Source organism: Periplaneta americana, chromosome 9 (assembly GCF_040183065.1).
Source record: "Periplaneta americana isolate PAMFEO1 chromosome 9, P.americana_PAMFEO1_priV1, whole genome shotgun sequence".
NCBI lineage: Eukaryota > Metazoa > Arthropoda > Insecta > Blattodea > Blattidae > Periplaneta > Periplaneta americana.
In genome coordinates, this window is record NC_091125.1 from 237,855 (window position 1) to 309,943 (window position 72,089).

The following is a 72,089-nucleotide window of genomic DNA, read 5'->3' on the forward strand; positions in this document are numbered from 1 at the left end:
AACAAATCCCAAGTTATGACACCACATTGCTACAGCTAAATTCTAGGTTATTAACATAAGCCTTAAATAGGTCCGTGCTTATGCGTTGGACGACAAAACCAAACATCGAAAGTTCGAATCTTGCCGAGGAATGTAACTTCTTACTTTTTATAATGTAAATCAGACTTCTAACTACAATCATTCATATTTCTTACATTATTTATTAATATTTATAGCCAACATTGAATTTGTAAAGAAAAGACTTTAGAAATCTCATTTGGAATTTGTGATCTGTAGTGACGGAACTTTTCCGTAAAAGTAAATTAAATTCACTCCTTGAAACTGGAAACCTTAGTCGTAGAGTCGTTTTCTCACCAGCATACAAGATGAAGTAGCACAGCCAATGATAAAAGTTTTGTACACAGAATTAGACTGAATCCCTATTCGACAGAACCTATAATCAATGGCTTGTCTGAACATGATAAACAAATCCTAAGTGTTTCCAATGTCACTGAACAATTTCAAAATATTAATTTAAAAACTAAAAAAGGGTCGTAAATGCTGTATCTAGTGACTACTTACATTTATGTCTACAAAATGAATCTTGGAAAAAGGTATGATACTGGTACTACTGATATTAAGAGTAAATGTATTGTATTTTTCACTTAATTTCAGAATCACTTCAGTGGATGTTCTCCACTCAATGTGAAAAAATTCAAAAGTAAAAGCATGTAGATAACGCAGGGACTTCAAAATCTCATGTATTAAAAAGAATAATCTCTATGTAATGAGCTGCAATGTAATGATCCTCATGTTCTTAAATACTACAAGAAGTACAGTGTAATTTATCAACAATTATGAAAGAGGGAAATAGAATACATTTGAATAGAAAAGTACAAAATTCAGATAATGCAATTAAAGCTATTCGGAATATAATTGAAGTTAAACTTGCAGATATCCTAAGAAAGAAAATATTTTTTCATTAAAACTAGTGATTATAAAGTAGAGGATCCCAAATCTATTGCAAATTCTTTTAACGTCTTATAGTATATAGTACAGAAATATTATTGACAAATTAAGCATTCAAGGTTTTGCAAAAGATACTGCAATTTGTTACTTAACACATGCATTTAATAATTAATCTGAGGACTTTGTAAAACTCTATTTCAACATTATTTAGCAATTTCAAAGTTATTTAGACAAAAAAAATCGTTGTGTAGACTAGGAATCGAACTCGCACTCTTCTACACGACACGCAGAAGTCTTAGCGTCTGAGCTATTGAAACGACACGAAAGCTTTCCTTTCTGTGCGGAGTGTCGATCTAGTCATGAAGGTCCATTGTCGCTTTAACTACACGATTTATTTATATATTTACCTTTTATTTACGTAATACTGTCATATGTTTTGCAGTTTTTTAAGTGAATTTCGGAACGATGCTAGTAACAAACCAAATAGCCAGCATTTAAGTAACTCAATATTCGTTATCTTGTGTATCAGTGCTCTGGTCTCTGATTATGCGCAGTGTCTTGCATCTGAGACTTAGGAATACTCAATCGTCTCATCCTTTGCTAGGGAAACTGTACATTTCTCTTTTCGTTGTATGTACGAAACATTAGTTTGTAGCCTTGTACTGTATAAAATTATATTTAAATTCTGGACGTAAGGAAAATGAAAATCCGTTACTGAGTCAGACAGTTGCTTCACTTCCCCTTCGGGTGTCCGCCTCCCTCCATAGGTGCTATGCACGTTGCAGGTTACACAGTGGCTCGGCGCACGAACTCTTCTTCGCCACGGCGACGTACACAATATCAACTCGTTGTAATCTTTAAAACTATTTCCGAAACTCCAAACTGTTGATGTTTTCTATGGATGTTACTAAGTTATCAGACTTGGAGTAAATGAAATCTCAAAAATGATATTAAATGACAGTAGACCTCGCAGAAAAATAACATGGTTTCTAATGAAGTAGTGTCTACGAAACCTAGCGATCCCGAGTTCGACTCCCAGCAAACTTCTAAGGAACTGGATGTCATTTTCGTAGTCTTTTTAGTACCGTATTAAGTTGCCCTCAGGGAAAGGCCTGGCATAGGCTAGTGTTTACACGGAAATTTTGATGTAAAAATATGTGGAAAAAAGAGTGGCGTACTTGTTCTTGACTTCTTGTTAGGGGCAAGGGTTTATATAAGAGTTTTGTTTGTAATCATGAAATTATGTAGTTCTCAATGCATTTGACCCCAAAAAACCTATACAATTTTTACTGTGACATTGTTTTCCTATTACGTTTAACACTTTTTTATTAATAGGGTTTTTAAAGAACATTACTAATACTTTAACATAACGAATATCAGATTAAAGTTACTTGTGATAAAGATCACTCAATTTAATATCATATAATCTCTCCACGGTACGCCAATGGCAAGAAGTCTTAACCGCTTTATAGACGTAAAATCTAGGAGGGAAAATGATTAAAAAAGAAACGGTAACATTTTGGGAGTTAAAATAGGTTCTACAATTAATTACCAGATCACTATACCAGTTTAATATTCCACTTAGCAAAACTAATAACCAAGGAAATACGATTGCATGCTATACAAGCTCAATACAACAATGGATAGCAGTTCTAAGGATAAACAAAATTCCTTGGTACCAACGAAACGAAATTGGAGCACAACAAGGTTAAATCAATATTGAGTACAACCCTCTTCAGATTATACAATACATAGTAATGGCCGAAAGAAGTACCAAAAGCAAAATTTGAGCTGTCTAATGACGAAGAAATGCAATATATGAATATAGCATATCAAAATTTAAATGTATACAATAAATACTGTAACAATCTTAAAAAGATTGGTTGGTAAAATAATTGGTAGATACAATCGACGTACTGAATACTTACAAAACATATAATAAAACAAACTTACATAGTTTAGTTTATTTACTTACGCTATTGATCATATACATGCAGTAGAATTTATCAGTACATAAGAGAAGTACTAGTAATAATCACTAAAATACCAAAAATAATTAATAGAAACAATACAATGAAACCTGCTAGAGCAGAGGAAAACAACGTACAAGTTTCCCCCTTACTGAAATTTTCTTCTGCAAGTGAGCATGGAACAGGAAACAGTAATTTTACTTGCATTCCAGGGCGAACGTGACAACATTCATTTGTGCAATCTCTGCTAGTATAACTGTGTTGGAGACGAACTAATTCTCTCTTCGTATTGCTTGGATCCATTGTTTTAGGATTTCAGGACAAGAATGCAAAATTAATATATATAGCCTATCGATGGCCCAGAACCAGACTGTTCCAAGTCCATTTTATTATTATTTTTTTTTTTCAGAAGAGCACTTTTAAGCTGCTGGCATTCAAAGCTTCGTGAAACAATTCGGAATAGCTTCTCAGCAATCTTATGCAGAGGAATATTTACAATTTTGTTCGATTCATATAATTAGGCCTATGCAGACGACAACTGGAACTCAGTGAAACAGATTTCTTTCTTATAAAAAGTTGGACTTAGAACAGTATGGTTCTCAACCATCGATATCGATATATATATATATATATATATGTATTGTAACGTTTTTAAACTAAACAACAATGTAATTTTATTCTTCCAACAATAACTCTCCACACAGTAACACAGCGTTCGTTATTGCACTCCACAAACGACAATGACAACTTACTTGGACTATTACGAACAACAATGAACTGTTAATCTTAACTAATATTTACAAGGCACTATTTACAAATCAGAACTGTCAGTTCTCAGTTCACAGTTCTTCTAGCTCAGTCACTCGAGTTCACAGTATCTCGAACCACAGACCTTCAGAGACAGTCCACTGTACTCGAACTCAGGTCCCTCCAACTGCGGTCCACTGCACTCGAACTCAGGTCCCTCCAACTGCGGTCCACTGCACTCGAACTCAGGCCTTCGGATGCTGACACAGTTGCGGACGCACACTCGGGTCGAACTCCGGTACACAAGACTGGCTTGCTTGCTCTGGCTTACTCAATGAATGGCTGAATAAACTAAAAAACTGCTCAAGTTCGCTCGCGTTTCTTCTTTTATAGCAAAATCATAGTTGCGAGAAATTTCTACGGGTGTGCAGAGATAGCTCTCTCGAATTATCTGGATATCTCCACTTCGACGGACTTCTGGAAGAGTCGGGAGGGTCCGTCCCCCCTTCACTCCGCACGCCGCAGTTGCGCGCACACCCTCCCCTCGTCGCGTTGACGTAATACACCCCCTCTGCCCTTCAGCATGCAGATGCTCCCCGTACCAGCGTTTCGTCGGACGCGTGTTCAAACCCCGTTGCAGCTGTCACAATATATATATATATTAATAGTAAAGATTCTAGCCTAGGCTTACAGTATCACTTCGTTTTACCTCCGGTTTTCTCGTAACAAAAGCAGAATAAACTTAGGCCTAACTATGGAAATGGATACCACTTCTCATTCTTTGGTCTTCTGAACAACCAAATGTCACACAACGTCTCTCAATTTTTTTTGTCTTTATTGCGCTTATAGAACATGAACTTATAATAATAATAATAATAATAATAATAATAATAATAATGCTAATGATAATGATAATGATAATGATAATGATAATGATGATGATGGTTTATTTTAACTGGCAGAGTTAATAGATCGACTATTGAGCAGATTTTTTGTATTCGACAGGTATTGGAGAAAAAATGGGAGTATAAGGGTACAGTACATAAGTTATTCATAGATTTCAAAAAGGTATATGACTCGGTTAAGAGAGAAGTTCTATATAATATTCTTACTGAATTTGGTATTGCCAAGGATATAGTTCGATTAAATAACGCAATTTAACGTTAACACAACCTGTAGGTCTAGGCTATCTTTGACTTCCTTAGGTAGGGCTCTTGGTCCGGTGGTTACACTCTTATTGTAGAACTGCATCGTTGTGATCTGCAGGAGTACTACATCCATTCTTAGAGACTACTACTAGACTGCTTCAAGCACACGTTCCCTTCCCTACTGATGTGGAGCTGCGCTTGACCGCGGTTTCGATTCCCGCTTCGGCTGATCAACTGGCTTTGCTTTCTCAAGTTTTCCCGAACTGTAAGCAGAATGTCAGATAATCACATGGCGCATCTTCGACCTCATACTCTTCAAAAAAATCTCATTATGACTAATCCCATCGACGTTAAATAAGCTTGTATCTAATACAACGTCGTTAAATAACCGGCTACAAACGTCTTATATCAGCCAGGGAATATAATAAGTTACGTTACAAATACATTTCCTTAGACACGAATCCTGTTGCTCCAAGCCAAATATGATGTAATTTTCTCATTCTTTCAGGAGCCAGAATTTAAAGTTTTAACGACTGTATAAAATCATAGTATCGTGTTTCACACCAATTGGTTAGAGAGAAAATCATAGAAATAAAATATGCAAGCCATATTTTGCCACAATAAAGATAACATTAGGATGCAAAACATACAGCAAAATCTCTTTTTTTTTTTTTTTTTTTTGCCCAAAATTGATCCATCATATTTGCTTGGAATCACAAAATTTCTGTACGGCCTATATGTAGAGGCATTTCGTCTTCATTTGTCAAGGAATTTTCTATAGCATTCGACACTGAAGATTTTATTGATGCAAAATTGTGAAACAAAATAGTCTAATTTTTAGTAGGAAGACAGTTCGGAATGTGAAGAATTCGTATAGGACGTCAGTTGACTTGAAAACACTAGAAAGTAGGTAAAATGTAGAAATAATTGATCGGTACAGATAACCTAAAACTGATTATTTAATACGTGCAATGAAGAGGAAGAACATTTAAAAATAAACGTGAAACGCACATTATATTTCACTTAGTATAAGCAAGGCATACAGAAGGTATAAACTAACCCAACCTAACCTACACAACGCATACGAAAAGCCTAAAGTAAGCTAATGTAAGCTAACCTGTCACAGATTCCTGCACCGGAGAACCTACAAATATTCAAGATGGAAGTTTCAGTGTTGCGTGCTATAGAAAAGCCCTTTTCGTGGTCACAGTGACACGTTTGCTAGGTTTGTCTAAATTGTGGGCATTAATTATTACGCGAAACGCACTAGCTTTGCGCAATATGTAATCGCATTTTGGAATACTTTTTTTTTTATAATTTTACAGCTGTGGAAAGACAGCCCTGAATGTGGGAATATTTTTATTACCGCGTAACAATCTCCCTGCTGGCCTGTTCTTCATTTAATTGTAAGGAAGGACAGACTTTGGTCGGAAAGGTGGACACCGGTCCCACAGTGCCTTTCACAGTTTGTTGGGGTGATCACGTGACATTTCCCGTGTGCCGCATGCGTAGGCCTACGTATTGAACTTCCATGTTATTATTGTTCGATGAATTATCTTTTGTGATAATTAAATTACCGAGTCTTTCCATATGTTAACATTATTTCATTTTTACGTTTTCAGTAAACTGTTTAAATAATATAAAAATAAAAATTAACAAGAATAAAATATAATTTTAAAGATATGATTGAAACACCTTGCATATACGAATCTGTAAGAGCTTAGGTTTGGTTAGTTTAGGTTAATGTTACGCCGTGCACATATGATCAATTGCAACTCAAAAAAAAAAAATCACAATGATTTTCACTTCCTAAATCACCGGAAGTACTTCAACCCTAGTTTCACTAATTATAACTTTCCATTACAATTTTAAAATTTCAGATTAAAATTTTAACCAACTTAAATCGGTAGTTACTACAAAACGAACCCACAAAAATAAATAAAATAGAAAGAGTCAACATTGATAATGAAGGATTTGCGAGTGCCATTTAATATTCAAATTTATTTTAAATTTTTAAAATTATGTTTTGTAGGTCATGTGTAGTGTCTGACATACAAAAAAAAGATCTCGTATAGCATGAATTGTCCAAGTCCACTTTGGGCAGCGCCGAGTCCACACGACTACGGATAGAAGTTATTTTGCACCTAAATTATCCCAAGTATATGTATATATATATATATATATATATATATATATATATATATATATATACAAATTATTTATAACACTTGAGTAAGCTGCCTCTTGCATGATAAAATTATCATCTTCTTAAATAGTAAGCCTAGGACCTGTTAGTCTCGAATCATCTTTCGTGAGGTCTTCCAATAAGTCTTTTCCCTCATGATGTGTAGAGAAGCATCTGTCCAGGTAGTCTGGGCGCTCCATTTTTTGCACATGCTGAAGTCAATTGTGTCCGCATTCTTATATATATTGTACAGTTGGTGTTATTTCTAATTCGTCTGCAATGTCAGTGTTCTTCTGTAATCTAGAAGACTATAGCCAGCAGTTCTTCGTAGAAATCTCATTTCTGCAACCGTGAATCGTTGGTCATCTTGGAGTCGAATAGCTGAGAACTGATTATGCCAAAATTTTATATGATTTAAGTCTTCTTTGTCTTTGTACTTTTGTGACTCAAAGACTTGGATAATGATTCTCAAAGATTTACTATAATTTTGGATTTTATTAGACATATCACATTCTTCAAGGTATCTTAGGGTGTAACCTAAATATCTGAAGGAGTTGGTTGACCTGCTCCAGTATGAAATTATCGATGTACACCTTACATCTCACGGGTGTTTACTCTTAAAAGACATTTTTTTTCTTGTTGAAATTTCTAAATTGTAAGTTTTTGTTAGAGTATTGCAATTCATCTTGGTTATTGTCGAAAAGGTCTTGATGATTAGCATATAACAGAGAATCTAGAGCAGGCCTGGCACTAGTAACTCATTTGACACGCTGCAGATTTCCCCTTAAGTCTCCACTCCACCTTCCCCGGCTGAGACGAGTACACAGGAAAGTAAGCATTGCTCAATGACGGATTGTATAAGGCTTTTACGAAATTTCGGCTTTCGGTGGTCGCCTGAAATCCTTCATGATTCACAGTGCCTGCTGCCCGTTTGTTTATAAGGCAGTGTAATCGAAAAGCACATATGCCGGGTTTCTGAGTTACTTTTCACTTCTCCTTTGTGCCCAGGGCTGATACAGAGTGTTATTTCCTAGGAGTGTGATGGATCCATGTACTGTCAAACGCCAGCGTCGAATGATTCAACTGATGTATAATAGGGGTGACAGAGCAACTTTGTCGGATACCACGATAATTAAAATATTTTTCTTACGTAAATATGTACGTAAGCTACTCTATATGAAAAGAACGCGGATTAATGAGCATTTCATATTATAATCGGAGTCATGTTCACTCTGCCCGTGTTAGGCTTATGAGGCACAGGACAGAGGAAACAAACCGTCTGTAGCTGCATAACAATCTAGAGACATTAAACGAACCTTAATACGTATGAATTTATCTAAATTAATACATGGATATAACATATTGATAACGTAAATAGAATAGCAAGATTATATATTCAATTTCAGAATTATTGCATTAATTTGAATTTTCGTATGACGTAACTATGTTTGTTGGCCACTTCACTCGCCAGCTGCTGGCGGCGCTAGGAACTCTGCGGACAGCAATGCAGTTGTTGTGTACCGTGTAGTAGTGCGTTGCGTGTTGACTGTCGTTTGCCGATAGATACTTTTAGTGATGCATAATATTTTCTAAAACTCCATAAACCTGTTGCAGCCATGGAGCTCTGCTGGGAATTCAACAGGTGTGTCCAGTGCTTCATGCAGTCTACTGTGTAACTCACCTTCTCCACTCTGCGCCGGCATAGAACTTTATTCTTTGAGTATACTCCGTTCCATAATGTCTGACACTAGATGTGAAAGTTACCGGAAGAGGTGGAGAGAAGTATAACTGCTATTCAACCAATGGTATAGGTCTTATTCCATTGGTTGTGTAACTATATACGTCTCTCCTGCTCTGTTGGCAATGTTTACTTCTCCTGTCAGACATTATGGAACGAAGTATAGACGCAATGCATCATTCTGTCGTGTGATACAAAAGGCATAGACTCGATTCCCAAATTTAATTCGTTAGCAGCATCGCAAAATTAATGGTTGTGGTTCATGTGTGTGTTTATATGTCAATTTATAGCTTTAGAATGGAACGCCTTTATTACATCCTAGTGAACACTCTTATTTAAGTATGTCCATATGCTTTCAGTATGTTTTGTCACTATGCTAAGTTTTACTTATTGTTAGGTTAACATAGTACAAAAAATCAAAACAACTTTTTCAGTCTAAGAATATTGCAACAAATTATTATTAATGATCCATTCAATGTGATGTTAAGGCACGTAGGTTCCATAGCTTAGGCTAATTTTGATTAATATTCGCAGCGTCTGTCGACAGAAAACTTGCTGTAATTTATCGAAGGGTATAAACACACCAAAAGCTTGGGTTTCCATTATCAACTTAGTAGTTGTAGTTGTAGTTACTCGGACAACTGTCCGAAGACAGTCTGAACCTCATGAGTGACACCAATCAGGAATCACTCAAGAGGAAACTATGCCACGAGATAATGGGGTAGGTATATAAACTATAGGAGGGTCAATAATGTAATTTTTTACATTTTCCCGTTAATACCAGCAATACTAATTTTGCCTCTGATTGAGGTTCTGGCTGATAGGCTATGTACAGTTACCCGTAAAAAGAATGAGACGATTCTTGGTCGTCGGAAGTTAAAGTTCTACAGCGCGGTTCACTAGATATCGACGTAACAATACGAAACATGACAAATAGAGCAAGAATTGTTACAAGGACCACAACAAGGACAAGGACCAGAATAAGGATCACGAAGAAGACAGCCATTTAAGGCCACGATTTCACAACATAGCTCGAGTCACAAAATATCATTGCTTCTCTGTACCGAATGCCAAATGCCTGCTATGGGATCTACATTCTGGACTGCTGCTGTCGCTGTCTTGTCTCGGTAGCTCATACAGCAGCGTGTTAATTTAAAAACTAAAAAGGGGAGTAAAAGCTTAATCTAGTGATTATTTACATTTATGTCTACAAAATGAATCTTGGAAAAACGTATATGATACTGGTACTATTGATATTAAGAGTAAGTGTATTGTATTTTCCACTTAATTTCAGAATCACTTCAGTGGATGTTCTCCACTCAATGTTGTGAAAAAATTCAAAAGTAAAATGTGTAGATAACGCAAGGACTTAAAAATCTCATGTATTAAAAAGAAGAATCTATATGTAATGAGTTGCAATGTAATGATTCTCATGTTTTTAAATACTACAAGAAGTACAGTGTAATTCATAAAAAAATTATGAAAGAGGGGAATAGAATACATTTGAATAGAGTAGTACAAAATTCAGATAATCCAATTAAAGCTAGTCGGAATATTATTAAGGTTAAACTTTAGATATCCTAAGAAAGAAAATATTTTTTTCATTAAAACCAGTGATTATAAAGTAGAGGATCCCAAATCTATTGCAAATTCTTTTAACGTCTTATAGTATATAGTACAGAAATATCATTGACAACCTACACATTCAAGATTTTGCAAAAGATACTGCAATTGGTTACTTACAGATGCATTTAATAATTAGTTTTAATATATGTAATTAGCCAATAACTGCAACAGTGCTCTTTCATTCAATCATAACATGAATGAAATTGAATGCACATTAAATTAAACACTATTGCAAACACGTAGATAAAATAATTAAAATCAACTGAAGGGGTGAGAATGAAATAATCCAAAGCCGCACTTTTAACAAAAATTGTTTTGTGCGAGTGCATTTGTTACACATATTATGGGAAAGCTATTAATAAAATATTGTAATAATTACTCAGGAAATGACATGGCCTAAGGACTCTAAACCTTTGTAAAAGTTTGTCTGTGTGGCTTAGGAATATTTTTTAATTTCATTTTAATTGTTAGGTTTCAATATATATGCATTTACATTGTATATGTGTGTATATAAATGCATTCATTAGATAAATATTTATAATATTATAACTTGTAATTTTGTATTGTCTGTGATCATTAACACTTAATCTCAGGACTTTGTAAAACTCTATTTCAACGTTACTTGGCTATTTCAACATTATTTAGACAAAAAAAATCGTTGATGTAGACTAGGAATCGAACTCGCACTCTTCTACACGAGACGCAGAAGTCTTAGCGTCTGAGCTATTGAAACGACATGAAAGCTTTCCTTTCTGTGCGCAGTGTCGATCTAGTCATGAAGGTCCATTGTCGATTTAACTACACGATTTATGTATATATTTATCTTTTATTTACGTAATATTATCATATTTTTTTGCAGTTTTTGAAGTGAATTTCGGAACGATGCTAGTAACAAACCAAATAGCCTGAATCTAAGTAACTCAATATTCGTTATCTTGTGTATCAGGCTCTGGTCTCCGATCATGCGCAGTGTCTTATATCCGAGACTTAGGAATATTCAATCGTCTCATTCTTTTCCAGGGAAACTGTACATCTATTAACAGGCAGTAGATCTCACTTGACGATTTGTGTTAGAGGAATAAAAGTTGTTTGTATGCATCTGAAGTCTGATTAGTGTACTTGTAGCTAATCGATTATGTATGTAATAGAGGGAGAAGGGAACTGGCAATCCTACTCCATTATCATTAAAGCGATCATTCCATTCAGTTCAACTGTAAAAAACCTGGGAGTTCATTTTGAATCTAACCTTACCTGGGACACGCATATCAAACACACAGGTAAGAAAGTATTTTACACTCTTCACTCATTAAAAAGATTGCACCACTATCCAGCTAAATTAAAGCAGACGCTTGTACAGACTCTTATTGTGCCTCATTTCGATTATTGTGACGCTTTATTCAGTGATCTCAGGTGGATTTATCCCAGAAACTGCAACGTGTTCATAATGCGTGTGTTCGTTTCATTTGTAATGTCCGCTACTACGATCACATTTCGCCTTCTTTCGATAAATTATTGTGGCTCAGGTTAAATGAGAGGAGAAAGTTACATTCCCTTTCTCTCTTACACAGAATTTTGCACACCTCTACTTTCTCTTACCTATCTGTCCGATTCCACAGTCTTTCTCGGTATCATAACTTAAATACTCGGTCAAAATATGATAACACGCTAGAAATACCACTGCACACATCATCTCTTTATTCTTCATCCTTCACTGTTGCTACTTCTCGTCACTGGAATTCTCTGCCGCCTGAAGTCAAGGGCTGCCGAACTTTAATTTCCTTTAAATGTAAATTAGAAAAATATCTTATGATGAGTTGCCAGACCTGACGCGTTGCAAATATTTAATGGAATGTGTTCCACTGTATTTATTTATTTTTTTTGTTTCTTATTTTTATTGTGTAATCATGTAAACCGTGTTTATTTATCACTTAACGCCAATACGTATCCCACTGTTGGTTTTTTATTATTAATCTATAATTTTTTGTGTACATTTTATTCAAATTCCCGGTTTCTGGTTTAATTATGTGGATCCTACTTAATTGTAATCTAATACTAATATGTACTATTGTGTTTATTTTTATTTTTACTGTGTACATTTTTTATTGAATTATGGGCTTCTGTTTTTATGTGATTCGTGTTTGATTCTAACAACATTAATATGTATTCCATTATGTTTTTTTTTTTATTTTATGAGGTAAATTTTTATGTAACTACCTCTTTTGATCTCATTATCAACCTAAATTGTATCAGTATGTAACTACTCAATTCCGATTCAGTTGTATGTTCAACTATGTAAACAAGTTTTAATCCTGGTTGAGTGTAAGAGAAGGCCTTACGGCCTTAACTCTGCCAGGTTAAATAAAACCATTATTATTATTTTTATTATTATTATTATTATTATTATTATTATTATTATTATTATTATTATTATTATTATTATCATCTCCTGGCATAGCTGCCTCATAAGTGATGTCTTGCTGGTATCAATTGTGAGGTTCAGACCTGTCTTCGGACAATTGACTAAACAACAAAACTAATTTGAGGGTGAGTAGGTTTCCAGGTCAATTAATTTTGACTAAACTAGCGCAGAGATAGTTCCAATCGTACTCCGTTAATAAACCTCTATTGTTTTACAGCTGCTTCTTCAGTCTTACCAACATGTTGATAATGTTACGGGTAAAGCATGGAGGGCACTTCACTTTATTATGAGAATCTTGAGAAAGGCTAGCCCCAAATCGAGGGAAATAGCATATCTAACGTTAGTGTGACCGTTAATGGAATACGGAACTACATGTTGGGATGCCTATAGAATATATCAGATAAATTCCTTAGAAAGAATCCAGTATAGGGCAGCTAATTTGTTAAAGGTAAAAAGAGAAGATGGAAACGATACGACAAAAGAACTTAAATGGGAAACTTTGGAAAACAGACGTAGGAAAATTAGAATAACATCATTGTATAGAGCACATCTAGGTCAGAAAGCATGGGTAGACATAACGGCTCGGTTAGAAAAGCCAACGTACTATGGTAGGAACGATCATGATTTTAAAATCAAATGTAGGAAACAGAAAACGGATGTAGGTAAATTCTCATTTTTAAATAGAACTGTAAATGATTGGAATGACCTACCTGCATCGGTCTTTGAGGGCTGTCCTTCCTTAAGGAGATTCAAGAATAATTTTAAAAGTTGTGTACAAAGTGCAAATTAAAATTAAGGTGACATTTAACATTTAATTTTTTAAGGTGACGTGTATTTATTTAGCCTGACGAGTTACTTCCTTGGTTTGAATTGTAAATTATTTAAAAATAGCGTGTAAGAGGGCCTTAGACTAGAAATGTTTAGTTTAAATGTAGTTCTGTTTATAAGTATGCATAAGGATGTAATTATTTGACTTATTTGAACTGTTGTATCAGTGAAGCGAGGTGAGTCAGTGAAGTTATGGTTTTACAGTGCAGTGAATAGTTCCGATCAGTGATAATTTATAGCGTCAATGAAATGTGTTCTATAGTGTCAGTGAAATGTGTTACAGATTGTAAGTGAAATGTGTGCTAAAGTGTCAGTGAAATGCGTCATAGTGCCACTACAGTGGGTGAGAAGAGAGTAAAGTGAAAGACTATTGAAACTTACGTAGGGCCTATACATAATTATGTAGTTTGTAATGTAAAATTCGGTATTTTATTTATGTTTTATTATTATTGCGTTAAATTATATTGTGTATTCTTATTGTATTGTGTATAAAATTGTATTGTGTATTGTAAATTTATTGTGTATTGCTTATCATTTTATTTTGTATTGTTTATATTGTGTATACCACTGCCACCGGGTGCTTGCCCACTTGCAGTGTAAATAAATACATACATACATACATACATACATACATACATACATACATACATACATACATACATACATACATACATACATACATAACTTAGCGTGACATACGAAAGTTTCACGCCAGTGTACACTGGATTTTTTAAAGTTATGTTTTGTTAGGTTACAGCTTTGATTAGATTAGATTAAGTTTCGTTAGTTTAGGTTTTTCTGAATTATTGCGTATCACGTTAAAGTGCAATTTTATATACATTCTTGGCTTCTAGTCGATTCATACCTATTATAAAAGTAGTTCCGATGGCAATTTCACACCGAAAATGAGGGTCGGAAATTGCTGTGAAAGTGGAGGCTGGCGGAGAAGTGCAGGAAGTTGAAACAGGCTAAGTTAGGTTAGCTTAAGCTTTGCGCATGATTTGAATTAACGAATGTGCGACAGGCCAGGTTAGTTTAGACTTCTGAATGTTGCATGTCGTATGGTGAACAGAACTTCATAACTCCTAGAAACAAAATTTTACGATCGCGTGGCCAAAATTTGTATAAGCACTTCTTTTTGATATTACTAACATGGTGGAAGAAAAAAAAATTAACTTTTTTATCTGCCCCATCAGAATATTTGCGTGTTAGCTTTCGGCTTAATGACGAAACCTGTATTTAGTTCCGAAACGTTGGAAATTTCAAGTTCCAGGACACGATGAATTACCCAATAGCTTGACTCTAATCACTGCCTAAGCCAGGCCTAGACAACCCAACCTAGTTGTGACGTATGTCCAGCGGGTGCACAACTAGTGACGTCTTCTGAGTGCACGTGTAGCTGGTTGCAGTACGGTATGGGAAATTCAGTGTACAGGCATTTCGTGTGTTAAGTCGTTGTAAGCTTCGAAAGTAAACATATCTTTGTGATGGCTTCTAATCAATCGGTGCCTGTTTCTTGTCAATATGAGAGAACTTTTTCCTTTTTGTGTCGTGTGGTGAAGAGGCAAACATGTTTACTTTGTGGCAAGGAAATGCACTGAGTTAAAAAAGTTTAATCTACAATGGCACTATTTTTCTTGCCACGCAAGTGAATATGACAAATATCAGGAAGATAAACGTGATTAGATGATGAAACAGTTAAATTTCAAACGGTTTCTCTACAATTAGTTTTATCTGCAAATCTAGTCTTTCAGGTGAAGCTCCCTGTAAAGCAGATTTGAATAATTTCAAGGGAAAAATTGTTCCGGGGCCGGGTATCGAACCCGGGACCTCTGGTTGAACGTACCAGCGCTCTACCACTGAGCTACCCGGGAACTCCACCCGACACCGTCTCAACTTTTCCCTTTATATCCACACAACTCGCGTGGGCTGACGAAACGCCAGGACCCACAACGAGTGCACACAATCTCTAGTTGTATCTGTGTTCTGTCTGGATTAACTTGAGTGGCGCGTTTTACAGTTCGAGTTGTAATAATTTTAATATCCTGGGCAACATTTATGGAAGTCGTATTCTCAGTTATTACATTTGTGCTTCTTTAGTTCTGTGCATGACCTTGTCCTTACCACCCCTACATTGCTTCATGACCTTGTCAACCACCATCCTTACAATGCTCTTAACTCGTTCGTAAATCGTACCGTGAAAAGAAGTGCAACAAGACAGAGAATATAGCTGTTTTCCTCTGCATTGACAGAATCAAGAGCAGAAATCTAAAATGCAGTACAGTATTCAGCTTTCATTTCATCCCTAAATTATCAACCAATTGCTTTCATACATGTAAATACTAGTATTAGGCTTCACATTTCTTTAAGTTTAATTTGATCAGTATGAGAAACAATTGTTATCACGAGAAAGGAACCAACATCGCAAACCTCCGCTGTGCCCGCGGCAGTGAAACACGAGCGCAGCGGGCTGAGATGACGTCACAGCGCATCGAGTTGGCGACCACTGGCCTAAGCTCTTTATTTAGGAAAATGTTAACTAAAGTATTAGTTTGTTGAAAATATTTCTTAAAAACATAGACATTAATACATCCTCGATTTAAATCTAATACTTGAATTGATTAGGCTTAAACTTGTGTTCAGCCAACAGATTTTATAGTTGCAATGTTCTGTAACACAGCATTGATATTGCGACACTGCATTACATTACGGGGATAAAAATTCACATAAGTTAATCTTATGGCGATGACCGGTGCCAATTGGAGGAGACTATGAACAACGAACATATTTACTTACTTTTAAGGAACCCGGAGGTTCATTGCCGCCCTCACATAAGCCCGCCATTGGTCCCTACCCTGAGCAAGATTAATCCAGACTCTACCATCATATCCCACCTCCCTCAAACCCATTTTAATATTATCTTCCCACCTACGTCTCGGCCTCCCCAAAGGTCTTTTTCCCTCCGGCCTCCCAGCTAACACTTTATATGCATTTCTGGAATCGCCCATACGTGCTACATGTCCTGCCCATCTCAAACGTCTGGATTTAATGTTCCTAATTATGTCAGGTGAAGAATTCAATGCGTGCAGCTCTGCGTTGTGTAACTTTCTTCATTCTCCTGTAACTTCATCCCTCTTAGCTCCAAATATTTTCCTAAGAACCTTATTCTCAAACACCCTTAATCTCTGTTCCTCTCTCAAAGTGAGAGTCCAAGTTTCACAACCATACAGAACAACCGGTAATATAACTGTTTTATAAATTCTAATTTTCAGATTTTTTGACAGAAGACTAGATGACAAAAGCTTCTCAACGGAATAATAACACGCATTTCCCATATTTATTCTGCGTTTAATTTCCTCCCGAGATGAACAACGAACATCACTAGATAATTATTCATTCATAGTTCTCTGCCCAAGGACAGGTGTTTCACTCCAAACCCAGCATTCACCAGTCTTTCCTATTTTCTGCCTTCCTCTTGCTCTCCGCATGACCGTAGAACCTGATGCATGTAGTCTGACAGTGAACAACTCTACATTAATGTGACTTCAGAATATCTTTAAGGAAGAAAACCACATGAAGTTACATTCACAATGTAAACGTTAGTTCATTAAATATTCATTTTTCTAATTAAGCTATGATAACGCTCATTTTTCTACACTGTAGCAAAACCTAAACTTCCTCGCGAATTTATACTGTATTATATTAATTTATTTTGCACATACTTTTCAGAAACATGATATTTATTGGATGTATATTGAAGACAGATCATAGAATATTTTTACTAAGATACATGTAGGGCCTAGTAATAATTACGAGTATTATTGTTGAGCATTGCTCCATTACCTACTAGATATTCCAGACTTCACCGTCGGCATTCAGTTCAGTATTAAAGGGGCAAATATACAGTCCAGCGAATAAATAATGATAATTGTTATTTTCCCAGTTGTTTGTTGTCTAGTCAACTATTCGATGCCAGGCCTGAACTTCACGTGAACCTCATAAGTGACGCCAATAAGGCATCACTAGGGAGCGAAGTTTAGACATGAAAACACTGTCTAAATGCGCATCTAATTTTAAGGAACACTGCTTGTAGGATGACGTCAGTTGTTTATTTCACCGATGCACTTTCAGGTTCCTAAGCAATGGAAGGACGTCGCGTGAGGAGCTCTGTTCATGGATGCGCGTTTGCTGCATTATAATTGTTGTTTCGACACAGCACGTCTATTTTTTGTTTAAAAAGTAAACCTTTCATCTGGAGTTCAATCGTGATGGAGCAAAGGTACTGTGAAGATGTATTAATATCTGGAACTTTGCCTGAGCTTGTAAAAGACTTCGAAGATGACTATTTTCTAGTCAAGGACGAAAATATATTATTGTGTAAAGTGTGTAAGTTGGACATAAAAGTTAATAAGCGTCATGATTTACGAAAACATTGTGACTCTAAAAGACAAATCGAACAACTGCCGTAGTTTAGCGATTTGATTTCGGATCAGTTCACTTTTTATTATGACTTGTCTGATGCTGACATGTGCGAATATTGCGTTCCATAAGCTTGAGAATCGACATTATAAACACTTCATTTAGAAATATACGTTTAGAAAGTTGTGGACTTCAACAACAACCATGCGTGTAAAATGTTTACTCCTGTGTTATGAAATAACTTTAAATTCTATGCGATCAGCTTTTCGGAACAATAAGTGTTCAACTAAAACTGAAGAATGTTCTTTTAAAAGATCCTCCATATTCGAAACGCTGTGAATCGCAACACAATCTAAATAATGAACAGGCGCAACATTATAATAAATAAAACTATTTCAAATTTATACCAGTGACACGGAGTGATGTTGGAAGAATGTATTCTTATTTGAATGACAATAGAAATAAGTTTACGAATGAACACAGATATACTTCTTGGCATGCAGCTCTTAAAGCTTAGCTAGCGCCTCCTTAACGATGACAGCCATTCCTCTATATTTTTGCCTTCTTCCTCCATCTTCTAACTCCCATCCTTCGCAGGTCCTCCTCCAGACAGTCCAACCACCTTAACCTCGGCCTTCCTCTGGATCTCCTGGATTTCCATCAAAAATCTTTTCAATCGTTCTGCCACCATCCATTCTGATCACATGTCCAGCCCATTCCATTCTTCGTATATGTGTGTTCAATTGACTAAAAGAAATAGTTAGCAGCGATCTTTGAATGAAATGGATTTGTCTGTTTTACTCAACACATGTTCATGTAGGCCTACACTTACGAGTTGAATTGTGCATTCCTACGCAATTCATCATCTCGTTTCCTTTCGAATAGTAATAAAATCTAATTTTAGACAAAAATGGGTTTAGCAGGTTTACACTCCAAGGCGACGATGTGTGTTCAGGCGAGTGAAGCAAGCAGCTCCAGCCACACAGCAAGGCTTGCTCAAGCTCAGCCGTGCCTGTGGAAAGCTGAGTTGGTGTGAACAACACGACTTGTATAATACGCGATGCAGTGAACTTCCGTCACTAGGCACCACTCATGAGGCAACTAAGCCAGGATATAATGGGGTAGAGTGGCGAGTTCCTTTCCCCTCCATTGCATACATCACTGACACATTACACTAATGAGATTTCAGATCTGTAGGCGTACAAATTGCTCTTCCTCTAACACACTTGGTGAAGTGGGATGTATGTATTGCCTGATAATAGATGTAAGAGAAACGGAAATAAAATTTGGAGCTCTCATATTGTATGATTCGCTTACAACACACTGCGCGTGTGCAGTAAACAAGAGCCCTCGTATATGCTACTTGTGGACAGTCGTGTGAAATTGTTGCCTATAGGCTATATATACAGTGACTCCCACAAATATTCGGTTCGTGGTTGATTTTACAGTATTTTGCCATTGTTGTTTTATTCTGTGTCCAAGCGAACCTGCATTTCGTTGCAGATACATAATTTAAACACTTTGTACATAACGTTAAAGAATTTACATCGAAAGTTTAATATTTACAATGTAATAACAAATAATCGGTAAGTAACATCAAAGTTCACTGTCTTTAATATTCGGTTTTGATTTATTTGCTTTCAATCTAATGCACGTTTTCTGCTGACATCATTGTAGGGCTCAGTAGCGAACGCGCAACCATTCTGTCCACACGTTGTGCACAGCCCAGGCGAGGTTGGGTTACTCTTCAGGTCGTCAAATGGGTCGCAAAGGAAACAACACAACTTTTGTGATCTGTCATGACGAAGAGGGGCTAAAATACACAAAAATAGCCAAATATTAATGTGAGTAAGAGTACAGTTGGGGATATAGTGAGAAGATAGAGAAACGAAGGCGAAATCGAGTCCATACCAAAAGAAAGGTAGCCAAAAAAATTAACTGAACGTGAAGAACGCTGCATCCTGAAGAAAATAAAAGAAAATCCTCGACTAAGTGCAACGAAACTTGCAGCATGTGTTCGTGAAGCAGATAGGTGGCGAAACAACTCGAAGAGTTTTAAGGAAAAAAGGGGTTTAATGGCACAGTATGTAGGAGAAAACCTGACATAAATGAAATAAATAAAAGGAGGCGCTTCAGTTCATAAAGAGGAAAACTGGGGGACGATGTGATAAAAACAAATTTAACGTCTTCGGGTCGAATGGACAACAGTATGTGTGGCGTAAAGAAAATGAACATCTCGAAAAAAAAAAAAAAAAAAAGAAAAAGAATCTGTTGCCAACAGTGAAACACGGTGGGGACAACATCATGGTATGGAATTGTATGGATGCAGGTGGATTCAGTGATCTTGTTTTCAGAGAAAAAGGATGGATCAGCATGTGTATTTGGACATTATGAGAAATAATTTAAAACGAAGTGCAGAGAGTCTATGGATTAAAGACAGTTTCAAGTAGGCCTGCTATCAGGACAATGATCCTAAACACACAGCTGAGAAAGTGCGTTTATGTCTTCTATACAATTGTCCGAACCCCAATACAAATCACCGAATTTAAATCCGATTGAGAATTTGTGAGAGGAACTTAATCGCAAGATCAGACAAACTCCTATCGCTTCCAAGACGGAACTTAAACGGAGATTAACGGAAGAATGGAGGAAAATTAGTCCCCAATTTACTACGAAGTTATCCAGGAGCATGAGAGCATGCCAAGGCGTTGGAGGACTGTTCTGAGGCAACAGGGGTATTCAACAATATATGAACTGAACAAACCGAATATTAATGAGGCACTATCTTCTATCACAAATAATGTATTAATGTTTATAATTTTTTATTTATGTAACAGAGAAGATTTTTTCATTTTGTTGTAATTCTATGTAATTTAACGGAGAGCATACTTTTAAGTTTATTATAGTGCACATTTTTATTTTCATTATTTTTTTAAAATAATTAGTGTATATATTTTAATCTTACATGCCAGTCAAACCGAATATTAAAGGGAGCCACTGTATCTGCACATATCAGCCAGAATCTCAGTCAGAGGTAATTTTCTGAGAAATGTGTTAAATTTTTTAAGTGTTGCCATGAAGCCTAAGATTTCTCTTAGTAAAAAGCAATGTTTTATACTTTTTACTAAACAAACCGTATTGTTTTTGACACCAAATTAAAATGAGAGAATGAGCTACCAGGAAGTTACATGTGCATAATATAGGGTTGATGCAAAAGTTGGTAGTGTTCTTTCACTGTGACAGAAGTTTTTATTTCAGATGTATAGAGGACAAAAATTAATCAGTAATAGATTCTCCTATATTACCTATGACTTCCTCTCAAGACTGGAATAGTTTTTTGATTACGTCTCTGAGAAAATTTGATGATTTAGAGTTAAAGAAGTTGTCCAGCCAAATTAGTGAAAAGTATCATAGTTATCAAAGGAGTTCCCTTGAAGATTGTTGGGTAGAGAACGGAAAAGGTGGATATCTGAGGGCGCAAGATCGGGAGAATATGGGGGATGTGGAATCATCACCCAACCGAGCTCCTGGTTAGCTGCTTTCGTCACGTTAGCGGAGTGCGGGCGTGTATTATCTTGTCTATGCATTCTTCCAGTTCTTGTGCAGTCAACTGCGGCCGCAAGGCATCAGAGTTGTTATATTGCTAGGAAGCAGGTCGTAGTGCACGAAGAGTGTTTTATCCCACCGGACGCATACCATCATCTTCTGTGGATGGACACTAACTTTTGTGGAGAGTGTTTTGCGGTGAAATGACAGAACTATTTCCTTGCAGTGCTCACTCCGATGGTATTCTGTCGTACACGGCAAAATGTTTCGAGCCGTCTCCGCTGCCTTTGCTCCTCTACTGAAGAATATGTCAGAAATGTTCTTTTTTCCTTTTACTTGACAGTCCATCTTTTTTAACACGCAAGTAGCACAAACTATCTTCAAATCTGCGAAATTTAAGGCATATCTACAAACTCAGCACTACAAATAACAAATGGAAAAACGATAAACAATCTCCTAACAATGCAGTGTTGTGATAACAAAAATGCTACGAACTGACGCATCAAGCTAAACTGGAGGTCGTGTAAAGAGATTTTGGGGGGTTGGTCGCGAAATGATTTACAAAATAAAACTAAAGAAGAAGAGCCTTACTAACATATACTTACTGTACTGTGTTTTTAGAAACATAAACAATATACAACGAAATAAAAAGGAAGTTTCACTTAGAGTTATACACTAAAGTAGAAATAATACTATTGCAACATACATGCCTGTTTTTCAGAAAGTAGCTCTCAAATGTGGACTCTGTTCTCGATACAATACAGTGATATCACTTTCAAGTTGCATGAGAGTTCTGTTTTTTTGTTTTGATGGAAATCATAGACGAGAAGTTTATTTTGCTTAAATAAAAAATTGTAGAGACGGTTAGTAATTGAATGGCTACATCCGCTCCTTGTTTATGTGGATGACTTGATTATGTTACGAGAAAAACCACAAAATATTATGGAAAACATGGGAATTTTCCTTGAAGCAAGCAAGGAGGTATGTTTGGAAGTTGGCCTAAATCCCGAAAAGACAAAGTATATGATTATGTCTCGTGACCAGAACATTTTACGAAATGGAAATATGAAAACTGGAAATTTATCCTTTGAAGAGCTGGAAAAATTCAAATTCCTTGGAACAAAATAACAAATATAAATGATACTCGGGGGGAAAATTAAATGCTCAATAAATATGGAAAATCCATGTTATTACTCGGTGGAGAAGCTTTTATCGTCCACTCTGCCTCAAACAAGCTGAAATTTAGAATTTATTAAACCATTACATTACTAGTTGTGTATGGTTGTTAAAACGTGGACTCTCACTTCGACAAAGGAACGAGGTTAAGGGTGCTTGAGAATAAGGTGCTTAGGGGAATAGTTGGGAGTAAAAGGGATGAAGTTACAGGAGAATGGAGAAAGTTACACAACGCAGAACTGCATGCATTTTATTCTTCACCTGACAGAATTAGGAACATTATATCCAGACGTTTGAAGTGAGCAGGACATGTAGCACATATGGGTGAATCCAGAAATGCATATAGTGTTAGTTGGGAGGCCGGAGGGAATAAGACCTTTAGGGAGACCGAGACGTAGGTGGGAAAATAATATTAAAATGGATTTGAGACATGTGGGATATGATGTTAGATAATCTTGCTCAAGATAGCAATCGATGGCGGGTTTATGTGAGAGCGGCAATGAACCTACAAGTTCCATAAAAGCCGTAAGTAAGTAATTTATATTACACGTACATATTTAAATAATTATTATTTTTTTAATTTCATCCAGTTGAACGCAACTGCATAATAATGGATTTAATATCCATCTGTGACTGCTGTATTTTCAGTGTGTTGCGGAAAGTACTTACAAAGCTGTTCAGAATTTTGCCAATTTAATTGATTGTTCGCAAAAACAAACTCAGTACTTTCAGTATCATACGTAGCTAAACATTTCAATTAATTCACAGTAATGCATCAAGTTCCTTCTTTAAGTGATGTAGACTATAAAAGTTTTTTTAACAAATCCTTTCACTTTATCCTTGGCTTTATTAAGCCAGCATCTTGGCCTTGCAAATTCTTACTATTCAAAGTGTTTGAAAATGTCAGTAAAGTAGGCTACAACGGGCAACATGTAACATTTTGTGTCATTTTTGCACTATATTTTCTATTTTGGTCGTTCTTTGGGTCGTTTTCACTGATTTTGAATAAAATTACCATTGTTTTCGATTTTACAGGGATTTGTATTTTTCGAAGGGGATTAAGTGCCCTACCAGTTCGGTAGTGAGGGTCGCATACAGAAGTCTGCCCAATTTCAAGCTTGTCAAGGAAAAAACTCTGGGTGTAAATGATGACCGCAGATCGAAACGTGCCAGTTAATTTCACCAGAAACAGTGCTTCTTGGTGCACCTAATGGAAATCGGGGAACTTTACTGAATATGAAAAGAGAGCGTTTTCTGCGATGGAATATTATGAAAATGTCAAATTTGTTATTACGATAGTTCAGACATCATTTATCACGTAGGCCTCTTCCTGCTGAGCTGTTACTGGGGAGTATTACGTGAGAGTTTTGAAGCAACTGTGAAGAAGAATAAATAAATACGGAGAAATATGACTCAGTATTACATTTCAACTGTGTAGTGATGAAGATGGTTTATTTAACAACGCTCTCAAATGCATATGCTATTCAACGTCGAAATTGCACGTATTCGAACATGGGGGGTAAATTTTGTATGGATCCCTCCATCAGGGACGGGGTTGTTTCACATGCCGAAAATCTTTGATTCGAAATGAATATGTGAAATTTAAAGTTCTCTGCATTTCCATTTCAGTTGTTGAAAGTGCTTCTAAATGTAGGCCTACTGCACATTCAATAACCCAGTCCATGAATGAGAGGTCACTGAGTAACATCTGTCTATTGGTCGTTTCTCGTCCAGAATGCAAATTTTGTGTTGTTACACTACCTCTTCTAAATACACATCTCATATGTTTATACAGAGAGCAATGAAAATCAGGATACACAAGTAAAAGAGAATCAAACCAAACAAAAGTAACAATGAAAGTCCACGTAATCATGTAAAATGATTATGAAACGCTTCACAATAAACTTTTTGGAAGCCGTGAACTGGAATAACATTTATTATATTTTATGTAATATATATATATATATATATTTTTTTTTTGCCAAGATCGCGATGGTCAAATTTAGTGGTTCAGTCAGAAAGGAGCCAAATCCAATTTTCTATTTCCTTTGGAGAAATAGAGGAGGTGGCACTGAGGATTATGCTATTGTTACTATATGACAACTGTGAGCAGTATGGGATGAAGATAAATGCGAACAAGACGAAGACCAAGGTTATCGGAAGAAAAATAAAGAATGAGGCCGTGGAATAAGCGGCCAGCCTTGAATACTTGGGTAAAAATATGAGCTGCTGCAGGCAGTCAAACGAGGATTGTAATGACAAAGGAAGCTTTTAATAGGAAAAGGAGCATCTTCTGCGGATCTATGGAAAAATGACGAAAGAAGAGACTGGTTAAGTGCTTTGTGTGGAGTGTGGAACATGGACATTACGTCAGTGAAGAGAAGCGAATAGAAGCATTTGAAATGTGGATATGGAGAAGAATGGAACATGTGAAATGGACAGACAGAATAAGAAATGAAGCTGTGTTTGGAAGTGTACGTGAAGAAAGAATGATGCTGAAACTGATGAGGAAGAAAGAACGGAATTGGAGAAGAAACTGCCCACTGAAGGATGCACTGGAAGGAATGGTGAAAGAATAAAAGTTCGGGGCAGAAGAAGATACCAGATGGTAGACGACATTAAGATATATGCATCATATGCGGAGACAAATAGGAAGGCAGAAAATAGAAACGTTTGAATAATGCTGAGTTTGTAGTGAAGGACCTGTCCTTGGGCAGAAGACTATGAATGGGTGTAAATGTGTTTCTACTCTAATAAGCGATAAGGTAGAACTGGTCAGTTGGACACTTTGCTACTAAAGATTAATTTTAGAGTTAGGTAGTAATAATGCACCCTGAAACTATTGGTGATGTGGTTTCTCATATATCTGTGTGTAGATTTGTAATGAAATTATTACAAGAAATTACACAGTTTTCCGGAGTCTAATCAAAATCTGTATTAGTGTAAAAGTGTCCAAAAGACCCTTCAGTGGGATCTGTTGGACAGAACACTTTGACACATTCCTGTGCATAGTAACATATGATTAAACAGATTATCAGTACAGAATGATACAGAATGACTCTTTTTGACACATCATTGTCACACTAGACACTTTTACAAGTGAGCAGCTTCTTCCCTCTTCCGCCAGCACATGATTCATTTACATTTCTGGCACAATACCCAATCGTGGTTCTTGTCATAGTAATGTCCTCAGTAATGATCCTCACTATCACTCTCACTTTCCAGGTCATTGTCATTTTCGCTGCTGGTTTCCTCTTCTGAGAGTTGACTTTTCCTAGTGGTAGCCCTCTTTTGACATGGTGTGGCGTTCAAAACTGCTCTGTACTTGGAGTTTCTCCCTGAAGTGCTCCTTTCAATTCGGGGTATCGGTGAAACTTATTCGAAAGGAGTTACTGCTGGTGAATTTGAAACATCGTTCTTCTTCATGGACGTGCTTGCATTATTATCTGTTGCGTTGCTATTACTTTGTTCTGGTGTTTGTCCGAAACCTTAGACGGAGCGTGTTTACACAGCCACACAGCAGTAGGCCTGCTCACTGTGCAACCTGCAGCTGAACAAAGGCACTAATGTCACAGCTCTCCGAACGACTGCAGAGACCGCAGCTTTACATGCCATTGCCACAAGCAGTTACGCTTTCACGTGGAAACTTACAATTCATCATCTGATATCTTTCACACACGTAAATGATTAATTACAAAAGTCTTTCAATTATAACAACTGATGTTTTAGGTAAACATTAAAACAGATGTATTGTATTTTCACTCACCTACGCTGTATATTTCACGGTTTCTTTGTACAGGGACATCATTTTATTTTTACTTCAGTTTTTATTGTACCTGAGTTTTTGAATGTACTTCACTCCCACCCCTTCAACCATCTTCCACACAGATCCTTGACCGCATATACAGTCATAGTAGCCACAGTACGTTCCAAAAATATGTTCGAATTTTCCAGTGACGAAAGAGCTTTCAATATTGAATCATTTTCGCAAAGGTACTGTCGTCCATTTGCCTACGTCGTATTCCGGTTTCCCCAACCTGCTTTTATTCGCCAGCTAGTGGCTGGGCTGTCTTAGCTCTTTTCTGAGAACATTAATTTCTGTTAGGAATTGGACGTCTACGTAATATTATACAACTGTTTAAAATAACTTTAATAAAAGGGCCTCGTTAAGTAAATTAACTGTCACGTGAGTTCCCTCCTTTCTACGACCCTACGACATAACCACTTGGACGGATAGTAGATAGCATGTCTGAGTAATTTTATCTTTTCGGATCGGGCAGAAGTGAAGATTGAATTTACAGTACGTAAGGTACTCTTTTATAGAGTAGGTACATAATTATTTCAACATCAGTTACTAGTACGAAGAACTGGTAATTGGAATTAAGTACAATATGCTATAGTGCGATAATATGCACATTAGAACTGAAGCCTATATCGAAATGTGTTTAATATCCATATTATGATTATTTTTCAATTTAACTTCATTCTTTAGATTGTACGCTAATGTGTGTAGACAGTATAATGTACACTGCATAATGAATACGTCCACATGGACAGCTCAGTCCGTGAGTAAAAACACTCATTGTTAATACTGTACTGTATTTTGATTAAACAAAAACCTAATGAAAATGATTAAACTCAAAAGCGCAATATTTCCTAGTTTACGTAAATGGATGAACTGCTTTTCTTCCCTCCTATACCTAGTAAAGTGATTTGTTTGTATATTACGTCAGTATCATCGAACTCCAGTCGTGGAAGAGGATAGCAAACAGCGTTGATCCAGAGGTATAGGCAAATTAATATTAAAAATGTTAGTAAAAATAAAATGATGTCCCTGTAGATTCTCTATTCTCTGTGAAGCTTCCACTCGTGGCTACTTCCGTCATTGACTTCTAGCAGAATGTGGTGCCCTCAAGTGGCGAGGTAACACGTTAAAGTACGAAGTGTCCAACAAGCCCCACTGTCCAAAAGACCCTAAGTTACCCTACACTATTTCCTTGTTAGTATAACGCATTTGTGGCTGCAGTGCTAGTGATCTGGCCTCTCACTCAGGCGGCCCGAATTCGATCATCGCCCAGGTGGTGATGGAATTTGTGATGGACAAAACAGACTTTCCAGAGAGGTTTTCTCTATGTACTCCCGTTTCCTCTGCCATTCTGTCAATAGTCTCCATCTACTCCCTCATTTCATCCATCATCCATTCATATTGTGTTGTGGGTAGCACATGCTCCCGATGTTGATACAGGAAGAGCTTGGGGCTCCGGACTCGTGGGGCTCATCAGATTACTCTATGCCAGCGGTGGCGCAAATGCTATCGTGCGCCGAGCCACTGTGTAAGCTGCAACGTGCATAGCACCTATGGAGGGAGGCGGACACCCGAAGGGGAAGTGAAGCAACTGTCTGACATTAACGGATTTCATTTTCCTTACGTCAAGCACTTAAATATAATTTTATACAGTACAAGGCTACAAACTAATGTTTAGTACGTGTAACGAAGAAATAAATGAACAATATCACAACCTAAAATTAACTGTCTTCAGAATGTCTCTGCGGCAGAGTTTCAAAATCAGGAATTACGTCACTTACTGCCAATCGTAGTTGATCACGAAGGTATTTGTCTGTCAGTCGTGATCTAAATTTGATTTTTACTATTTTCATTGTTGAAAATAATTTTTCACAAACGTAAGTTGTAGCGAACATGGATTCAACAGAGCAAGAGAAAGAACGAAGCTTCGGATATTTATTTTCTGGCAAAGATGTGAAAAGTTCAACATTTGTCAAGTCCTATCATCTAGCTTTCATTTAACATCACATTGTAAATCAGTGAGTTTAAATTGAAGATCTAACCGCATTATTCGTACATCTGCTGAAAAAAGGATCGACCTACAGCGTTGATGATGATGATGATGATGATAATAATAATAATAATAATAATAATAACAACACTTAACCTTTTAATGTTTCTTCAGTAACATGTAGTAACTTATAATGCCGTTTTGTGTTGTACTTACCACCGTTTTCCTAGTAATACTTGTGAACAAAAATCATACATTTTATATTCTCATCATATTGTCAGCAAAAAATGCATCCTCCCATCCTACTTGGAACTTTCGTTTTTATAGAGGTACATGGTTTCGTGAGATACATTGGACGATACGCCACTCGCAGGTCAGAGGCAAATACAAATGGAACGGAGTTTGACTCCAGTGAGTGAGAGGGTGGGGGTTGTAGGGAAATGCACTGCCACCCAGGCCTTCTATCGGACTTGGACAACCCTCGTACGATTATATAAAGGGTCGGGCCTAGCCAAGCATACATTAATTCATCTTCCCCGCTCGCGGATGTGCGACAGTGATGAAGTTAGTATTATTGTGAACTGAGTTACATATTAAGCCTATAGTAATATTCAAAAATTAAAAAACACGCTGAATTTGACGTTTTATAACTGCTGTACGTTTTATTAGTTCCACTAAATATAGCCCAGATATTAAGTGAGAAGTTATATTCAGTGTAACCAAACCAAAGCATCTAAAAGAAATACATAATTTTTGGCTTCCTCACAAATTTAATTACCTTACATCATCTATTCTAACTAATAAAAACCATGTAATTCAATGCTCAAAGTGATTTTAAAAGACGACGTTATGTAACTAATAGAGTAAAATATAGGAAAGTTGATGGCGAAAATGTTAAAAGATTCAATAATTATTTAGAAAAATTAACTTCAACAATGAATATAACACAGGGACTTTTACAAAACTGCAATTATTAAAAGTACAAATAACCTCATAGCATGCAAAATAACAATTAAAGAATGGCACTAATGGTTACTAATAACTCACCACATTTATTGAAACGATAGGATAGGCCTACTTACTGTTAACATTGTTACTTAATATCTCACACTTTCTATTCTGTAGATGAATTCTTGACATTTCACAGTACTGTGTAAATATTATAATAATATTAAATGGTAAACATATTACATAAAATATAAAATATTATTGTTATTAAGGTATTAATTCTGTACATATTTCATATTTGCATTTTATTGTTAAACGTAAGAATTGGACATGTTCTTTATTCTATGCTGTAAAGCAAATGTAAGAATATTATGGAACAAATAAATCTATCTATCTATCTATCTATCTATCTATCTATCTATCTATATATCTGTCTGTCTGTCTGTCTGTCTGTCTGTCTGTCTGTCTGTCTGTCTGTCTGTCTGTCTGTCTGTCTGTCTGTCTGTCTGTCTGTCTGTCTGTCTGTCTGTCTGTCTGTCTGTCTGTCTGTCTGTCTCTCTGTCTGTCTGTCTGTCTGTCAAAAACTACAGGAGTCACAGCTTACTACACTTCTTTTCGCGAGATGGACACATTGTGTAGTCTGATATAATTTCAAACAAAATATGTATATTGATCTCGCAACTAGGCTGATGCTTTTCGAGGATAAAACTGTTCTTACATTTCACGCAATAATGACAAATTGTGTGTGATGTAAGTGCTGAGTTTCCTCTTTGTTAACAAAACAGCCTTATGCATTGATAAATAGAAAATTCAAGTGGGCCCTGTACACAGTAATTAAATACTAAACTCTTGGTCCTACAAACTTATTAAATATATATTTCGCTTATGCTCAGTCCTTTTCATCTTAAAATTTTTTGGGGCAATGCAGCCTCTATTCAGAGGATTTAATCATCCATAAACGAATATTACGATTTACGGTACGCCTACTTTAATTTAAATCCAAGGGAATGAGACATTTTTAGAATTGTTAAAGTCTTAACCAAAGTCTTAATTACTTATTTATTTATATATAAATCAGCTTTTTACAAAAACAATGGCGAAATGTTTAAATTAAATATTAATGTGTCCGAAAAATATAATAATAATAATAATAATAATAATAATAATAATAATAATAATAATAATAATAATAATAAATATTTGAGGAGAAAAATTCGCTCCGGCGCACAGTGGTTTCAAACTCAAATCTGACTGGACAAAAGGTATAAAAGTTTGAGCTTCAAAACAATGTAAATACTGCAGTTCTATAATCCTAAATAGTCGTGTATCTACGATTCGTATTCAGTTTTCCATATAAATTATTGTGGTCTGCGCAGGAGCAGTAGAAGCCAAGTGTTCAGCACAGACATTCTATTCTCGTTAGCATCGCCCGGCAAGTTACCTTCGGAACATCGATGTGTGAAGATATAATATATTGCCAATCCCCTTCGAGTTTCGATGAATAAAACTACAGGTATTTCCCTACATTTTTAGTGCATTTTCGAACTTTACCATTGTGTTATTTAGTTATAATACTCATTAATACATAGAGAAGTGTTCCAGGAAAATTTTTAAAATTGTATTTGCTGTAGCAGGCCCGCAAGAGCAAAGGCCACAAAAGGCCATTGTCAGAGCAGGTTCAGCATTTACATTAGTCATTTAGGTATGTAACTATAAAGGTTTTGTAACCAACTTCAACCACCTTCTCCTTTTATTTATATTTTAGTGATGGTGGACGGAATTCCAAGAAGAGAACTAGTTGACATTTTGTGACAAAAAGTAATATTTTAAGAAGTTTAGCCTGTGTGTGTGAGTATGTATTAATTCAAATGGTTCAGGAGATTCTGAGGGACATGATCGTAAATTAGTGCAGAAATACGTGCTGAATTCTGAATGAAACAAGAGCAATGGACTAATTGCTTCTACGTATTAAAAAACAATTTCTTAAGGAAATACAAGGATTGATTAAGTGTTAAAATGACTTTTTTTTTTAAATAGAATGTGTTTAGCAACGAAAAAAGAAAGATCGTCCACAAAGGCCGTTTCATGAATGTGCTAAGAAGTCAGAAGAGGAAGCTGAAGCCTTTGCTGGAAACACACTCGGTTGATGAGATTGCTCTTGTCGCAGAAATTGATTTGAGATCAACATACAGGCCTGATGCAGCAGAAATGGTAAAGCAAGTGTTAAGTTTTTACTCAGAAAGGGTCACGAAAATGAATGAAAGAAAAGAAAACAAGATCGCTTACGTAAAGAAATGAGACTTCTTATCGACATTCCCAAAACCAGAATTTGGTACGACTAATGACGGGAATAGCGCGCGGAGGTTCTTTGAAGAGCCAGGTTTGGCATCAGAAACTACTGGCGTACATGAAGGCTTGATTTGGTGATTTGGAACCATCTTTAAAACCATTTCGTAACTCGCGAATCAACCCCTTAATATACAAGCAGGGGGAGGGGTAAGGCATGATTTCCATCCCCTTAGCCAACACTTGTTCATTCGACGTTAAGGAATCTGGATACCCTTCTCTCCTACATTCCCTTCGCTGTGTATTGCGGGCTGCATTTTATATGACGTAATCTTTGCCGACCACTGCTTAAAACAATCGCCAGTGGGTACAGTATTAATATTGGAGAGTTTGAAAAAATACTCTTTGGGCACTGTAGAATTCTACATCCAGAAATATAAGTGGTATTACATGCCGCAAAGTGTGCGTAAAATACTTACCCATGATGCACAGTTGATAAACTAAGCCGTACTTCTGTTGGGATGATGTCCGAGGAGCCCCAAGCAGTCCGAAACAAAGATTACAAGGATTTCAGGGAATAAGCTTATCACGCGCGCAAATTTTGTAGAGCCGATACGACGATGGATTTGATGGAATTTCCTCTGGCCCGATGGTAAGTATTCTTCGTATCTAACGCCAAAACAGTAGAAAAAGTGTATCTTCTGATGTAGACCTACTGAGACTGCTCCAGGATCACAATGGTAATGATGATGATCATGATGATGATTGAAAATTAATAGAGTTGCAACTCTCTCAAATATCTGTAAATATTTCAAATGAGTTTATTTAACCAGAGTTAGCGGTTTTGTTAAAATTGTATTAATATGTAGGCTATTTTATTTAAAAAAAATAAATGATATTTGACTCAATATGTACGACTGTTGTGTATTTTTAACATCCTTCACAGATTAAAATCAAATAGAAAGTATATAATGCATTTGTGATTTCGTTCCAATCCCTGCGAAAATCAGTTTTGTAAAATTATTATAATTCTTTAAAATTCAACCCCTTTAAAAGGGTGGTTTATTCTATCCAATCGTAATCAGAGTTTACACGCAAATACAAAATGCCATTTGTAACCTGTATACAAAATTTTATGAAAATCTTTTAGAAACGAGGAGAGTTATTAATTTTGTCCTGCTAGATTTGTATTTAGAAACACTATGGGGCGCCGGGAATCGAACCCGCGTCCTTGGTTCTACGTACCAAGCGCTCTGACCACTGAGCTACGCCGACTTCAATCCACAGCACCGGACCGAACCCTCCCCTTTCAATGTTTCCCTTTGTGGCCTGACTCCAAGTTAGGCATATATGTTGACGTGTATCCAATGTCAACTGCCATTATACTAGGAGCGCACTCAGCTGAGTGACTTGTTTGGCCGGGATTCCGCAGTTACGTGCACAGTAATCTGTACAGACATATGCACTGCAGCTATGAGAATATTATAGATTTTTTATTAATTTCTCCTCAAGTATTAATTGTCAATATCACAGATATTATCCTGTAGGGCAAATTAATAAAAAATCTATAAATAATAATTTATTTTATTTTATTTTAATTTCTCTTCTACTAACCCAAGTCTACAATTAATACAAATAGGCCTACATAAGTAGTAGCAGTAGTAGCAGCAGCAGCAGCAGCAGTAGAAGCGTTGTGAAATACTATTATTGAAACTGTATTATACAAGAATATGAAATGAATTATTCATTAAAAACTACAAGACATATTTTTATTATTGAAAGTTTCCCGTTGTTTCCGTTAGCAACATTATAACCAAATTACCACTTGGCATAATTTCAAATTTGTAATAAGAAGTTTAAAGTGGCGTTAAAGGACTATTTGTTTTCATAATATTTACTCTCATTAATATACTGACTTGTCCATCCCACATTGTATAAGCTTACTAAGTAATATACATCAAAAGAAATGTACATTGCGAAGCTGATGCGCTTACTTAAAAATAAGATATATCTTATGTTTTGTTGGTTCTGCGTGTGCAGTTGTATGTTGAACACACAGCCGGCATAGTTCCAGCATTAAAACATTATTTTACATCAGATTGACAGTGGTAACACGTGTTAAGCACAGCACATTCTGCTTTTCTATAACCAAACAAAAAATGGCGGTCCATAGTACCGCAGGGAGAGCTTATCAATGGTATGTTGCCTCTCTATAGTTAACTCGTTGCGCAGCTATGCAGAGTATTTCTACGCAGGCCGGTTCCGCTGCTAACAGAATCTGTTGGCGAACGGCGAGCGGTCGTACGCCGGCATACGGTCAAGTCCGTACACGCTGCACTACGCAGACCGTCACACTCCACCTTTACCGCTTAGCTTGTAACATGTACAAAGATAATTATATTGCGCGCAGAATGACATAAAATTGTCTTATAAATATATATATATATATATATATATATATATATATATATATATATAATTTGAACTGGTAATGGAAATTACGGGAAAACGGCTGAACAGATTTTAATAAATGACCCCTCATTTTGAAGCTTGGAACCCAAAGTTTTTCGGAAAAGTAGTAGTTTTCAGTGAAATGTCAATTTTCCTACATCATTTTCCTTTTTTCCAAAATCCATCTTTCGTTAGTTTTGAGAACTAATTAATTACAGTCACGGCCGACTTAAGCGAAGCGAGCATCAAGTCGGCCGTGTTGCATTTCAGAATAAAACAAAACACACACTACAATAAACAATAGGCTGTTACACGAAGGCCATGACCTACAGGATTGCTGACATAGAGTTCAGACGGCTCAGATTCTTTCCCATCATAATGCCAATATGTCGATCTTCATTTGTGCAATTTTTTGATAACGTATAAAAATAATTTATAGGTCTGATTCTCTGGTCTATAGTTTTCCGAGTACAGTTGTGTATTGGATATTAAGAACTACAAAACTTAAGAATGTTTGATGGCATTATTACCATTAAAAATGAAATATTATTATTGTTAATGCAACACATAATGCTATACTGATATATGAAACCTTTTGGGCTTTATGTAAGTAGACGCAGAGAAAGAATATTTTATATTAGATCTTCATTTCTATAATTTACTGAGTAACGTCTATATATAACTACAAAACTTAAGATAATAATATTGTTATTAAAAATCAAATATTTTTATACTTATTAAACCAGTGGGGTTGGGTCTTTTTCATATACTTAATGGCACTGTAGCTTAGGATAGGGACCAATGGCGGGCTTATGTGAGGGCGGCAATGAACCTCCGGGTTCCTTAAAAGCCAGTAAGTAAGTAAGCAAGTAATGGCGGTGTAGTGTAGATATTGATATGTGTCATTGTCTTCAGTATTGGCTCGAGAGAGCGCAAAAATTACAGTTCCTAAGGAAAGATAAAAAGGTATTTACTTACTGATAAAATAAGAGACCTAGAAAATTTTGTAGTCTCCAGATCATTTCAGCAAGATCTCTTAGTAGGATAAAATGATTTTACGCTCTACATTTCAAGTTCTACATGCAGCAGCTATACGAAAATGCTATTGTTCGAAAGCTTAGCAAACCTGACATTTTTTTAACTTTTGCCTACAATCCACAATGACCTGAAATAGCTACTGCTATCGTCCTGACATTGATATTTGCGTTTTCGCGTTGAAACTCAAAAACTGAAGTTGGGTAGGTTCAAGAAAAAGTATTTGGCCTAAAAAAATCCATTCAGAGGGAGTATGTTTCATTATTATGGAAGCAAATAACTATCAAAAAGACAAGTATTCTTCATTGAAAATAAATCTGAAAAATTTTTATTTGAACGTCTAACGAACTTAGTTTGCAGCAGCATTTGCTGCACAAGCCACTAGTTCTTTATATTTTTATATCTATGATTGACCAAAATAATTTTGGATATTCGAAAAATTGGGGTGCGATATTGTTCTAATTTGTATTACCTCTACCTCTCGGTACAGAACTACCAACTATTAATCCCATTTCCAATCTAAATTAACCTCTCATTGTTTTTTCTTGGCAGCTAAGATTGTCTTTTCTTCTGGATTTCGAACTTGCCACTTTTTTCAATTCCAGTCGATACGAAATGTGCAACAAGAATTCATTCATTTACTGTTCTGCCCAAGGGCAGGGTTTTCACTGCAAACCCAGCTTTCTCCAGTCTTTCCTATTTTCTGCTTTCCTTTTTGTTTCCTCATATGATACAAATATCTTAATGTCGTCTATCATCTGATATCTTCTTCTACCCCGAACTCTTCTCCCGTTCATCATTCCTTCAGTGCATCCCTCAGTAGGCAGCTTCTTGTCAGCCATTGATCCAACCAATTCCTTTTTCTCTTCCTTATCAGTTTCAGCATCATTCTTTCTTCACTCACTCTTTCCAACACAGCTTCATTTCTTATTCTGTCTGTCCATTTCACACGTTCCATTCTTCTCCATATGCACATTTCAAATGCTTCTATTCGCTTCTCGTCACTTCATCGTAATGTTCATGTTTCTGCCCCCATACAATGCCACACTCCATACAAAGCACTTCACTAGTCTCTTCCTTAGTTCTTTTTCCAGAGGTCCGCAGGTCCTTTTTCTATTAAAAGTTTCCTTGGCCATTGTTATCCTCCTTTTGACTTCCTGGCAGCAGCTCATGTTACTGCTTATAGTACACCTCAAATATTTGAAGCTGTCCACTTGCTCTACGCCTCATTTAGAATTCGCCAGTTTATCTTCTGTATCTTTCTACCTGTGATCATGCTCTTCGTCTTATTTGCATTTATCTTCATCCCATACAACTCACAGCTATTAATTAGCTCCAGTAGCATATCATTTAGTATCATTTCCTCCTCTGCTAACAATGCCATATCATCAGCAAATCTTATGCACTTTATCCTTCTTCCTCCTACTATCACTCCCATGTTCTGAAAACAGTTCTTTACTAAATCCTCCAAGTAGATGTTGAACAGTGTAGGTGATAAAGGCCATTGTTGATGTACTTCTCTCCCAATTTCACTTCCTTCTGACATTTCTTCTCCTATCCTGATTTTCACTCGTTGTTTCACATAAAGATTACTGAACAGAATTCTTTATCCGTATTATGGAAAGGCACTCACGTCACAAAGAGTTTCTGCAGATGATACTTCCTTCATGGTTTTTTGGTGTCTAGCCAATTAAATGTAGCATATCTATGTTGACGACTTTTAGTATTGGCACTGCAAATTTTGCCATCCATCATCATCAGTATTAATTTAGAAAACACTTTTACTTGTATTATAGCTACCATCTCCGTTGTTGGCATAAGATATTGAATTTGCTATGCCATTTTATTTATTTTCTTGAGTGACATGTCTCTTGTATCTTTTCCAAGAAGCTGTGTGACTGGTGTAGGAAGAGGCCTTGAATTCTGCAGCAGGCATGCGTGTCTGAAGGCACTAAACACATCTGGATTATCGTAATGGCTTGACTTGTCTAGTATGTTGAATTTCTGTTTATATCGACTTTCCCTCTATTACTGTCACAACCCCACTTAATAACCGTTTCAGGTATTTCTTGTTGTACCAACACCACCCTATTAATTGTATGGTCAAAAATGGCTTGTAATTTTATTTCGGCTGGAATATCAGTTATTTCAACTTTTTCTTGGGGTGGATCACATACCTTCTTTGCTCCCTACAGCTTGTCGTAGTAAGGATAAACTTTATTGCTTCTGATTTTAGAACCCATTCGTTTATTCATATATTAACGTTTAATCAACTTATTTTCCACAAAATAAGAGAAAGCTTCCTCCGGTGTACAAGATGTAGGGGGAAAATGGTGATTCATGTGATTTCTTACATTTTGGAAGCCCTAGGACGGTTAGTTTCGGTCACTTGGTCTAAAATATAGCTGCAAGCTTTTTTTCTGACACTCTAAGAGAGTCCTGTGTTGCGAATGATAATTATTCTTATGTAGAAAATTTCTGTTAGAGAACGAACAAATTTCTTACTTTTTGTTACGATTTTCTGGATCTTCGAATACCAGAAGATGGTAAATGAGACTTTTTAACTCAAAGTTGTTTTTGCAATTAATTTATAAACTTTTCAGGGAACTTCAGACTTTCCTGCAACCAGTTACAATACATTTTTTTTTTCCAGTCCTTAATTAACTCATCCCTGAAACTCTAAACTGTTTTCTTGAAACAAATTAATACGTTCTGTAAGCATTTCTGTATACTAAATTTATTTTGTACATAATCACCTAAATCTTAGCGTTGGCACATTATGTCTAATTGGTCCATTCTCGTCATTGTCGGCAGAAACCGTTGTTTCTACCCTGAAATAAAATAGTTTTTTCTTCAAAGGCGCAAAGATCGACAAATCTGAAAATAAGCATTGTGAACATCAAGAGTTTACCTACATTTTCATCTGAAAAGTGCACCACTTGCCGAGACCTGTGATAGTTAAAATTATATTTGAATATGGTACATTCAATTTCGTTTATACTGTAAACAAGTCTGTATATATGGACGGATTTAACTATTTTATATTCCATTAAATTGAACAAAAATTGTATGAATCTAAAGTACATTCCTGTGAGTAACACATCCATTTCAAAATAATGCAATATAGCGCTTGGATAGCTTTCTCAACGTATCCAACTTCACACGCTAGAACCAAGTCTGGTGCGCAGTGGATGCTCCTCATCTGTAAGCCCACTTCGAGGCTCTCCAAGCCGCCGTATCCTACTGCAATCTGAATTTCTTTGAAGTTGTTGTTTAGTCAACTGTCTGAACCTCACAAGTGAGACCAAGAAGGTACCACTGAGGAGGCAAGTAGGCCAAGAGATAGTGGGATAGAGTGGCCAGGTCCTCTCCCTCTTTCCTTGAAGGATGTTGACGTAGAGATGTTTATCCTAACTATAAACATAGAAATGGTCGATTTTGTGAGAATCGGTAGATTGAGATTTTTCCTGCAGACTGAGCCTCTGGCCCACTGCACTGTGGACCGGTCTGCATAGGAACTCTGTGCACATGCGAGTGAGGGAAGATATTTTATTCACTGACAGTATTATTCTTCGTGTTTTTAATCACATTACTGATGTAAATGTCACATTATTTCTGGAATTTGATGAAGCGCTCAACAGAGTTGAAACCTGCCTTCGAAGGAAGAAATGTTTATTTTGTTGTTGTGAGCTTAGGGAATTATTTCAGTTGATGTAATACTAAGTTTATAAAATGTTGTAATACATTATATTGTTACTGCATAGGAAGTTGCCGACTACACTTCGATTCAGAACCCTTAGTTATGCACTTTTCGTACGTTTCGGTTCGATCCGAAGGATGTTACGCTTGTGCATCTGAGGGATCATTTTTTGCGGAACGTATAAAAAAAATATGAGCTGCTTTAACTGAAAAATGAGTATAAAGAAACGACTTAATGTTTTAACATGTAAATAAAAAATTGACGTTTCTGTGTTTTCCCCACAATCACTTTCGTCTTTTTTCACACTTGATATGTGGGTCATCCTAATTCATTAAGGGTGGGAATACGTGATAATTAATTGCTTAATATTTACGTTTACAAAAAAGACAATGTTATATTGCGCATATAGATTAATTATTAACATATTTGCAACTTTCTTGTTGTAAAATAAAATAACTTATTGTATTACCTCAGTCTAGTACCTATACAGTCACGAAGCTCAACACGTAGGGAATATGCATCCATAGATAGTTGCTAACCACATACAATGCGTAATAGTACTGGCACAGTCTATTGTTCCTAGTACCCTCAACATCTAAGTTTCGTGACTGTATACACTAGACTAAGATATTACTATATGCTATGCATTGTACTTTATTGGTCTCTCTGCATCAGACATTGCAGTTTCATATTACTGAAATAGGCATTATAAACCGTTATGGTAGATTCGTCATCACCTCTCCCTCATGCCGTTCGGCTTCAGTACTCGTGGCGGACATATTAATATCCCTATACAATTATGTAGCATTGAGCCTTGCGATATAGAATTTAACAAATAAGTAATGTCCAACTAATAGATATTTATATAAAATTTGGATATTTACAGTTTGTAACGTACTAAATTTTCACATAAAATATTGGCTGCGATCAGTATGTTATGAATTAAAAAGATGTAGCAACAATGAGTATCAATTATTCCTGACTACATGATGCGATGAGGAAGGTGGTAAAGGATAGCCAACTTCACAAGGCCGAAAAAGTAAACTGGTGTGATTCTGTCTTCCCGTAACATTTGCATTAAAAGTAAATAAATAGAAGTAATCTATAGGTAAATGAGAAGAACTGTGCTGTTTATATCAGTTACTTTTACTTCATTCACATACAGTATACATACCTTAAGGAAATGCAATGATTTTACTGGACATTATGATATTTTGGTACTACTGTAAAGTAGTGTGTTGAGCGTCCTCGTCTCCTCGTGTGATTCAAAGCGCGGACGCTCGGTGGGTGATATTTCAGTGAATGGTGAAGTGTTAACTAATACATATCATACAAATATATCGTAATGTGTGCGTGGTGAAAAATTGGAAAATACAGAGTTTCCAAGGAATTTCTTCGCGAGTTGAGAGGTTAGTTTAATGTTTATAATTATTATAAAACATATATGGCTCCTATTTTAAATTAATTGTCAAATCTTCCGTCGACATATTACCACACAAATATTACACAGTACGGCAGATGTTCGATACTTCGAGGAGATACTTCAAAATACTCATTTTTCTCCGTATCACATTGATTTCTGTATAGAATTTACGCTGGAAACTTTGATAGTAAATGAATCGCTGTGTGAAATAAGGGCTTCAGTCCACATTTTATCGAATATGAGTTCTGCAATGCTTGGAAAAAGTGGCATAAGTAATTTGCCAGAAAAATTTTTTATTAGTTTATTGATAACTCACGGAACATCTGCTCGCTTGGGAAAAAAGACATAAGAATTTCTCCCATTAGAATAATTCATACAGAAGAAAATCAAATCGACATAAACCAGTGTGAAGACAGTTTTTTCCTTCTCCTTTAAAATTAACTTTTTTGACTTGTGCCAATTTTCCCGAGTACTACAGAGTTATTGTTGAAAATTGGTATGTTACTTATGGTTACATCGATCTGTGGTAGAAGGTAGTCAGTCGGATATGTGTATACAAAAATACGAGTTCCTATTTTAAGTGACATGTGCAGAAATGACCTCAGTCCAGGACTGAAGTCCTTTTTGCATATAACTCGGCATATATTACAGACTTTAAAAATTACATTGCAGTGCGTATCCAGTGAAAGTGAGAAAATTTATTGAAAAATTATTTCATTCATTTATTACCATAATTCACTGTTCTCTTAAATTGACTGAGAATATTGGAAATTGCTGCAAATCAATGACTTTCCCATTGAAAGTTGTTATATAAAACAGTTTTTGTCTCTGAAAGGAAGCAAAGAGAACAAAATTGTATTAAACTTTTTTCTTTGAAATATCTCAAAGAATAATACACTGAAATTAATGATATTACTTTAGGTCCATCCTCTTGTAAATCTTATATTGTTCCCTTCTCAAGATACGCATATGCATAGTAGGCTAACTCGAATCGATGTTCACCTTTCGCTTGCAAGGTGTAGTAATTGGAAACAGTTTTTCGAAAAAAAAAAACAGACTCGGAATTACATTGTTAGGTTAGCAGTCAAAGTTTTATTAACTTAATAATAATAATAATAATAATAATAATAATAATAATAATAATAATAATAATGATATGATATGATATTTATTTGTCAGTCAACTTTACAATTCACAGTTATGGTGGACCTTCACATTTCTGTTTTTCGATCCACCATCCCTTTAATACACACAACTCTTTTCTATTAGTGTATTCTTTGCCGAGTATTTCTTGATTACTTTCTAATGTTCTGTTAAGACTGAATTGCTATATGTCCTTCCCTCTCTATCCTCTTCTATTCTCTCCCTCCTACCTAGACTGTCTCCCTTCCATTTCTCGCTCACCTATTAAATATTGCATATTCCTTCTTTAATATTTGCGTAATAATAATAATAATAATAATAATAATAATAATAATAATAATAGTGGAGCAAATGAGAGGGATATGGAATGCCATTTTGTTTTCTAATCCTACCGTCTAAAATATTCATATGAAAAGACAGTTTTTATGATAATGCATATTACATTCATTAGACATAAACATAGAAAGAACATGATGCATGCAATAAACACAATTTTAAAAAGACCAAAGATATGAAAACATGGGTTTATGGAATAGAGATATACTATATGGAATACCCATGACAAAACCATTAAAAATAATATCACTGATTAACGTTACAAATTCTTTACTGTGTTAATTATTACAAAAATTACCTGGTTGACTGGTTTCGAAGTGGTGTCCGTCACTAGGCTTCGGGCAGTGACGGACATCATGTCAAAACTAGTCAAGCAAGAATTTTTTGTAATATCGTTAAAAGAATTTATCAAAGAATGAAGTAAAAAATATTATTACAAATTACAAATATATGGATGTGATTCCTATTCTGCGCACTGTTCATGGAGGCCACATCTCACACTGAATACCTCATTATCCAAGCGTTTCCCCTGGTATCTTCAAGCAATTAACTGCCACAAAATATAGGCTACGTACAGTTTATATTACTATCTTGTGGTTTGGACGTAGGCTTCCGAACTTTTCGTCACAAGATTCTTTCAACTTTACTTCACGATGGTTAGGATTTGTTGCGAGGGCTCCGTAGCTTTCTGCTTCCTGATGTATTCCATAACAGAGAGCTGCAGATCGGGGTTTAGAACCGGGTTAGATTCGACCGGTCAGAGATTCAACCGGTTAATTCGAACATCCGACCGAATATTTGATTTTCAAGCTGTTACCCCTGACTGTATTGCAGACTAGACAGAACACTAGGTGCACTTAGTCATATAAGAAAATGACATTTTTCGAGTACACAATCAGGGTAACAATTGAAGGAAATTTAGTTTGTCTCATTGAAGAAAAGTGTTTGCAAGTACTGCTACAGTTGATTCGACATATAACACACATCCTTTTATTATTTTGAACATGCAATAACTTCATAAGTATCGTTTATAGGTATTTTAAACTTTGAGTCTTACAATTAGAAGTTGCTTATAAAAATGTGTTAATAGTATACTGGGTGTTCAGTTCAAAGTGTGTCATGGCTCGCTGTATGCCGTCATGTGGCTAGCCGATGAGCCTAGACAATTCAATCTTCCTACACTTCCGCAGAGGTGTATACCTATGAGGCAGAGAAGTTGCCTAGCGAGTACGGCGTTCGTTCTGAAGAATATGTGCCGATACGTACGGTAACGCCTGTAGTGGCAGGAATGTGAACTGTTTTGAAATACGTACTATTGGGATATGGGGAGAGGGTTAAGACGATTACTTACGTATTTGTTGACCTTAACTTCGACGGTCAACATGGACACGGAGCATTTGATTTGTGTTGTGGAATGTTACCGTACGCAACCGATGATAACAAATACCCTGCGTACGACTTGCCGGCGCAAAACACAGTTCGAAAGAGGTTATGGTAGCACACAGTCCGTACAGACCGCCATCTGTTGCTACGACGTTCAAGTTATACCGTACACGTTCTCAAGTTCAGATTGAAGAACGCCTTAAATAATAGGCAACTTCTCTAACATATAAGCTGAAACTCGCTTCAAATCGGTGACCCAACAACAGTGACGTCATGACACACTTTGAAATGAACACCCAGTAGTTTTACATGGAACAAGACGTGCATAAGCCATGCATATTTTTCTTACCAATAAACTCTACATAGCTGGCGTTTTATTATACCAGTGTTAAACAGTATGTCATAACTCCATAATTTTATTACGTCGTAACTTTTTCTCGTCACATATCGACGAAATCTCGTTCGATTTGCATTACCCGAAAATCGATAGTACATAGGTACTTACTGTTTACGTAACATATCGCGGATGGTTTAGAGCACATATCTCACATAGAAAGAAATGAGATGTGGGCAAAAAATACGATTTCCAAATTGCGAAAATACAGAAAAATTAAGTACCATATAGGTCTACAGTACTTTAATACGTCATTGTGTATATTAATAAATGTCTTGCATAATAGGTAGGCATTATATTAATAAGTCATAAGAATAAAAATTTAAAAAATCCATAGCGATACAGCACTGAAGGGCCAAGACCGACCAGCCGGCTGCTGGCCTCACGCCCACATGCCGACGCAGAGGTGGACGATCATCCAACCAGAATGGAGGTATCATGTGGTTAGCATGATGATCCTCCCAGCCGTTATAGCAGGTTTGCGAAACCGGATTTTCGCTACCTATCGTAGTTCCCCAAGTGCCTCGCGATGCTGGGTGGCCACCGGTCCCATACACTGGCCGAAATTTCATGAGAAAATTTATTCCCCCATGAGGATTCGAACCAGCGCGCATTCCGTAACGCGAGTCCTAAGCAGGCTGCCTTAGACCGCGACTCCACGGGGACAACCTTAAGAATACTCAGCTCATATTTTACAATATCGTAAATGTATGTTTTGTTCATAAGTAGGACGAGATATATGCGGTACTTATTCTGGCTAAAAGGGCAAAAGAAGATATTGTAGATTGTATAGTCAACTGTCCGAAGACGGGTCTGATACCAAGAAGACGCCACTTATAAAGTAACTAGGTCAAGTGATGATGGGTAGAGTGGCCAGTTTCTTCTCCCCCTCCATTGCATGCATTGCCGACCAGCTACATATTACACAAGTCAAACTTCAGATATAAAGCTAAAATGTCTAAATAATGATTATTGAAAGAAACACGTTTTCTGTCAATTTATTTCAAGTAGAAGGTATGTTTTCTTTATACTGAAGAAAACATCATGTATAGTACATCCGCTCAAATGAGAGCCACTTGGAACGTGCGATTGGACACACTTACCGCAGGGAGCAGGTAGGCACGCGACTCTGAACAGGTTCCATGTAAACAACGCTGCGTTGCCATATCTCCCTTCTGAAGACTGAAGTGAATCTTCGTGTGCGTCTTGTAAAAACAGAACTAAAACACGAACACCTCCTATTCAGAGTCCGTTGAGTCACTATTTAAATCAATTACACAAGATTCCAAGCTAGTTTCTAAGGAACGATAATCACTTTCTTTTGTCTTTACATGTTCGATATACTTCACCCAATGCTCTTTATTGTTAATGTCATCCATCACAGTTAGTATTAAATCCCATACTTCTTGAACAGATTTATTTCCCAATTCATTTTCTGACCTGACATTTCTCTTCAGTTCCCACCAAACGAATTCTATGGCAATGGTAGGGGGGACAGTCGTAGTACAACATGGCCGTATTTCGATGACTGTTCGTCAATTACAGTACACACATCTTTTTTATGTAATGGCTACGTTTTATCTCTTGTAGCAGATGTAACTTTGTTGTTGGGACTGGCGTGGGCAAAGGAATGTTATTTTCACGTTTCAATGGCATCTACAGTATTGTTGATCTAGTGGTAGGTACAGGATTCACAATACGGGAATGGTATGGGGCATTATCCATAATGATGTCAAACGATCCTTCGAGTCGTTTTAGCAAACATTCCACAAATCATTCTTCAAAGATTTTAGAATTCATAGTCCCACGATTATCAGCCGGGGCATCACACATACTTTGGTGAGTAACGAATAATGAATGGAATGAAAACATTTCTTCCCCTCGCGTGTAAAATTGCCTTCGTTATCCTTTATCTCAAGAAAAATTGCCATCACAATAACTTGACCCATCTGACTAACGACACTTTACTCCGTCATGGGTATCATACCATGTTTCATCTAAGTAAACTTCTGCATAACCCAGTTGTCGATAATACTCTATATTCCGTAAATACGAGGAACGCCACATCCGTATTCGTAATGAATCCATTGCTGCTGGTTGAGATCCATGAGTTTTATATTTAAACTCCATTGAATGTAATAGTGCCATTAAAGTATTTCTTTGATACGGAAACTCATATTGGTAGCTTGTGTTTTATTACGCATTGCATTGAGAAGTTTATTTGACGTTGGAGCTATTTTATTTTTTATTTATATTATATGAAACACAAAAGCCACAATATACATATGAACTTGTTCTCGGAGCACTGACTTAGATCTGTCAACAGCGCTGGCTTACCAAGAACCAGCCGCGTGCTTCCAGACTGAAACACCTGACGCCTCCCGCTCAAGGTAGTGCAAGTGGCTCTCATTTGAGCGGACGTACTATAACCACTTATAATATTCTAGTCCTAAATTTACAGTTACAAGCACTTAGATTTCCACTCGCACCAGAGCCCTGCTTTCTTATATTCATGAATACTTGACACCATTTTGTAACTTCTTTGGTGTAGTTTTTGCAGAGTATTATAAGAAAATTTGATTCAAAGTATCTGTCACCATTTTTAATTATTCTAGTTAGAGGCAAGTGCATTTAGTAACGAAGTCAAGCGTGCTTTAATCCATTCTCTACTCCAAGAGGACAGGGAAGGATATATTAAAAAAAGAAAGTCATGACGCATTCATTTTTTCCGAATTCGAACACAGAATATATGATATGGTCACCGTATTCATAGATCTAGGCCTAATTAAAATTAAGTCAATAATTCATTTCTTCCCCATGTGTGAAGACTTCGACGTGATATTAAAACTTGCAGTTCAGAACTTACAAATCCACCTGCTTCAAATCTTCTTTTACAATTTCAGCAACAATTCGTATATGTTGCTTTGTGAATCTATATTTTTCTTTAAAATTCTCATCGTTGAATTTAAATAAATAAAAACGAGTTTTCTAGTTCTCCATTTTTCTATATTCACAATTATTTATACCATCAAAGCCTTCAATGCCCTCTGTATTTATTAAATAATCGTTTAAATTTACCATTTCGCTTGTATAACTTTCTTTACAGAAGATATTTATGTCAGCTTTCGAAAAAAAAAAAAGTAGGGAAACAAACGATCAGCTGTTTACAGAGTCGGCCATCTTGTCCTTCTGTGCAAGACTTACACTAGGGGGATAGGTTGTGTAACGATTATAATATGTAATTGTACACCTCTTATATATGGAATAGCTTATATGTAGTTTATTAGTTACGTTTTACGTTCCAACGGTGTATAAGTCCTGTGTAACCTTCATACTGTCGGCTACATAATTTATAAGTAAAATGAAAATGTATAACTACTCGTAAAAAGAAGTTGTTATTCATATAGAATGCTTTTTAACTACTGTAAGTACACATGCATTATTATTTCACTGAGAAGTCATTTGTAATAAGATGGAATGTAAGTTTTAAGAAAGAATATAATTTTAGCAAAAGAAAATGTACTTTCAGCTTTCTGCTCGCTGTAGTTTCACACTGCATGTTGTTCTTGAAGATAGGTCATTGAAATATCTGGAAGACTCAATGACGTGATCTGCCTTAACTGCTTTATTTGAAAGCACATTTGAAGCGCACCAAGACAACCTATGAACAGTCAGACAATTCACAACGTATTTGTGATTTAGAATGGGAAAATGGGCCTCTTGTCGCCAAAGTGAATTTTACAAGAGAGCTGAAAAACGAAGTTAATCAAAATTAAATTATTTTGTTTTTTATTTTAGTTTCTTACAACTAGGCATAAATATATAACAATAATACAATTTAACTAAATATATGTTCAAGTGACAAATATAGTTTGGATTATGTGAGTTGAACTTTAACCATCTTTTCTCAAAACACTGTTTTTCCTATTGGAATTCAGAATGTTACATCCTTGTCGAGTTTTTAGATTGTTGGGTCAATTTTGTATTAAAATGGGTACACTTTCATCCTTTACAAGAAGAATTGAAAAAGTCAACTGAAGTTTTCCGACAATAGGTTCCTTTTTCCCTTTCCGCATCTCATTTGTTATATAATTTATACAGTGCAAATCTGTAAAAAGTTTTTCTAGCCACAAAAGAGATTTTCTTCTATTGTTGTAAGACCATTTTTTCCAAAGCGCACCTGCCACGTTACGATGCTAACTGAAACATAAGGAAAGAGTTACGATAGTATCCACGAGATGGAAGAATCAATAGTGATGACTTGCTGGTATTCCAAAACCGCCTAGTATTTCATATCCCCTCTTTTAGTCTAATGATGATAATAATAATAATAATAATAATAATAATAATAATAATAATAATAATAATAATAATAATAATAATAATAATAATAATGCAGTGATAATGTATTTTCGTGTAAGGCTAATATAAAATGTTTTGTTTTGTTGCAGGTAAGCGACCCCTCCATGTGTCCAGCTCTGTCGACGTCGACTGTAAGGTAAGTTTTTTTAAGTATTGACTGGGTACGTCCCTGTGGGAAATCTCTTTATAGATGAATGTCTTTTAATGAGTACAATAAACATAGTAATTTAAAAACATATTTCGGATACTCTATCATCACGGTATATTTAATTCTTCCTTTTCGATGGAAGAAACTACGAACTATATGAGAAAAGTGTTGACGTATCACGTGATTACCGTAACACGTGACATTCAGAAAACAGCGTCTAACTTTATTATAATCGTATTATATAGAACGACGTATCTCGTAAATCGAGCCGCAATCTGTACGTTGCAGAATTTCAGAAAATCTATTTGTGAATTTGTTTAGTCAACAGTGTTTATATTCTGGTATTAAAATTGGTGTGAAATTTCCGCATTCAGTTGTAAATGAATCTACCGTCGGAGAGACATAGAAATACAGCCGTAAAATCGGCTGTGTAACCTTTTCATCTGGTTAGTTGGTCTGTAATCATTAAAGTGACTGCAATGACCGCAGTTTATAATGACAGTGGAAAGTTTTGATCAGTGAAAAGTTTATAGTGTCAGTGAAATGTGTTCTAATCGTATAGAATCAGTGAAGTGTGCCATAGTGCCAGTGCAGTGAGTGAGATAAGAGTGAAGTGAAAGTAGTGAAAGAGTATCAGTGCCAAAGAGAAGATTGGAGCGTGCGAAATGGACAGACGGAATAACAAATGAAGCTGTGTTGGAAAGGGTGGGTGAAGAGAGAAAATAATGCTGAAACTTATCAAAAAAGAAGTAAAAGGATTGGTCGGACCACTGGCTGAGAAGAAACTGCCTACTGAAGGATGCACTGGAAGGAATGGTGAACGGCAGAAGAGTTCGGAGAAGAAGAAAATATCAGGTGATAGACGACATTAAGATAATATGGATCATATGCCGGGACTAAGAGGAAGGCAGGGTGTAGGAAAGATTAGAGACAGCAGGGTTTGCAACAAATTATGAATGAATGAATGTAATATAATATAATATAATATAATATAATATAATATAATATAATATAATATAATATAATATAATATAATATAATATGTATGTATGTACGTATGTATATACATACGTATGTATGTATGTACATACGTATGTACGTATGTATGTATGTATGTACGTACGTATGTATGTATGTACGTACGTATGTATGTATGTACGTACGTATGTATGTATGTATGTATGTACGTACGTATGTATGTATGTACGTATGTACGTACGTTTGTATGTATGTACGTTTGTATGTATGTACGTATGTATGTATGTATGTATGTATGTATGTACGTATGTATGTATGTACGTATGTATGTACGTATGTATGTACGTACGTATGTATGTACGTACGTATGTATGTATGTATGTACGTACGTACGTACGTACGTATGTATGTATGTATGTATGTATGTATGTATGTATGTATGTACATGTAGGAACTTTTATTAGAATATTGTGTGCTGGTGGTCCTCTATTTCTATTAGGTTCGGTAGCAGACCATTTGCATGCATAGAAATTCAATGAAACACCATTTGGTTGGTTTACATCTTCATCCACTCCATCCGAGTCGTAGTCTTGTACTGAATCCGTGTCATGTTCAGAATTATAGTCCAGTTGATTTTCGACTTCACACTCACTCGCATCACTGCCTTCACTTTCATCTACAATACTGTTTACAAAGCGTGGGAAACCAGAATCGAACACTGATACACTTTTACGCGCATTAGTAGCCATACTCCACTATGAAAACTCGTTGGTTGTACATTGACAAGGTGCAGATACGCAACTGAAGTTGAGGGATAGAAAAGGATACCGCTCAATATTTTAGCTATTACGGGGAAAAAATAACGGTACTTGATGGTCAGTGACACAGCTAATGGATTAAGCTTGACAAAAGAAAAAGGTACACAAAAGATTTAAAGAAAGAAAGCAATGGTTAAAGAATGTCAGGGGTATACAATTTGCCTAGTAGGCTATCAAAAAAGACCCCACAACTCCGTTTGAGGGTTGAATACAATTACAATTAATGGAAACAAAGGAGTGGGATGAGACGAAAAGATTTATTGAAGCTTATGAATTGGAAAGTTGTTTGTGGAATATGTTTGACAATAATTATTACAAGAATAAAGACCTGAGAATTCGGGTATTGTCAAAACAAGCTGTGACAGTCATTTGGGGCTTCGTTGCGAGAAGGATTTGGAATATCTACCGCTTCCACATCCTCTTCGTCAAGTCCTCACTGACAATGCGATTCAAAACTGCCAGCAAGGACAGGCTCTGAATGGAGTAGTTTTGCAGGTACTCAAGAGTCGCATTCCATCCTATTGCATTCACTAAACAAAGACTCCTACAAATTCTTGAATATACCGGCGCTAGCGGTAAATGTCGAAGTTCAAGAAAATTTTCTCAGTATCCTTTAAAGTAAGATATTTTTTTTTTTATATTTTCAGCAGATGAAAGATTGTATTAACTGGATGATGAGCATATTAAGCGATGGATTTTACATGGTTTTATATAGGGATGTGAACGGACCGGACGAAAAGAGTGTATAATGCGAGATAACTTAACAAACGGGCTTGCATTATCGTGGTTTCACTGTATATCAAAAGTTGGTTTCCTTTGTTCTTTGAATTCCCTAGAAGTACTGTATGTTCTTTTATTTTCCTCTGGAAAAATTTTAATATTTTCTTCCCACCTTATTCTGTGGAATGTGCAAAATGGAACCGACACTAAACTGTCACGAGTTATGACAAATATATGTCTATTGTTTTCACACAGGTACAAATAGGGGTGGCTAGGCGTCTCACTTGAAACAAATGGATGTGAAATTAGGGAAAACCAATTTGTTGCCAAACATTTTAAAGAGGAGGGTGTGTGTGACACACGGCGACTGAAGGGCCAAGAGTGGTTTTCTTTTGTTACCGTAGGTATAACAATGAAATATTGTAACTGACCAGCAGCTTCAGACTTCGATTCTCTTTGTGTAATTGAATCTTATTGAATACAACCTCTATTTCTCTGACAAAATGGGGGACCAGGATCGATGGCTGCTTTTATTATTGCGACAATTTCGAGGTTGTAAAAATAGCTATTATTAATTCGTTTGACATCAGTGAAGGTTTGTTAGCGGACAGTAGGAAATCATTTTCATTTGAAAATTTGCACAAGGTATTCGTTGTAGATTGCAAGTCAGGTCTCATAACATAGATACAATGAAAATTAATAAAAATAAGTGAAAAAAATTTATATGCCTTGAAATTCCTTAAATTTTCAGTTTTGTGTTCTGGTTGTTATTCTAAGTGTAGTTTATACAGGGACATCATTGTATTTGTACTAACATTTCTAATATTAACCTGGCTATACCTTTGGATTAACGGTTGAGAACCGGAAACCGTTTGCTACATCTTTCCACGACTGAAGTTCGATGATACTGGCGTAAAATACAAATCACATTACTCGGTATAGGAGTGAAGAAAAGTAGTTCATCCATTTACGTAAACTAGGAAATATCGCGATTTTGAGTCTGATAAATGTCATTAGGTTTTTGTTTAATCAAAAGGTAGTATTGTATTGACAATAATATTTTGTTTACTCGCTTGATCTCAAGTAGGTGTAGTGATTGCAAGACACGCCCCTAGCAGAATTAGAAAGGCGCTAATGTAATTTCTTACGATACCAACTGTACTCCCACAGTACCATCCCACCCCTTGGGTCATGACGTCATGTAGAGAGTTTCGAACTTCTCTCTCGTGAATTGGTGACGCTAGGCCGCAGTTTGGTTATGGCCCTAAAGGGAAGAATAAAGAACAAAACAATCCTCCGAAAGTAAATGTTGAGTGTTTGTTTTATAGCTATTTAGTGTAAGTTACATACTCATACTGCAACTGCGCGTCTTACTTAACACTATTTTTCCTGTAGGTCTAGGTTATCTTTGACTTCATTAGATAGGGATCTTGGTCCGGTGGTTACACTCTTACTGTAGAACAGCGTCATTGTGATCTGGAGGAGTATTACATCCATTCTTAGAGACTGCTATAACACTGCTTCAATCACATGTTCCCTTCGATGTGGAGCTGGGCTTGGGCGTGGTTTCGATTCCCGCTTCGGCTGATCAACTGACTTTGTTTTCTCAAGTTTTCGCGAACAGTAAGCAGAATGTCAGATAATGACATGGCGAATCTTCGACCTCATATTCTTCAAAAGACATCTCATTTGTGACTAATCCCGTCGACGTTAAATAATCTTGTAGCTGATACAACGTCGTTAAATAACCGGCTACAAACTTCTTGTATCAGCCAGGGAATATAATATGTTACAAATACATTTACTTAGAGACTAATCCTGTTGCTCCAAGACAAAATGTCACTTTTGCAGTCTTTCAGGAGCGAGAATTACAAGTTTGAACGACTTGTTTAAAATCATACTATCATGTTTCTTACAAGTTGGTTAGAAAGTCATAGAAATGCGATATACATTATCATATTTTGCCAGAATAAAGATAGGCCTAACATTAGGATGCACAACATAGACTACAGGAAAATCTCATTTTCGCCAAAAATTGATTCATCACATTTGCCTGGAAGTCACAGAATTTCTGTAGTGGCTATATGTCGAAGCATTATCTCTTAATATTTTCCCAGGTGTTTTCCATAGCACGCGACACTGAAGGTATTATTGAAGAAAAAAATGTAAAAGAAACTAATTTTCAAGTCGTTTGGAATATAAAGAATTCGTGTAGGACGTGAATTGATTTGAAAACATTACAAAATAGGTAAAAATGTGAAAGAATTGATCGCTGCAAATAATCTAAAAGTCATTATTTTCCACTTGAAATAAAGATATAGAACACTTCAAAATATAACGCAAACACACATTTCACTTCACTTAGTATATGCAATGCATACAAAACGCCTAAACTAAGCTAATGTAAGAACCTGTCACAGATTCTCGCACCACAGAACTTACAAAGTTAAAGTTGGAAGTTTCAGTGTTGCGTGTTATAGACACTGCCTGCTGGACCACAACCTATGGCTATTTACACTGCCTGCCCAATCAACGGCTATGCGCGAGTAGCCACTAGGTGGCAGGTAGTGACTTTTTCCATATACTGATAATGTTAATAGCGGTGGGTACTGCCTTCCACCTAGCGGCAAAAGAAGTTTGATTGAGCAGGCAGTTTACGCAGCTATAGGATGCGATTCAGCAGGCAGTGGTTATAGAAAAGCATTTTTCGTGTCCGTAGTGACATGTTCGCTAGCTTTGTCTAAAATGCAGCCATGAATTGTTACGTAAACCGCACCAGCTTTGCACAGTAAGTAATCGCATTGTGGAATCTGCTTTTTATAGATTTACAGTTGTGGAAAGACAGCCCAGTTTGTCCGAATATTTATTTTATTACCGCGTAACAATCCCATTGCTGATCTATTCCTCATTTAATTATAAGAAAGGACAGACTTGGGTCGGAAAGATGAACATAGGTCCCGAAGTGCCTTTAATAGTTTGTTGGAGTGATTTCTCGTATCTATTCAACTTCCACGTTATTATTACTGAATAAATTATCTTTTGTGATAATTAAATTACCGAATCTTTCCATATGTTCATGTAATTCCAGTTTTACGTTTTCAGTAAAAATAATATTATCAAGAAAAAAAGGTAATTGTAAAGATACCAAATAAAATTTTAACTAACTAAAATCGGTAATTATTAGAGAAGGAAGAGACAAAAATTAATAAAATAAAGCAAATCAACATTGATAGTGGAGGATTTGCAAGTGCCATTTAGTATTCAAATTTATTTTAAATCTTTTAAAATTATTTTTCGTAGGTCATGTGCAAAGTATGATGGCTAAACTTTATTCCCAGAAACGCTTGCGCGGCGATTACAAATTTCATTGGTGCTAGGTATTGTATTCCCAGCAGGACCTGCGCGGCGATTATTTAATTTGATTAATGTTGTATAATTATATTGAATTCCCAGCAACACTTGCGCGGAGACTAGAAATTTGATTGGTGCAATGTATGTTGGTTACATATTATTCCCAGAAAAACTTGCGCGGCGATTACAAATTTCATTGGTGCTAGGTATTGTATTCCCAGCAGGACCTGCGCGGCGATTATTTAATTTGATTGGTGTTTGTTGTATAATTATATCGAATTCCCAGCAACACTTGCGCGGCGACTACAAATTTGATCGTTGCAATATATGTTGACTATATTTTATTCCCAGCAACACTTGCGCGGGGATTACAAATTTAATTGGTGCAAAGTTTGTTGGTTACATTTTATACCCAGCAACACCTACGTGGCGATTAATTGATTTGATTGGTGCAAGGTGTATTGGAGTAATACCAGCGTTTAGGTAATTGTGTGCTCTCAGATTTGGGTTTCTTGCATCTTGTCAGCCCATTTGAGTTGTGTGAATATACTCGGCCGCGGAACATTTTTTCCCTAGAGATTATTAAAGCCTGCTTCTCAGGGAGCTTCTACCTGAAAACCGGATTTGCATAATATGTTCGTTACCTAGGTACGTTAATAGGAAACCACAATTTAAGTCACACAGTATTGTGGGCACTCAAAGTTGGGTTTCTGGCATCTTGTCAGCCCATTTGAGTAATGTGGATATAAAATGAAGAATTTGACGGTGTCGTGTGGTTCCTGGAGTAGCTCAGTCGGTAGAGCATTTGTGCGGTAAACGAAGGGGCCCGGGATAGATACCCGGCACCGGAACAATTTTTCTCTTGAAATTATTAAAGCCTGGTTCACAGGAAGCATCTACATGAAATCCAGATTTGCATTATATTATAGAACAAATCCTGTACATATACTTAAATTGAAAATTTTTATTTGAAAAGCATTTATTTGAAAATATAAATAAAAGCCGCTCCACTGAGTAAAACACGACTTGAGCTTCAGTCCGCCACTGCACGCATCCCCGCGCTCTCGACCACTTGCTGTCTGCACCCTTGCCCGAGAGCAACTCCCTTCAACACGGAGCTACGGTGCGTCACATATATACCGTAGGCTATATAATAATTTGAGTTGGTAATTGAAATTAAGGGAAAACGGCTGAACAGAATTTAATAAATGACCCCTCATTTTGAAGCTTGGAACCCAAAGTTTTTTCGGGAAAATGGTAGTTTTAAGTGAAATGTCAATTTTCCTACGTAATTTTCCTATTTTCCATAATCCATCTGTCTTGAGTTTTGAGAAATAATGAGTTTTCGCAACAAAACAAAACACAAACACACTAAAATAAACAATATCACTCTGTCACATCATAATTCCAATATGTCGATCTTTTAAATTGTGGTTTATGTAACGACTCTCGCAACTTCCCAGGTTATATCAGCGTCGCCGGTGTGCCGCAATTTTGTCCCAGAGGATTTTTTTTTAAACGTCACTAAATGTAGTGACATGAGGCTGTGGCATTTAAAAACACTTTAATGCCATCGACCTGGGCCGGGATCGAACCCCCAACCTCGTTCATAGAAGGCCAGCGCTAAGACCTATACTAACTTTGCCACCCAGGGCGACTGTCGATCTGCATTTGTGTAAATTTTTCAGAATGTTTCTGTAATGTTGATAATCAAGAACTTCAAGACTTACTAAAAAGAATTTACAGATCAGATTGTCTGGTGTGTAATTTTCTGAGTACAGCTGTCTATGTATTGAATATTAAAAACTACAAAACTTAGGAATGTTTGATGACATAATTAAAAATGAAATATTATTATAGTGAATGCCATGATGTATTTGTCACTAATTATACAGATTAATGCTTTATTGATGATGAAATCTTTTACGTTTATATAAGTAGGCGTACAGAATATTTGAAGTTAGGTCTTTATTTCTATACTATTTACTGAGTGACGGCTATATAGTAGTCTATACAAAACTTAAGTAATATAACAATATTGTTATTGAAATGAAATATTTATATAGTTATTAATCAAGTGGTATGGGTCTTTGCGATAGTATATTTAATGGTGGTGTGGTGTAGATATTTAAAGAATGAAAGATAGAATTTATAAAACAGTTATGCTACCGGTTGTTCTTTATGGTTGTGAAAGTTGGATTCTCACTTTGAGAGAGGAAGGGAGATTAAGGGTGTTCGAAAATAAGATGCTTAGGAAAATATTTGCGGCTAAGAGGGATGAAGTTATAGGAGAATAGAGAAAGTTACACAACGCAGACCTGCACGCATTGTATTCTTCACCTAACTTAATTAGGAATATTAAATCCAGATGTTTGAGATAGCAGCCCATGTAGCACGTATGGGTTAAACTAGAAATGCATATAGAGTGTTAGTTGGATGAAATTAAGGGAAAATACCTTGAGGGAGGCAGACGTAGATGGGAGGATAATATGATAATTGATTTGAGAGAGGTGGGATATGATAGTAGAGACTGGATTAATCTTGCTCATGACAGGGACCAATAGTGGGCTTTTGTGAGGACGGCAATGAACCTCCGGGTTCCTTAAAAGCCATTTGTATGTAAGTGATGTAGATATTAATGTTTGTGATTCTCTTGAGTAATATCTGGAGGAAACGCAAAAATTACAATGCCTAACGGAAGACCAAAAGGTATTACTTACTGATAAAACAAGAGGCCTACAAAATGTTGTAGTGTCCCGATCACTTTAGCAAGATCTCTTAGCAGGAAAAAGTGATTTTACCCTCTACATTTCAAGGTAGTTCACGAAACATGCAGTAGCTATACCAAGACGCTATGTCTATTATTGGAAAGCATGGCAAATCTGGTATTTTCATCACTCTCACCTGCAATCCGCAATGACCTGAAATAACTAGGCCTACTGCTTCACTTCCACATGGAAAACGGACTGATCGTCCTGACTTTGTTACCTGCGTTGTCTCATTGAAACTCAAGAACTGATGACGTATAGGTTCAATAAAAAGTATTTAGCATGAAGAAAACCATTCAGAGGGGTATGTTTCATTATCATGGAAGCAAATAACTTCAAAAGTGTCTGGGTATTCTTCATTGGAAATAAAGTTGTAAAAATTTTAATTTGAACTTCTAATTAACTTAGTTTGCAGCATTTGCTGCACAAGCCAGTAGTAATGTATAATTCAAAGAAAATCAATCAATATGCATTTAGAAAAAGGCTGTGACTTAGTGCAAATTAAACGTACCTGTAAACAAACTATGCGATATGATGATTACGGTTCTTTGAATAGTATAAATAGGTAGAAAATCACTTATTATATTCTCTGTGAAAATATTACACTTCTCTTTAATAAAAATGTAAGAACATCATTATTACGAAGCAATTTATATTTTTTATTTCTATTAACTCTCATTACCCCTACCACTACATATGAATAGATAATAAAAAGACATATTAATATTATTGCCTTCAATGTGGAAAAGTTGTCTTCAAGGACTTCCAGAATCCTGTCTAAGTTTAACAATCTCCAGGTAATTTTCATATTCAATGGACAGAATAAAATTTATCAAATTGTCCAAATCTTCTTGCTGCATTACTGATCTCAAATAATTATTCAAGTACATGCAACATTGGATTTTCTTCATTAATTTTCTAATATGCCAGTAAACATCTGCGATTATATTAACAACTTTTATTTTCTGAAATGTTTAGAGCTGTGCAGTTTAGTAAGTTCGTAGTTGAATCTTCTTCCCTACAGAGAACACTTCATGGTGAAGTATAGTATAAACCCTAATTCCGAAGAGATACTGGACTTATGTCCAGTTGCTAGTCTAAAGATATCGGTTGTTCTTGGAGAATTATGAATTACAGTTTTATTTCTTTTAATTTCACACCAGAAACGTAACCATGTCATTCAAGTACTATCATCTGGTGGTAGATGAAAGAAACGCACTGTCCAATATTACCCAACTCTCTCTCTCTCTCTCTCTCTCTCTCTCTATATATATATATATATATATATATATATATATATATATAATTAACTGGTCGATACATTTTAGAATTTCGCTGTGTGTTAGAAGCGAATCTTTCATTTCTTCTGTCGTTGCAAGTATAGGCCTATTACAGTTATCATTGCGTTCTTCTTCCCCAACATTTCAGCTTCTGGACCATCACAATTAGTATATATATTATTTTACAGAAGGAAAGAGGTACGACCACTTACAATAGCTTGCAGGTACAGTACGTAGTAGCTACTGTTACTTCTAAGCATAAGGGGGTGGGTGAAAATTTAAAAACATGCTTGGTAGTATATTATAAAAAATTTGTGTACAGCACTACAAATAATTACCAACCGTTAAATTACCTATTATTAAAGTGGTGAAAAGTGCATAAATATAGCCAAACTGTGGTCAAGGTTCATGCTAGACAGGAGGTCAACGTAAGTAGATTGTATACAGCGTGGATATAATACAATCTAGATAGTTGAATAAATAAATTTCCATTCTAGACAAAGAAATAAAATTTGCATATTTTAGCAGGTTATTCCTTTGAATAGAGTACAACAAAAAATTATACCATATCAATTCCAAATGAATAGGCTACTTACCTTAGAAAAAATAATTTTCACATAAATGTTAAGACTGTTTGACTGGATAACTGCTATGTTTTCGGGTTATGTGAGCCACGTATTTGGTGGCTTACTTAACCTCATTTAAATTAAGACACTATTACACAAATATGGATTAAGATTTATGTCTGATTTTGGTGTTGAAGACCAATTTTGACTGTATAATTAAATATTTCCATGTATATTTTGCTATTACACTGCTTTTGAAGAATAGATTTCTATTTGTCTTCTTACTTTTTAACAATTTGCAAAATTCAGTGTTTTTATTATCCTTTTATTAGGAGATATTCTTTTCCGAACTTCTCTAGAAGTTCCTTTTTAAGGAAACTCTTGGTGCTCTTAATTTTCAAAATGTTCCTCAGTAGTGTGAATGATAAAACAGCAAAATTAACACTAACACAAATATTCATGTACAAATAATCAAATAAATAAATGAAAAGAAATAAAATATACTTGCTTACTCACAGAGTCTCAAGTACGTGTGGTGATTGCAAGGACACATCCCTAGCAGAATTAGAAAGGCGCTAATGTAATTTCTCACGAAATTAACTGTACTCTCATAGTACCATCCTACCCCTTGGGTCAATACGTCGTGTATACTCCGTGAGTTTAAACTTCAGTCTCGCGAATCGGTGACGCTAGGCCGCTGTTTGGTTATGGTCCTAAAGGGAATAATAAAGAACAAAAGAGTCCTCCGAAAGTTTGAACAAAGTCTGAATACGACCCCGTCTATGTATAAAACATATCTGATGTGACAGTTAAACAGCGAATTGTTTGAATATTTTATCCAAGTGTGTGGACAACATGCTATTACCCATGACCGGTCAGTTCAAATAAAGGAGCGCGTTGATATCAATAATCGATTGTAGTTTAAGAAGTCTGATTCCTCGATCATAAAGATTTTGTCGGTAATGTGCGGACGTTTAGGCTATAGCAACGCACCAGATACGGGATTAGGATGTGCTGACCAGTGGAGCTTCGAGAAGGAACTCCCTTGCTGTGAAAGGAATGAAACGCATCAGGTATTTTTGAAAGACATGTCATGGACAGACCTCATAGGAGGTAAGCACTTGCTCTTAAGGTAAACGCCAGCAATGACATTTAACCCTAAAAACTCGGTACATCTTCGCGGCTGAGGCTCCTGGGAGTAGCCATCTTATATGGATTGAGAGTAGAATAATTGTCATCGGTTGCTATAGTAACCATCGTGCTCTATCTTTACTACTGGCAGCTTATACGTCTGCTTCCATTTTCGATGCATCTGCCTCCAAATTTTTAGTTTTCGCCCTTCTCTCCATTTCGCTCGCGAATTTTTCCAATTCAACCTGTCGACTGCTGATATACCTTCCTCTTTCTTTGCATGAAGGGACTGAAATATAGATCATTTTAAATATTACAGTAAATATCCATTATTGTGTCCTTAAAACAATACTAGTAATACTGAAAATTACTGTTGACATTGCCATTATTCAATATTTCACATACTTATCCCGAGTGTATATGGGTGATTTTATTTATTTTTTAGAATATCGCCAAACATGAATCATTATAATACTTTAATAAATATAGCGCTCCTCTGCATTCATGTTTATTTCATCACGACTCATCCTTTGTAAAATATGTTTAAAACAGTGTCTATCACCAGGCTACGTCAATGTATTGCGGTACTGTTTTCGAATTTCGCGCCGCAAACTCTGCCTTTAATGGCGGATTCTATCCGATTCAATTTGTGACATTTTTCTTGCCTGCCACTTATGGGTATGTGTCTCTAGTAAGTATTACAAACTCTTTGGTGCTGCCTTCCACTTAGCGGCAAAAGAAGTTTGATTGAGCAGGCAGTTTACACAATGGTCTACAAAATGGCGAATAAAGATTAATGGAACTAAGTCACAGGCAGTGGTTTTCACTAAAAGATTCCCACACTTACCAGATGAACTCACAGTTCAACAACAAAACATACCTTTTAATTCGGCTGTAAAATATCTCGGCGTTTATCTTCATAGAAGACTGACTTACAGACAACATATAAATTTAATCAGAGACAGAGCTTTTGAACGTTTCATGCTGCTGTATCCTCTTTTCAAAAGTCGCATCTCTCTTAAAGTCAAAGTTTTAATATACTCTTGTCTGATCCGTTCATATATGTTATATGCTTGTGAAATTTGGTCAAATACTCATATACGTCATATTAAAAGACTGGATGGAATACAAAGATCAGTATGCAGGACGATCACGGGAGCAGACTATGATATCAGTAATTCTCAACTATATGAGTCACTAAATATAATGTTATTTAGTGATTATATTGAACATGCCAGAACCAAATTTTTAAACTCTGTAAGAACACATCCAAATCCATTGCTCAATAGTTTAGTAATTTCTCGTGTTTAATGAATGAGTGATTTCTTGTAAAACACTTCACTCTTGGTGAAAGTGTTTGAATGTAAATTGTATTTTTATACTGAATCATGTACATCTTGTAAAAGGCATGGGTCCATTTTGCGACCTGGTACTTAAATAAATGTACATTTCTGGGGGGGGGGGAGGGAAGGCAGTTTACGCAGCTATAGGATGCGATTCAGCAGGCACTGGTTATAGAAAAGCATTTTTCGTGTCCGTAGTGACATGTTCGCTAGCTTTGTCTGAAATTCAGCCATGAATTGTTACGCAAACCGCACCAGCTTTGCACAATAAGTAATCGCATTGTGGAATCTGCTTTTTATAGGTTTACAGCTGTGGAAAGACATCCCAATTTGTCCGAATATTTATTTTATTACCGGGTAACAATCTCACTGCTGATCTATTCTTCATTTAATTATAAGCAAGGACAGACTTTGGTCGGAAAGATGAACATAGGTCCCGAAGTGCCTTTAATAGTGTGTTGGAGTGATTTCACGTACCTATTGAACTTCCACGTTATTATCACTGAATAAATTAATTTTTTTTATAATTAAATTAGCGAATCTTTCCATATCTTTATGTAATTCCAGTTTTACGTTTTCAGTAAACATAGACCTAATATTATCAAGAATAAAAGGTGATTGTAAAGATACCAAATAAAATTTTAACCAACTAAAATCGGTAATTATTAGAGAAGGAAGAGATAAAAATTAATAAAATAAAGCAAATCAACATTGATAGTGGAGGATTTGCGAGTGCCATTTAGTATTCTAATTTATTTTAAATCATTTAAAATTATTTTTCGTAGGTCATGTGCAAAGTATGTTGGCTAAATTTTATTCCCGGAAATGCTTGCGCGGCGAATATTTAATTTTGATTGGTATTTGTTGTATAATAAATATTGAATTCCCAGCAACACTTGTGTGGCGACAACAAATTTGATTGGTGCAATATTATGTTGGCTACATTTTATTCCCAGAAATACTTGCGCAGTGATTACAAATTTCATTGGTGCTAGGTATTGTATTCCCAGCAACACTTGCGCGGCGACTAAAAATTTGATTGGTGCAATATATGTTGGGTATATTTTATTCCCAGCAACACTTGCGCGGCGATTACAAATTTCATTGGTGCAAGGTCTGTTGGTTACATTCTATACCCAGCAACACCTACGTGTCAAATACTTAATTTGATTGGTACAAGTTTTCTAGGATACATTGAATTCCCAGCAACACTTATGCGGTGACAACAAATTTGATTGGTGCAATATTATGTTGGCTATATTTTTGTCCCGACAACACTTGCGCGGCGATTACAAATTTCATTGGTGCAAGGTTTGTTGGGTATATTTTATTCCCAGCAACACTTGCGCGGCGTCTACAAATTTCATTGGTGCAAGGTTTGTTGGGTACATTTTATTCCCAGCAACACTTGCGCGGCGTTTACAAATTTCATTGGTGCAAGGTTTGTTGGGTACATTTTATTCCCAGCAACACTTGCGCGGCGTTTACAAATTTCATTGGTGCAAGGTTTGTTGGGTATATTTTATTCCCAGCAACACTTGCGCGGCGTCTACAAATTCCATTGGTGCAAGGTTTGTTGGGTATATTTTATTCCCAGCAACACTTGCGCGGAGTCTACAAATTTCATAGTCGACCAGGTTGGCGAGTTGGTATAGCGCTGGCCTTCTATGCCCAAGGTTGCGGGTTCGATCTCGAGCCAGGTCGATGGCATTTAAGTGTGCTTAAATGCGACAGGCTCATGTCAGTAGATTTACTGTCATGTAAAAGAACTCCTGCGGGACAAAATTCCGGCACATCCGGCGACGCTGATATAACCTTTGCAGTTGCGAGCGTCGTTAAATAAAACATAACGTAACATCTACAAATTTCATTCGTGCAAGGTTTGTTGAGTACATTTTATTCCCAGCAACACTTGCGCGTAGTCTACAAATTTCATTCGTGCAAGGTTTGTTGAGTACATTTTATTCCCAGCAACACTTGCGCGGTGTCTACAAATTTCATTGGCGCAAGGTTTGCTGGGTACATTTTATTCCCAGCAACACTTGCGCGGCGATTACAAATTTGTTTGGTGCAAGGTGTATTGGAGTAATACCTTCTGGTCGTAATGTAAGTTGTGTGTCGGCTTTTCTATTTGAGTGTATGAAGCGCGTGCAATAAATTACTTAACTGCGTATTAGTGCTGAATATTATTTAGTGTAAAGTGTGCATAAAATCCGTTCACTTTTTATTGCATAATATTTTGTAGAACTAATTACAAAACTGTGATATTTTAATGTGAACATAGATTTACATGTTATCATAACCTGTTTGCTTCAACCTTTTGCTATTTTGTGATTTAATAAAGTAGAATTTATATTGTGATTTTAATTTTACACATCTCTCTACTTTCGTTACTTGTAGGTAGAAAATTCATCACAGTCCCTTCTATGACATTAGCTGTACGTACGTTTGTATGTTACTTCCTCTGTTAGAAAGGCCTAATATATAAATGCAATTCAATACAAGCCATTATAAAAAGAAAGAAGTAAATAGTGCAATTAAAATTTCATTTAGTGCAGCATGTACATATGTTTTATTAACTTATTTTATATTATGCTACAGGAATACTTATAAAAGTGTGCCTACTTATTTAATGTGAAGAGAATTCACCAAGTTAACGTAACATGTTTGAATCAACGTATAGAGTTCAGAATGAAGGTATATTTTTTAGATTTAATAAAGAAGAATTTGGGATAAAGTTTAGAACTCAGTTACCTTCCTTACTTGCGGGTAGAAAATTCACCAGTCCCTCCTATGAAATGTGCGTATGGTTATATTATCAGCTCTACTAGTAGGTAGTCAATAAATATAAATCAATGCGGCCCAGCATAGAAAGAAATAAATATCATTGAAATAAATGCAAATTGCATGTGCTGGATTCATACATAACATTACACTCAATTATAATGTAGGTATAACTTGCGAATGTAGGTATATAAGGTGAATACACTAAACATAACCTATAATTCCTATATGACATCATAATGTATGTAATGGCAGCGCATTGGAGAACATTAAAAGTAGGCAGAAAGTGTTATATAACTCCTCCTTAATTTGAACTGAATTCATTAAGCATTCTTGATCTTTGTGCTGAAATTTTTATCAGTACCTACGACTAGTTTGTTTGAAAATTTCTATTTTCAAATGTTTGCTTTGACTGTGATATAATAAGAATAGGCGCCCAGAGCAAGGTTGTAACCAGAATATCAGAAATTTTTCAAAAAATGGGGAAAAAACCCAGAGTGGTGTACATGCTTTTAATTTTATAGAGCGAGGTTGAGAATCAGACGTGTGCTGATATTAATACGAGTAGGTAAAGCATTATCAATCATTATTCAAGAAATGAGGTTTATAATAATAATAATAATAATAATAATGATTTATTTAACCTGGCAGAGTTAAGGCCATACGGCCTTCTCTAACACTCAACCAGGAGTAAAAACTGCGTTATAGAAACACTACAAATTTACAAAGTACACACAAAACTGAATAAGATAATAATAATAAAATGTAAACAACAAGTAAGAAGAAATCAGACATAATATATAACATACAGAAAGAAAGAAAAAAAAAGCATAATGAAATGTCAACAGCAGGTCAAAAATAAATGAGGCCTACAAAGTATAAAAAAATAAGAATTATTGATAATAATAATAATAATAATAATAAATAGAATAGTAATGATAACAATAATGATAATAATAATATTAATAATATTAATAATAAATAAAATAATAATAATAACAGGTCTAATAGCAATAATAATACTAATAGTAGTAATACAATAGTGCAGTACAAAGCATACAATGAATACAATATTTTTAAGTATACACAGTAAGGAAAATTATGTTTATATATAGCTCAACTTATCACATTAGAGATATACCATTATCGGAAAATATGAGAACAAAAATATAAAATAAGTTAAATATCACTAGAACATAAAAAAAAATTGTGAATACGTGGAAACATGCAATACAACACTTGTCATAATAGTAAGTTAGTTTGGCAACTCGTCATAAGATAATTTTCTAACTTGGATTTGAAAGATTTCAATGTTCGGCAGCCCTTGACTTCAGGCGGCAGAGAGTTCCAGTGACGAGAGGTAGCAACAGCGAAAGATGAGGAATACAGAGATGATGTGTGAAGTGGAATTTCTAGCGTGTTATCGCGTTGTGATCGAGTATTAATATTATGATAGCGAGAGAGAGTATGAAAACGAGCGAATAAATAATAGGGGGATGAAGTGTGCATAATTCGATATAGGAGAGAAAGTGAGTGCAGATTTCTCCTCTCATGTAACCTAAGCCATGATAACTTCTCGAAAGAAGGTGAGATATGATCATAGTATCGAACATTACAAATGAAGCGGACGCACGCGTTATGAACACGCTGTAGTTTCTGGGCGGAATCAATCCTGAGATCACTGAACAAAACGTCGCAATAATCGAAGTGAGGTAGAATGAGTGTCTGTACCAGCGTCTGTTTTAATTTAGATGGATAATGATACAATCTTTTTAGTGAATGGAGAATAGAGAATGCCTTCTTACATGTATATTTAATATGCGTATCCCAACTAAGATTAGATTCGAAATGCACTCCGAGATTTTTTACGGTAGAGCTAAACGGGATGATTGTTTTATCCAGTTTCACAGGTGGAATATTCAGGTCGTTGACTTCAGGAATTAATCTACGGTTCGCGAACAGAATAGCCTGTGATTTACATGCGTTTAGGTTAAGCCCAAATTGTTGAGACCAGGAAGAGATGGAATCAAGATCTTCATTAAGACTATTAATGCTATCATTTAGTGCATCAGGACGCGCTGAAATATACAATTGAACGTCGTCTGCATATATTTGATATCTGCAGTGCTTAAATGAGTTGGAAATTCCATTTATATAAATAGAGAAGAGCAAGGGGCCTAATACTGATCCCTGAGGAACTCCTGTATCTACAGTACGCCAGGATGAGAAACGATTATTAGATATGACACGCTGCTGGCGGCCAGTAAGGTAGGAGTACATCCAGGTGATAACACTATCAGAAAGGTGTAGCGTTTGTAGTTTAGTCAATAGTAGATCGAAGTCAACAGAATCAAAGGCTTTGCTATAGTCCAATAAAACTAGTACAGTAGCCTGTCGTTTATCCATGGCTGCTCGTATGTCCTCAGTAACATTCAACAAAGCAGTAGAAGTGCCATGGCCATTTCTGAATCCTGATTGTAAAGGGTCTAAAAGATTAAATTCTATTAGGTAGTCTGACAACTGCTTATGAATGATGCGTTCCAGGGCTTTGGATAAAACGGGAAGAATGGAGATTGGCCTATAGTCTTTTGCAGAAGTTGGTGAATTTACTTTAGGAAGTGGGCGTACCAAAGCTGTTTTCCAGAGTTGCGGATAAACAGACGTGATAACTGAAGAATTGAAAATATGGGTTATTACAGGAAGCACGATATCAACTAACTTATTGATAAAGACTATGCTTATGTTGTCAGAGCCTTGTGCTTTAGATTTAATGCTTTTAAGAGCCCTTCTTACTTCAGAATCAGTAATGTGCGAGAAGAAAAATTTTTCGCGAGAAGGAGGAGGATTAGCTAGGAGAGTATTAATTGTATTTAGTTTTGACTGTTTTTCAGGTCGTATAGTGGGAGGTGAGGTAAAGTATTCATTGAGTTTATCAAGTGGTATGTTTATAACTTCAGCTTCTGATGCTTTCTTCCCTACTCCCATATCACGTAAGTTATTCCAAAGACACCGCGGGGGAACGGACGGGTCGACGAGACTCAGAGCGTGACGGCGTTTAGCATTCCTAATGCTTTGTGTGGTTTTGTTTCTAAGTTTTTTGTAGTTGTTAAAGTTTTCGGCAGATTTGTTGTTTCTGTACTTCCGGAAAGCAGCGTCACGTGACGTCATAAGATTACGAATACTGTCATTCAGCCATTATATTCTTGTTGTGGGCGGCTATTCAATTATTTAGCAATATATTTATTAATGTATTAACACAGTGGTCTGAAATTTCAATAATTGTGCTACCACATTCACATTCGACATAATAACCCTGTAAATCTAGTTTCTTTTTTCTTTTCGGAGGAGACCCGGAGGCAAGTACCGCAGCCTTAGGCTTATTGTGCAGCTTCTTTATATTGGGATGATTGTTGAAGTCTATTAGGATCGCTCTTCAAGCACATGATTCACCGCATGGTGTCATTGTATCGATTCAGCCATAGTATCCAGTCCTGACTGGAGACCTGATCCTCCGCCTTCCTGTGATGTTATCCTGCGTTCTCCTTAGATCGATGGCATCTGTTCGCAATTTATGTGTTTGAATCAGCTGCATTCTTGACCATAAGTATAGGCCTATGTCATATTTGATTCCGTGACTCACTAAGGCATCATCTGTCCCAGTCCACTGTAAAACCCCTGCTGGTTCGCTGGATATATGCAGCTCCCGCAGACAGATGCCGCCTATAGGCAGATCTTGGAATCACGTCCGCCATCTTTTGCTGGTAACCTGTAACTATATTGAGATGATTAATTAAGACGAAATGAATCCGAGGTGCAACGCCGATAGTTACTCGGCAATTCTGCTTCGAGTAACTGATGAAAAACCACAAAAAACCCAACGAGGTAACCTGTCCCGACCAGGATATTGAACCCGGGCTCTCTAGTTTCAAGCCAAGAACGCAGACTATTGCTCCACAGCGGTGGACAAAAAAATCTAGTTGCTCAACGCTTTGAGGTTACCGGACCCTATATCAGTACACTACAGTACATCTGTTGCTTAGTCAAGTGTTCGAAAGCACATAAGGCAATTCTCATAAGGCAACTAATCCAAGAGATAATGGGGTAGGGTGGCCATGTTCTTTCCCCCCTCCACTGCATACATTTTTGATTAGTTAACAGGTGAAACCAGCGCTGAGATAATTCCTGTGATTTCGTAAGTGAAATTAGATGAATTTATAAGATATATATATATATATATATATATATATATATATATATATATATATTTTGTGAAGATGCAGTTGATCGTATATGCATGGCATAATAAAAGCCAAAACCAAACTAACTTGTCACAGATTCCTATATGCAAGGTGTATAAGAGTGCGAAAGGATCTACCTCACAGCTAGTTTAGCCCTAGTAACGTATCAGACGAATCACACTTCAGATTGCAGTATCGTAAGAAACGAATAAAAAAATTGAAGTACAGTGTAGGCAAATTGAATTTGTAATGCTTAATTATAATGGATAATTGCGAATATAGAAATGAGGTATGTATAATTAGTAAATATAACTTAACCTGTAATTTCAATATATTAAAATATTCGTACAATGCAACTAAAAATTATTGAATGGTGCATAGCCTAAATGAATGTGTAAAAATTTCGTAATGATGCGTGCTTTATTTAAATTAATTACGAGATTATGTACTGTAACACTAACGAAAATTATGCGGTATCATTTTATAATTTTTAGTATAAATATTTCTAGCTCTGTTTTGTTAAAATTGTGTATATTATCAAACATCGTATTATTTATAATATAGGGTATTCTCACATAAAAAAGGACCCAATAATTTAAATGTAATAAAATAGATGCAGTAAACAATAATGGTCTGATTACACAAGAGTAGCATCAGTAACGTTCCACCTAGGCCTAATCACATCTTAATTTATATGCCAGTCAATGTTTCCACTTTCAAATGTACATTATTACACATATTTACAGTTTATAACACCAAAACTTTACTTAACCACGTAAAAGTGCGTAATAATTAATCGAAATTTAGATAGGTATACATGTAAAAAACTTTGCCTACATCAACGTAAATTTCACACCAAAATAATATCATATCATAAGTCGCTCTTAAGAGAGCCACGTGGACTGCTTTACGGCCTTTATTATGTAAGGATGGCAGAGATTTGATCCATTGTATTCACAGCAACACTTGCGCGGTGATTACAAATTTGTCTGGTGAACACTATGTTTGATACATTGTATTGACAGCAACACTTGCGCGGTGATTACAAATTTGACTGGTGAACACTATGTTTGATACATTGTATTCACAGCAACACTTGCGCGGTGATTACAAATTTGTCTGGTGAACACTATGTTTGATACATTGTATTCACAGCAACACTTGCGCGGTGATTACAAATTTGTCTGGTGAACACTATGTTTGATCCATTGTATTCCCAGCAACACTTGCGCGGTGATTACAAATTTGTCTGGTGAACACTATGTTTGATCCATTGTATTCACAGCAACACTTGCGCGGTGATTACAAATTTGTCTGGTGAACACTATGTTTGATCCATTGTATTCACAGCAACACTTGCGCGGTGATTACAAATTTGTCTGGTGAACACTATGTTTGATACATTGTATTCACAGCAACACTTGCGCGGTGATTACAAATTTGTCTGGTGAACACTATGTTTGATCCATTGTATTCACAGCAACACTTGCGCGGTGATTACAAATTTGTCTGGTGAACGCTATGTTTGATACATTGTATTCACAGCAACACTTGCGCGGTGATTACAAATTTGTCTGGTGAACGCTATGTTTGATCCATTGTATTCACAGCAACACTTGCGCGGTGATTACAAATTTGACTGGTGAACACTATGTTTGATACATTGTATTCACAGCAACACTTGCGCGGTGATTACAAATTTGACCGGTGAACACTATGTTTGATCCATTGTATTCACAGCAACACTTGCGCGGTGATTACAAATTTGTCTGGTGAACACTATGTTTGATCCATTGTATTCCCAGCAACACTTGCGCGGTGATTACAAATTTGTCTGGTGAACACTATGTTTGATCCATTGTATTCACAGCAACACTTGCGCGGTGATTACAAATTTGTCTGGTGAACACTATGTTTGATCCATTGTATTCACAGCAACACTTGCGCGGTGATTACAAATTTGTCTGGTGAACACTATGTTTGATACATTGTATTCACAGCAACACTTGCGCGGTGATTACAAATTTGTCTGGTGAACACTATGTTTGATCCATTCAGTTCGCCGGCAGCAGCCGTGCAGTGTACATCGTTCCGAGTGACTAGGAAGCGGAGCGGTTGTTGTGATAAGTTATAGTTCGATAGGTAATAGCAATATAATGGCAACTAAAATAGTGCGTCAACATACATTGAGAGCAACATTTGACAAAGAACAACAACGACCTACAGCTTTAGATGTGCACCGTTGGATAGACGAAGTATTGAAGATAAAGGATGAAGAACTACAAACCATTCAGCTTGTTGGTAAGCAAAATGCAGCATATTTAAAATTTACATCCTCTGCAAATTACGAACGCTACGTACAGAGACATACCGGTACATCAGTAGTGGAATTACTTAATGGTGCTACGACGACAGTGACAATTACACCAGCTGAAGATGATTATGTTTCCGTCCGGATTTTAAATATTCCACCAGAAGTTCCCAATGATAGGATCCGTAATACTTTACAAAATTTTGGGAAAGTGCTTCAAATAGAAAATGAAAAATGGTCTCATAGATATCGATACAAAATAGATACTGGCATACCAGTAGTGCAAATGGTGATCAAACAATCTATTCCCACGAATCTAACAATTGCCAATTATGAAGCGTATATCACTTACCCTGGGCAAGAAAAAACTTGTTTCTTGTGTGGTAGTTCTAGTCATTTGCGGCATACTTGCCCTAACAGAAGTGTCAAAATGCCGATAAACACTGTACGTCGTACGCGACTGACATTTAGTGACATACTCCAGACACATGCTAATGTAACTACTGATGTGAGTGAAGATGGCATCCCACCTGAAATATGTGATGTACCTGGGCCATCTAACATGTCTACAAGATTAGTGAACGCTGATAATCAAAATAAACCAGTGAAAACAAACATCGAAAATGAATTGCATGCAGTTTCAGACAAACCAGTAGGCAAAGAGGTTACAAATAGAGTCATCACAACATATGACGTGGATAAAACGCAGAAAGATAATGGGACTGTAACTCAACCAATACCTGATTCGGACACTGATTCAGCTGAAGAACTTCCTTCAGCTGATATGCATGGAAAGCAGAAGACAGAGGACACGAGAGGAACAGAAAAGCAAATGGGAACCAAGTTGAATAACTCTGCCATAGGAAAGATGCCTAAGAAGAAACAAGACAACAGTGCTTCAACAGCTAACACAATGAAAGAGTCCGGTGATTTGAGCAATTCTCCTGACAATATTCAAAACATCAGTAGCCTACAATCTGGTTCGATACCAACATCCACCTCGAAGAACCTGCAGCATACGGAGGATTGGTATCAACAAATGGAGCAGGATGACACGACTAACACACAGTTTGAAGACAAAGGTCAGCAAAATGTAAAGAAAACAATTACTGTTACTAGACACCGTTCACATCCTTATAAGGGGGAAGGTAGTAAATTGGGGTTCCCCTTGTTAAAACACAATGAGTAATTTAACTGTTAATATATCATGTTAAGATTTTGCCCGATGTTGTATTTACCGTATTTAAGAATTTAATAGATTCAATCTATGTACAATAGATGTCAAATTAAGTTTTGTATATTAAGTACAAAAGAGTAGAGATATTATAGATTATTGTTATAATATTGTATATATTTTTTTATATAAGAATATGTTACTTGCTATTATTACTTTACAAATGTCACTTGTAGCTATAGTCGGAACACTAAATTTTCACGGAAATTCTTCGCCTGTTAAAATGAAATTGCTGAATATTTTCTTACGAACAAATGATGTTGATGTGCTCTTCCTCCAGGAAGTTAAAACAAATGATTTCTCAGAGATCTATGGTTATACAGCTTATGTCAATGTTGGGTCAGAATCTTTAGGCACTGCTATTTTAACGAGGAAAGGGATTGATCTTCACTCTGTTGAAAAACTTCCATCAG